This window comes from Mizuhopecten yessoensis, unplaced genomic scaffold (genome assembly GCF_002113885.1).
Source record: "Mizuhopecten yessoensis strain PY_sf001 unplaced genomic scaffold, ASM211388v2 scaffold4443, whole genome shotgun sequence".
NCBI classification, from domain to species: domain Eukaryota; kingdom Metazoa; phylum Mollusca; class Bivalvia; order Pectinida; family Pectinidae; genus Mizuhopecten; species Mizuhopecten yessoensis.
Genome location: NW_018405549.1, coordinates 112,989 through 185,077, shown reverse-complemented (window position 1 = coordinate 185,077; position 72,089 = coordinate 112,989). Strand labels below are relative to the sequence as shown.

General features: G+C 35.5%; 5 protein-coding genes and 1 long non-coding RNA gene across 7 annotated transcripts in view; 2 read left to right on the top strand and 4 right to left on the bottom strand.

Annotated features, from left to right (window-relative positions):
* LOC110449053 overlaps window positions 1-10,779 on the top strand; it is a 17,457-nt gene extending 6,678 nt beyond the window's left edge. The window contains exons 5-13 of the mRNA XM_021495627.1: window positions 556-675; window positions 1,108-1,164; window positions 1,533-1,700; window positions 3,087-3,366; window positions 4,183-6,310; window positions 6,623-6,829; window positions 7,751-8,399; window positions 9,275-9,430; window positions 9,787-10,779. Coding sequence (XP_021351302.1) covers window positions 556-675; window positions 1,108-1,164; window positions 1,533-1,700; window positions 3,087-3,366; window positions 4,183-6,310; window positions 6,623-6,829; window positions 7,751-8,399; window positions 9,275-9,430; window positions 9,787-9,960 — 3,939 coding nt within the window. The 3' untranslated portion in view covers window positions 9,961-10,779. The remainder of the gene's footprint in view (window positions 1-555; window positions 676-1,107; window positions 1,165-1,532; window positions 1,701-3,086; window positions 3,367-4,182; window positions 6,311-6,622; window positions 6,830-7,750; window positions 8,400-9,274; window positions 9,431-9,786) is intronic.
* A 10,087-nt stretch (window positions 10,780-20,866) lies between these two features.
* LOC110449052 lies at window positions 20,867-24,418 on the bottom strand. Its single transcript, XR_002462812.1, has 2 exons — window positions 21,225-24,418; window positions 20,867-21,104 (listed from the first exon to the last, which is right to left on the bottom strand). It is a non-coding gene; the product is annotated as an uncharacterized LOC110449052 (long non-coding RNA).
* A 3,559-nt stretch (window positions 24,419-27,977) lies between these two features.
* On the bottom strand, window positions 27,978-38,621 carry LOC110449051 (AMME syndrome candidate gene 1 protein-like). Its single transcript, XM_021495625.1, has 5 exons — window positions 38,348-38,621; window positions 34,162-34,272; window positions 31,005-31,119; window positions 30,335-30,425; window positions 27,978-28,447 (listed from the first exon to the last, which is right to left on the bottom strand). Exons 1-5 carry the CDS (start codon window positions 38,557-38,559, stop codon window positions 28,281-28,283), a joined length of 696 nt encoding a protein of 231 aa, XP_021351300.1. The 5' UTR covers window positions 38,560-38,621; the 3' UTR covers window positions 27,978-28,280.
* A 1,101-nt stretch (window positions 38,622-39,722) lies between these two features.
* On the top strand, window positions 39,723-44,384 carry LOC110449050 (WD repeat-containing protein 53-like). Its single transcript, XM_021495624.1, has 2 exons — window positions 39,723-40,116; window positions 41,688-44,384. Exon 2 carries the CDS (start codon window positions 41,689-41,691, stop codon window positions 42,730-42,732), a length of 1,044 nt encoding a protein of 347 aa, XP_021351299.1. The 5' UTR covers window positions 39,723-40,116; window position 41,688; the 3' UTR covers window positions 42,733-44,384.
* Window positions 44,385-48,142: 3,758 nt separating this feature from the next.
* LOC110449049 (uncharacterized protein C17orf105 homolog) lies at window positions 48,143-63,543 on the bottom strand. Its single transcript, XM_021495622.1, has 5 exons — window positions 63,361-63,543; window positions 61,272-61,352; window positions 54,095-54,213; window positions 53,568-53,757; window positions 48,143-52,176 (listed from the first exon to the last, which is right to left on the bottom strand). Exons 1-5 carry the CDS (start codon window positions 63,451-63,453, stop codon window positions 51,991-51,993), a joined length of 669 nt encoding a protein of 222 aa, XP_021351297.1. The 5' UTR covers window positions 63,454-63,543; the 3' UTR covers window positions 48,143-51,990.
* Window positions 63,544-67,876: 4,333 nt separating this feature from the next.
* LOC110449048 overlaps window positions 67,877-72,089 on the bottom strand; it is a 25,598-nt gene continuing 21,385 nt past the window's right edge. The window contains exons 2-5 of one of the 2 annotated variants that reach the window (XM_021495620.1): window positions 70,994-71,090; window positions 70,528-70,819; window positions 69,055-69,239; window positions 67,877-68,389 (exon numbers count right to left, since the gene is read on the bottom strand). In XM_021495620.1, the coding sequence (XP_021351295.1) occupies window positions 68,322-68,389; window positions 69,055-69,239; window positions 70,528-70,819; window positions 70,994-71,090 (642 nt within the window). In that variant the 3' untranslated portion in view covers window positions 67,877-68,321. The remainder of the gene's footprint in view (window positions 68,390-69,054; window positions 69,240-70,527; window positions 70,820-70,993; window positions 71,091-72,089) is intronic. The other variant, XM_021495621.1, reaches the window with a different exon arrangement.

The window sequence follows — 72,089 nt, the reverse complement described above, 5'->3', positions numbered from 1 at the left end:
TTTCAAAATGGTGGCCAGCCCAAACGCATTTTCATGGTTTCTGGGCTTATTCTGGTGATTGGAATGAGAGAAAAAATACTCTTTCATGCCCAGGGGTGTAGGATAGGGACATTCCACCCCTCGGATTTTCAAATTTGAGACAAAGCGTCGGGTTTTACCTAATTTGAAAACCCATCGGGTGGAATTTCCCTATCCTACACCCCTGGGCATGAAAGAGTCTTATAATATTTGGTACACCAACATTATAAAATAGAATCTTGCAGGGATTAATTTCATCACTGGCTATCTGGCCCAGGCCAGTGATTTTTTTCTTTCTGTGGACCAGTTTATTTTGCAAACCCTCTATACCAGTGAATTTTCTTCTTACGTGGACTTCCAAATTGTGATTTAACACATTATCCTGAATATTTATAACTTAATTAAAATTAAAAAAACAAGTAACTTTCGTCAATGTTAAAAAAAAGAATTGGTTGAGCGTTTTGGCAACAAACTCAACTGGCCCAGGTCATTCATATTGTAAGCAAACCTTGAATGAGAGTTTTCATTATTGTACAGGTCATAACAAGAGAAGAAATGCCAACAATGGATTCTTGGTTAAACTGTGATCAAAGGCTTTGTCCACTGCGGGTGTATGAGGACGGTGTTATAGAAGATGCAGGCTGTGAAGCAGTAGAGGTAATAACTTCCCATTACAGTGTATTACTCCCTCTCTGGATATTGACTTACCTGTAATCAATACAATAATCAGAGGTCAGCAGGTCATTGTTGTCTGGATACCAGGTATATCAATAGAAATGTAAAGATCTCTATGTGCTCCTTTTTTTTATGACTAGTCTTCAACTGAGTGTGTGCTAATTATGTGCTGTGTGATTTAATTTTACTTTTGATCCTTGAATTTTGTTAACTTTTTGCGTGAAGGGGGAAATTTATTGTTCAAAATCATATTTCTGTATTGATAAAGGGATTTTAACCATTTGGTCTAGAGCATCAATAAGCCAACTCATAGTTGTGTATTAAAATCAAGATTTTGGCCTCTTTCGAGGCAGAGGGAGGGGGCCCAATACTGAAATAACACCGTAAATAATGTTATGGTCTTGTTGTTTTTAGGTTGACTTTGCCAACAAATACATAGGAGGTGGTGTTTTAGGAAGGGGTCGTGTCCAGGTACGTAACAAATATATATTAATAGAATTTCAATCTACACAAGAGGTTGGGCAGGTGACACCTCCCTTTTTATGTCCAATTAGGGAATCAAACCCTGGCTGCCTTGATGAAAGGCCAGTGCATTATCCACTGCACTTCCCAACCATCCAGATTTGGGTGGTTGGATTAAATAGGTCTTCACTGTAAATCAAATATTAACTGATTTGTTTTCAGTTTTCAAGAAAACACGTACCTGCTAATATGCTCTGAATTTGAAGCCACAAGTTTTAACCCTGAAAAATGAACTGACTAAATTGTTACCATTGGGTACATGAAATGATGTTGGAGTGTTTGGCAAGATCAGAACAAGATTTTATGTGTTGTTTCAGGAGGAGATTCGGTTTACTGTGTGTCCTGAAATGATTGCATCCATGCTGTTCATGGAGTGTATGGAGGAGAATGAAGCCATTATCATCAAGGGGTACGAGCAGTTCTCTGCCACCCAGGGGTATGCTGGAAGTCTGCTGTATGTGGGGCCACACTCGGACCCTGTCAGGGTAAGTTAAGGGTCAGAGGAGGATTTGTACCCTTTCAGGTAATTTGGAATCAGTAAGGGATTAGACTTCATTAGGGTTAGTTTGAGGTCATTAAAGGGCCATACCTTGTCAGGGTAAGTTTGAGGTCATTAAGGGGCCAGACCTTGTCAGGGTACGTTTAAGGTCATTAAGGGGCCAGACCTTGTCAGGGTAAGTTTGAGGTAATTAAGGAGCCAGACCTTGTCAGGGTAAGTTTGAGGTAATTAAGGAGCCAGACCTTGTCAGAGTAAGTTTGAGGTCATCAAGTGGCTAGACCTTGTCTGGGTAAGTTTGAGGTCATTCAGGGGCCAGACCTCGTCAGGGTACATTTAAGGTCATTAAGGAGCCAGACCTTGTCAGGGTAAGNTGTTTAAGGTCATTAAGGACCCAGACCTTGTCAGGGTATGTTTAAGGTTATTAAGGGGCCAGACCTTGTCAGGGTAAGTTTGAGGTCATTAAGGAGCCAGACCTTGTCAGGGTAAGTTTGAGGTCATTAAGGGGCCAGACCTTGTCAGGGTACGTTTAAGGTCGTTAAGGGGCCAGACCTTGTCAGGGTAAGTTTGAGGTCAATAAGGGGCCAGACCTTGTCAGGGTACGTTTAATGTCATTAAGAGGCCAGACCTTGTCAGGGTAAGTTTGAGGTCATTAAGGAGCCAGACCTTGTCAGGGTATGTTTAAGGTAATTAAGGGGCCAGACCTTGTCAGGGTAAGTTTGAAGTCATCAAGTGCCCAGACATGAGACCTTGTCAGGGTATTTGGGGTCAAGTAGAAGTCAGACCTTGTGAGAGCAATTTGGGGGTTAGTCCTTGTCATGGTAAGGAGGGGTCAATAAGAGGTCAGACCTTTTGGGGTTAAGTTTGAAGTCAATAACAATTGACTCCATCACTGTAAGTTGGGGGTCAATAAGTAGGTCAACCTTGTCAGGGTTAGTTGAGGGTCAGTTAGGGTTTTATATCATGTCATGGTAAAATGGGGATCAAAAAGGGGTCAGACCTTTTTGGGGTAAGTTTTAAGTCATTAAGGGGTCAGACTTTATCAGGGTAATTCAGAGGTCAGTAAGCGGTAAGACCTTGTCAGGGTAACTTTGAGGTCAGTAAAGATACGGATCATGCCAGGGTAAAATGGGGGTCAAGAAGGGGTCAGTCAGACTCTGTCAGTGTTTCATGAAATAAATAAGGTGAAAGCAAGTACATTTCGTATCTCTGTAATGCTAAATAAAGAAGGGTAGTAGATCAGATATGAGACTGAAGATTCTGCAAATGTAATGTATGTGTACATGTAAAAGTATATTGCCCGTGCACATAGAGATAGTAATAGAAACCAGACACAGTGTGGGGAACTGATAGTCTAATATTTGTTTGTGTACAGAGAGACGAGAATGGAGATCTGATGAGTACCCTGTGTGCCATTGATGCTGTTTCCTACAGGAACAACCAGCGAGAACAGTACAGCGACTACATGTGTGTGAGGGATCTCAACAAGGCCTATGTGGGGTTCAGTGCCAGATGTCTAAGAGGCCTGACACCACCCCGGGAAACTGGTGGACAGGCTGAACTTGATTCACCCTCGGACGACAAAGCAAGCACCCCAACAGATGAGGAGTACCTCACAGCCACTGACGAGGAAGGGGAGGATCACGGCGACCCCTGTAAGTTTGAGAAGGGTTGATATAATGTAAACAATTATGTTTTTGGCTTGGACACTTTCCATCCTCTGGCCTATTAAAACAAATGTGGAATATAGCGACATATTATTGGTTGAACGTGGCAAAAGTTAAAACAGAGTGACAATTGCTTGTTTTACAGTACTGTTGCAAAGGAATTTTTCTGGCAGTTTAAAAAATTTCATGTTAAAATAAATCTACAAATTTGTAAAGATAGATAAAGTTTCTGGTCAGGGAATTCTACAATGCCAGCAATCTGGGAATTGATATATTTATCTCTGCGTAAAGGTATTTTTAGATTAACGGGGTTGAAGGGCCAGCTTAAAAGCTAATGTAGCGGAGCAATGCCAGTTGCCCATCTGCCAAGCATCAACTTTTTACTTCAAATAACAAAGAGGGGACTAAGCAGTGTTCCAGCTACTGACAAAATAGAAAAAATAATTGTTGGCATGTAATACCAGCTTTTTTAACCCTTTCACCACTGTAGACCATAATAGACTCATCCAGATCAATGTATGGCAGAGTCTACTAAAGTTACCTAGAGGTGAAAGGGTTCAGGGCATTTGTTGACCTTGATCACCTTGGAACATCACAGGTGTGAAAGCACTAATTAACAGTTGAGCCAAACAGGCCTAGTTTCTTGTTCAAGTAAGGTGAACAAATTTGTTAAATGATGTGATGCACAGACCAAGAAGAGGATTCGGGGTGGTATTACCAGTTAGGTCTAATATTGTTATTTCAGTTTTGATGTCATTGTTATATTTTAGCATAAAATGAATATACTTTTCATTTGTATTCTAGATTTGAATACAGTTTCCAAATTTGCCGAGGGTCTCCTAGTTGATATACTTTCCTCAGCATTACTTGAGGCTTCAAGTCATATGAAAGGTCAAGGTCATGAATATCATGAATGCCAAGGTCAAGATGCCCAGCAGACACAGCAAATTAGTAATGACTCTATTTCTGTCAAGTTTGAAGGAGCGTCCGTTAAGTCTGATGATGATGTTCCACAGGAAGGCAGGGAAAACTTAGATGTGGACCTCTCTGATTGGGTATCTAGATTTAGGAGGCGGAGCTCCAATTTGAGTGACATTGGCTCACGCAGGAGTAGTACCGCTAGTACAAGACACAGCTCAGAATTCAGTTCTGAATTTGAAGAATTTTATGAAAACTTTCAAAAACGTGAACAACCAGTCATCCATAAAACCATAAAAGAAGAAAACTTTATAGATATAAATGAATTTGCTGTCAATTTAGCTGCAAAACTTTTGCATGAGGGAACCTTTTTGGCAGCTCATATTAAAAAACCAGGCATTCAAAACTTCCATTCTGATGCTCCAGACAAATCAATGATGAAACCTAAAGCAAGAAAGAAATCGGAGGAGAATACAGACAGTGATAATAGTGGAGTGGACAGTGATGTCTGTGACTCACAACCAACTCAAACCAACCAACATTCCATTGAACAGCCTAGCAAGAGGCTTCAACCCTCAGAGACAAAATGTGATATTTCAGAAGCTGCTGCAAGAAGATTTGCAGACAGTTTTATCAGGACACTTTTTCCATTCCCAGAACAGATTACCAGAGATTCCGACAAGCCAAGCTGTGATGAGGAAGTGAATGTCGGGGCATCGGGTAGCACTGGAGATACTAGTCTAAATGTGACTGTGGCTGGTAGGCTAGAGTCCAGTGCTACATCAGAATTATATACTGTGTACACATCTGATCTCTTAAAACAAGACATTTTAACTGAACAAAACAAAAGAAAGAAAAATGTTAACCTTAAGTCAAAAGACTCTGCGAGATCCTCACGCGAAAGAACGAGAGAAATGAAGATGATGGCCACAGATTTTGTTCATGGGGTTGTGATTGGAGCACTTCAAAAGTACTCTGAAGAAATAGACAGTGATCTCAGTATTCAGGATATAGACCATGATACATTTGATGATAGCGATTTGGATGACAATGTGACAGGACAGGATGAAGAGAGTGTTTATGAGTGTGATAGTGAGGGTAATGCAGGTAAAATATCGTTGTTGGAGCATCCGTCTGTTGTTGAACATGTAGTTGATAGTTATGAAAAAGTTGTTGACAGTTCTAATAGTGTTTTCTCCCTTGGAGAGAGTGCTAGTGTCTTTGATGCACGGAATCAGGAACAAAGACTGTTAGATGGGCATGAACAGGTTGCTGAAACTTCCATTCACAGTTGTGATACACCAGCTACTGTGGCTGATATTGCCCTTGAGGTTGAGAACTCTGACGAAAGTTGTAGAATACCACAGGTCATGGTCACTGACGAAAGCAGACGTGAACAAATGACAGAAGAACTTTATTTAAATGTTGCGGAAAGGATTGTACAGGACCAAGTTGCAAATGCACTGTTAGGTATGGCCTCCCTTAGTCATGAAAGTCAGTCGAATGACAACGGTGTTAAACCAAAAACTGAAAGAGTTCCAAGGAAAGGAAAGTTAAAACCAAAAACCAAGTCATCTGACAATGAACTGGAGCCGCCCCGAAACAAATACTGTGGTCATAGCAGCAACAGTAGTGGGAGTTGTCTGTCCTTGTCTCGTGATAACCACCGTGAACCACATGGGGAGGAGAAAGAACCACGGAAGGTGACATTCTTTGCCTCCTCCCTTTCTAGGGATCTCCTAACTAATGCCTTCGTGGAAGTTCAGCGAAATATGAATGGTGGTAACATCTTTCGCCGGAGTAGTGAACCTTTAAAAATTTCCAATCATGCAGCGAAATGCCTGATCGAGAATTCCACCAATGGGACCAATGGTAGGGGAGAGAAACACATGAGCTTGACGGATGAAGATGTTGGCAGGTTTGCACAGGAACTCAATAGGTGGGGATCCCTTGAGGAGTTCAGAGCACAGCTTCGTCGGGGCTCCTGTGGGTTTAGGGACCCAACTCTTTCTCGGTAAGATTATATACAGGATTCATCTTTTATTGGTAAAGACAGTGCAACATTCAAATGAAGGATCCACTTAAATTAAATGGTGCTATTTTTTGTTTAGGTATATCCACTTTTCTCTGCAAGAATTTAAAGAATTTCCACATAAGAAAGTTACTATTTACAGGACTCGCTGCGCATCAAAAATGAGATTTTCTTATCAGCTAGTACTCTACAACACTTAACATTTCCATGCTCCATTCATCTCCCCCCCCAAGATTCCCCACTCCACAAATAAAGTTACACTGTGTATCGGGTTGTAATTCTGTTCTCTATTAGGTTTGCAGAGCAGCTGATGAAGAGCGACTGTAAAATTCCCGACTTCCATCTCCTTGAATCCAGCAACTGGAGCACGAGTGGTGATTCCTCGGTCTCCTTTGTCAGCAATGTAAGTGGCTTCAAAGATGCAGTCTTGGCTGGATTTGAGGAGGAATTACTCACTGCAACCTGTAGCAAAGCCACTGTCCGAAGTCCAAAGTACACAAGGTAGGTGCTTGTTTTAAGGAAATGCATGCTAGGTGGCGATAAAGGCTCTTAAGAAATGTTATTTTAATGGCTATGTACTCCAACTATTTCTCAATCTCTTTTGAAATTTGATTTTGTACAAAACTTCTTTCCATCTCGGATCATAAACATCTTATGAAACTATTGGGTTTCTTCTTTTGTAAGAAATTACTTTTGACCTAGCACAACAATTCATATTGAAAATTCAATTTCAACCCTTACTGTGTTATCCATGGTCCATCTGTTGTCTGTTTGTCATCAACTTCTGAAAAGGAAAAGAGAGAAAAAAAATCTTCAAAAACATTTTCATTCCATACCAATGGATGGATTTTAATTTCTTTTGTTCTAAAGCATCTTTGGGCAAAGGGGACATAGTTTTGTATAAACTGAGGGTGTGGCCTGTCTGGAGCCCAATAGGGAAATAGAAAATCATCATTCTTCTTCAGTACGAATAAAGGAATTCAGCATCATTAGGGAAAGAGGACTCATTTTTTAAAATTTAAACTAAGGTTGTATCCCCCTTTTAGGGCAGAAAGGAGCCCAATAGGGGAAATATAACTGTTTTAAAATATTTTGTTCTAAAGAATCAGGCAAAGACAACTTAATTTTGAATTGATACTATAAACAGACCCACCCATGGAGACTAAGTCAAGATCCCCACGTCATAACCATAAACACAATTGCTGGGCATGAAGAATACACCTGTGTTCTCTGTGTGTTACCCACCCAAACAGATTAAGTCCTTCTTGCAGCTTGTATTTCTTGTACTCCTAGGCTTTTAAATCCAGAAGTCCAAGCTCATCACGGTGTCAAAAACTTATTCTCAATTGTCTGATAAAAGCCATGTCTTCATATTATTCCCTTTTAAGTGATTTGCTTCAGAAAAATGTTTTCTTATTTCAGGTTTGTGTGCAACAAGATGATTCCAAAATTAGTTAGACAGAAAAGCCTTGTAAAGGAGAAAGATAACGGAATAGTAGATCAAGTGGACACAGCCTTTGCTTTGAACGGAACCAGAGGTAAATCTTTTGACAGTGAAATATCTGGTTTATCCTGGGAGTCATTTCAGTCTTCAGCAAGTTATAGTAGCGACGAGTTCTCAAATTTCGTCGATAGGTTAGCTGAAAGAATTGTGCAAGAATCTTTTGAGACTCTTTTCCACATACAACCGGAGCCAGAACTTTGTCAGTCTGATACAGAATCGGAAACTGACGATCCTTGTATTCACGACTTTGCCAACAATATGGCTAATGACATACTTTTACAGTCTCTTGTGAGCCTTACCAATAGCTATGCTACGTATAGGAAGGAAAAGAAACGACTTTCTGATGCCAACACGTCCACAAGCAGTGATTCTGTGTCAGAGGTGGAATCAAGGACTTCCACAGATGCCGTGAGTGTTTCGAGTGTTCAGCGAAGCGTGTCTGATGATTACACTGATGCACTGGACATACCATTCCGTCAACTTGAGAATTATGCAGAGGAACTGGCAGCAAGTGTACTTCAACATTCTGTCAATGTTTACCAACGAGAACTAGACAGTGAGAAGAAGGTGAGTGTTTATGGTGAAACCTCTGTAATACCATGCACAACATAGGATTCACATGATAGGATGAATTAGGCGAATTGATTTATGTTGTCATTATACAGTGGGTATTTAATTTCACTATGTCTGTGTCTACGTCTTAAGATCAATAACATGACAGATTTAGACAACATAATTAGTTTGCTACTGGATAGCCTTGTACTATATCTGTCAGTCAGTGCGTAACTTTGTTTGGAGTATATCTCATACACTCTGTTACTTACAATTGCCAACTTTTGTATGCAAGCACCTATGGAGATAATGTTGCATACTGAAATCTGATCTATTAACAGAGTTATTGTCCTTTGTTTACTGTTAGTCACGTTGTCTGGAGCCTATCTCATTTACTTTATAGAATGAGATGTTTGTGGGTATTTTCCTTCTTAGTTTGAAGCTATTTGGATCATTTCCTGGTACAATTTTTGGTGGGGTTACCCCATATAAACAAACAGATGTCAAGTATATAGATTCAATTCGTATTTAATTTCATTAATTCCATAGCAAACAAGAAAACTCCAAATGTTTATATACAATAACAATTGGCAAATTCTATACGTAGGTGACTGCCTCATGAGATAGCAGTGGTTTGTATACTAAAACACGGTTTGGCATAATTAAATACGGTCTTGTAGTCCGTCATTTGCAGAGTTATAGTCCTTTTTGAACCGTACATCGCTTTGTTTGGGACATATCTGATACAATTTGTTGCCTACAATTGGCAAATTTTGTATAATTTACCTGCGATTATCTTACAAAAAGCATTTGAGTGAAACACTGAACATCTGTCTGCTTTAGCTGAAATGAATTTCTCCATGTCATAAAAACTTGTTGCCATATTACAGAGGGTGTATGGCCGTCCACTATCCACTGGGAACTGGGGGTGTGGTGCATTCCGTGGTGATTGTCACCTAAAGTCCATGCTACAGTGGATGGCAGCCTCGTATGCAGGGGTACCCAACATATTCTACTACACCTTCCAGCACCCAGATCTTGATCAGGTAAAGGTTTATTGTGTGGATAAGAATCAGGCAAATGTTTGTATTGCATACCTTACATACTGTTTTTCAAATTGTTGATTCAAGATCAGGTAAATGTTTGTTGTGTGAATAGGAATCAGGCAAATGTTTGTAAATTTGCATACCTTACATACTGTTCGTCAATTCAAGTAACTGGATCCAGATCAGGTAAATGTTTGTAATATGATGTTTAATTTCTCCATCACGTAATCAATATCATCCAATCAGACAAGCTTCTCGGTAGATAAGATACAATGGTAAGTAATATTCCTAATTTGACCTTGAATAAATGACAGTATTATTATTTTTATGTTTGAATGATATATATTTCCTTGCAGTTACAAGATGTTATTGACTCGATCATAAAGCGTGGCTGGAAGGTGGGACAGTTGATGGAGGCCATACGCTGCTACTGTGTAACTCTCCGAGATATGAAGGAGTCAGATGTCGAAAGGCCACCAAATCTATTCCAGCTGCTTCTGTCAGATGATGCCTTCCTAGATATCAATTGATCATGAATACTCCATGAGGGACAATCCCATTGGCTGTGTATTGTTTCTGCCTGTAGCAACATTGCATTACCAAGTATGGTGTAGCTTGTCAAACTAGCAACTTTGTTATGTTTATGTCAGGACTGAATGAGGTCAAAGTTCAACAATAGTAAAATGTGAGATATTCAGCTGCAAATGCTTATTCAGGATTGTGAATGTTTGATATTTTTTCTAGCAAGTATAAATACGGGTCCTCTGAAACTGTTATGAAAAATAGCAAAAGGTCAATGTTCAACACATCTTTCTATAGTCAGTTACCTGTACAAATGTATCAGAAGTCAGTTTATATTTGATCCATAAACACGAAACTGAAAACCAACGTAATATTGACTGAAGAATTGAAGCAAAGAAATGAAAGTGCCAAACAAAAGCACAGAACAAATAGATGTTTCACTAAACATATGTTATTGAACACACATTCAGTTGCTAACCTAGATGGGTGATAGAACTTTCGCCTGGAAAGTTTTAAAAGAAAAGGAGAAGTTTAATAGTATTTTGTCAATATTTATAACCATTAAGTATAAGTGCCATTTATATTTGCTTACTGTACTGCAAAAAAGTTGTTTCCTCTGTATATTTTCGATAATTGAATCATTAACCTAATTAGGTATCCTATCATTCACACAATATCAACCATGTTGCACTGAAAAATTCAAAAACCTAGGCAAGACACAAATCTTTCAACTGGATTGGTGAAAAGAAAGATTTATCATTTATTAATATGACATAAAACTTGTGTACATGTTATCACAATCACCACAATTTTTTATTATTATATTTTCAATGTTGCAATGAATATTTGAAAAAATCAAAAACCTAAGCAGACCTTTCTAATCATGTGTAAATAGAGCGGTTGAAAAGAAAACCTCATGAACATATTGAAAAGGAATGAAAAGTACATATATTTAAAATATTGAAATAGTTGCAATGTATTGATTTAAACATATTTAATTGTCACTTATACAGCAATAGGGTTTACTATTTAGTACAATTTATAACAAGGTTTAAAAAATATGGATAACTTGTATGTGTAGTAAAATAAGAACAAGGGAGATAAATGTGTTTGACACTGGTTCCTTTTTGAAGACAAATATTTACACTGTATTTAGGCAGATCTTTGCTAACCAGTTTAATATACAATGTATTTCATTGCTATTATGTTCTTTGAGGATCAGGGCATATAACAAGAAGAAGAAAAATCCTCTCTCAGCTCAATCAAAGCACATCTTTGAAATCCAAGGGTTCTATTCTTGATATATATATTTTCCAAGTTCTCTTGCAATATGTCAAGGAATAAAACAAAAGTTTACAGGCCATTACAGATGGCTGAGATGACAAGTCAGGGAAAGATTATGGAGTCCTGCATACCTGTGATAACTTTGACACAGGAAAACATGTGACAGAATAACAGTAGAATTGACTCTATTGTCACATTTGGGTAGCGTGGGTGTAACAGCCCAAAGGTGGTGAAGAAATATTCCACGATAAACAAACGCACTTGGACCTAAATGCAGGCAGAGCTACATGTAAAAAAGGCAGTTTCCGAGAATAAAAAAATATTATCAAGAATTATATGTCCTTCTTTCGTGCGTTCACTAAATTTTGTAATTTATCTTAAATTCTGAAGAATGAAATAAGGCAAACTACCAAAAGTCATCCTTTTAGTTTCGGTCAGGCACGGCTTGACCCCTCAATCTTAACGTGCCGAATATTTCTGAGGTCAGCCTCAGTTCAGATATGCGCCTGTCATTTTATTTCAGGTTCAGTTGAAAAACAGCTCCTCTGTAATCTTCAGAAAAGGCGGGGTCAGGTTAGCAGTTAATTGTTTAAAGTTTCAACCAATCTAAGGGTGACCCCTGGATTTTGTCCTAATATGTTCTTATGGTGTGCAGAAGATATGTGTATCGATTGGAACCCTTGGGTATCAAAGATAACCGCAGTCAAAGGCTTTTATAGGTGATTCAAATGATAATGATGAAAGCTTGGTCCTGTTTTCATAAAAAAAACCTGTAGAATAGATATCTACTTATCATTATGAGTATGTAAACATATACATTGTGCATATTATTGGTGTGCAATAACATCACTTGAATGAGAATACATATATAATGTATCTATAATCATTTTTCAAGTATTGTAATCACTCTTCCAAACAAAGTTTATTCACCAGTATTTTTCCGTCTTTGCGTATTGCAGAGTTATCTTCTCTTGGGAGCAGGTATTGATTGTTACGTCACTTATTTGTGAGAGTAACGTCATCAATTTTTGAGAAAACGACGCAATTTTCTCACACAAACCAATGACGTAACAATCAATACCTGCTCCCAAGAGACGATAACTCTGCAATACGCAAAGACGGAATAGTCACCTATTTCAATAGTAAAACATTATAAAATATATTAATAATAATATTGAATATATAATCTGTTTTAAATTGAATATAAACATGTTATATTTGCGTGACTTAGGGATGGTGATTATGGCATCTTATTCAGTATTGTTTGGGCTATTGTCGATATGATGAAATATAAAATAACCATAATTAAGTGTTTTTATATAAGTTTTGCATGGCTGGACCTCAGTTCAACTTTGTAGATTTGGAAGAAAATCGTGTTATTGGTACAAATTCTACATCATATTAAGACAAATCCATGAACGATATAAGTAAAACTCATTATTATGTTCAACTCAAATGGTACTTTATTTACCTGTTATCATTTACTGTAAAAGTGGAAATTTCCACATCGTGCTGTGACTCTTTACTAACTTATTATGGTGTGGGTCGCATTGGCAATGGTTCAGAGATCTATATTTCCACATACCCATAATCTATAAATGAATAACTGCATTTGGATATTTCCATGCTTATTTACTCAATGTAAAATACACTAGCAGTTCCACACCATGAACATTTCCACTTTTACCGTTTATCTCAACCCTTTGGTTGAAGTTCTTAAGGGAGTCAAATATGTATCTAGTTTATTCCTGATGTAATTTAAACCATTAAAGTTAAATAGAATTTCAATCACCTCAATTTTGTTTTCACATACCAAATTAAAAAATGATGTATTCTTTGTAATTTTACCCCTTTAGATTTCAAACAACAACTTTCAATGAAAAATATATATGTTTTGAATTTTTTTATTGTTACAGTTTATAATTAATACATTGAAGAAAATGTGTTTTTAGATTAAATAAATGTTGTGATCAGTAAGGATATAAGTCAATACCACAGCCATAATGAAGAGGTGTATATTAGAATGGGAAATCAGATCTTGAATACATGTATTTGAAAAGTTTAGAGGTACACCAATAGATTCTAAATATTGGTTTAGCACCACGTGAAAATATTAATGATTTTGATTTGTTGAATACTCATTGAATTGGTAATTGATAACATCATGACAAAATGTTTAGAATTGTGATCAATTATGTTATATGGCAACTGTGATTTAAATAAATATATGTTTTGAGTCCATTTCAATCATAAGCATATTTATATTCCATATTAAGGTAACAAAACCATTAGCATTCAGTTGTATGTATGCTACCTTACATATTAAATATTTTCTCCCTTAAGGGTATATAATACCTTGCAAATTATATTATTTGTGTAAAAGTTAACTCCCTTAAGGCATATTATGCTACCTTGTGCATTATACCTGTAATTTGTGTTTGTGGTGTATCTCCTAAAACAAGAGTTCAATTTTTTTTAGCATTTGTCTAATTCGGCATTGCTTGCCTTTTCACTATAGTGAACAGCAATATACAAAAGAAATAATTTTATTTCAAATTTCTATTTCACAAAAACATATCTTCCTCTCAGATTTGATCTGCCGGCCTTTGATTATAAAACAAGGAGCCTAAAATTAATGGAAATTATTTCAATATGTCCAGTAATATAAAGGCCTACAGCCTATCATTACAGGGAAATAACTTTAGAACTATATATCACAAGAATGTGGTGGGACTCGGGTTGTCTATGATCTATTATCTTAAAATAACCTAAATGCATAATTGGTTACACTCTTATGTACCCTTTGAATGTTAAATTGAGTCAAGATTACCCTTCATAAAACTTATTTTACTGGCATTTTAGACACCACATACAAAACATGAATAGTCAATATGGTAAGGATATGTCTATCCTTCAGTAAGACATATACTGTTTTTATTTCACATCATAATTCTATTTAACATACCTGTGATATGTATTCTAGCTTCCAACAATGCCAGACCAAGACCTGTAACAAACTCCTAAATAATGTACTGCATGAACAACAGCCTATCATACCTTGTACAGGATCTGTGATGTAGTGACTCCATGTAAATGACACTGATGTTTGCTTCATTCAAAATCAACTTTAGTTTGATCTGTTTACAACAGATTGAGCGATTAGAAAAAAATCAGTACAAGTAGTATTTAGTGACACCTAAATTCTTTGTTACAAAAGTGTTTGTATTCATTGAAAAATTCCTATGAGACAAGATTTTGAAGACACTGATCAGCATTGCTTGTCACTTCATTTCATCATACTCTGGTCTGATGTTACTGTACCAACACATATTGATTTATACATTTTATCATAATGTGTATTTAGTGTATTACAATATATTCTCGTACAGATTTCAATACCAATACTCTCCATTACTGATCACAAACCGTAATGCCTAATGATGATGTCAATGCTGCTTTGTTTTGTATATGTAGTCTTTAGTAAAATTTCACAATAATTTGGACACTCAATTACCCAGCTGGGAACAAGTCTTAACTGATCTAGACAATTCAGGAATCTCAGAAGTAAGGCCAGACTAATTCAAACATGCACTTCATTTCCCAGAAAAGAAGTCCAAAACGATTTAAGAGATGGAAAATGAATAGGAAAATTTGCTATCTTGAAAATAAATACAAAAGATCTAGACACAACAGTACCTGAATATTTTGGGGACTCTAAAAATATACCCAGATTATTGTTTAATGTTTTGGATTATATCAAATTAACTCCATGCCTGAACACCTGTGTCCATAAAGTGAGTTTTCTGGAAATTTGGAGTCTGAATTACTGAGGTGCCGTTATATTTGAGTTGAATTTGTTTGATTATTGAATTTGCATTTGTAGTTTATCAGATTGTGTTAACTGCTTGTTGCTGTGTTTGTGTATACCAGTAATTTGGAGGCACGGTAGTCTAGTGGTAGGTCGCCAGGCTTGTGACCGAAGGGTTGCAGGTTCGAGCCACGGCACGGCACTGTTTTGTATCTTTGAGCAAGATACTTTACTCCACTTGTTCCAGTCTACTCAGCTGTAAATGAGAAGGTGGTTGGGCAGTGCTAGAATTGTTGTACGCTGTGAGCGTCGAAATGGAATTGAATCCATAATATTGAATCAGTGTTATGTCAAAACAGTGGCAGTAAAGAAATTTGCCTTTTTTTCTTAAAAACAAATGTTGAAAAAATATCAATATTGAGTAAAATTTCTGAACAAATTGTTTTAGTTACTTATTATAAATCAAAGTCAAAGTGCTATTTGTAGCTCCAGTTAAAAAATTATTTGATCAAAAATTATTTATTTATTTGAAAAATAATGAAAATACCTAGAAGTTGAAAGATCTTAAAAATGTGTTGCCTATCAATGTTTAATTAATCTTTAATTTGCATTAAATAATTTTTGTCATCAATCAAAAAATGGAAATGTCTAGTCTGTTTGTTTTGATGTGACAGGCATGTGTGCAGGGAAACTTGTTTTAATTTGTACATTCAAGCCCCTATGTTCTGTGGGACCATCAGGTTTAGATTGTGTATAGTTGAATGTATATTTTGTTTTGTGTGTTTTTTTGTGTTTTTTTATGCTATTTAATTGCATTGTATTGTCGAATGTGGTTTTCTGCCTTTATTTGGTAGAATGAAATTTTGGAAATTGGCAAATGATATACAAGGGGCATAATATCAAGGTTTTACTATACACCAATTATCTGGCATCAAATATATTTATTGACCGAGACCTATTAAGTGTAAAGCTATATCATTACATGCTGGGTATGTCCCATGTTTATGATTACTTGCCCACAAAGACAGGGGTTTGAGGCCTACACGGGCCAGTCACCAGGTACTGGCCGCAGGTCTGTGGTTTTTCAGGTACTCTTCACCAACAAAACATAGCATGTCCTCAAACGATCATATTAACAAGACGTAAAACTCGCACACATTAAAAAGCTGCGCATATGATTCACAAGTATGTTGTCCGTGTGTTGGTAAATACACCCTGTATCCATTAAATGAACTAACGCAACTAGCATAGCTTCTTAAACTCGGTGCAGATCTATGTAAACTCATTGCAGATGAAACATATTTTCAGAAATAACATTGATAAGTACTGGTATTGTAAATCTGTAGCTTTGATGGAAGACTTATTTTTGTGCTTAAACAGACTATACTCCTGCAAGGAACATACAGTAAAACCTTGTTATAATGCCATTACTTATCTAGTAGGCTGTAAGCAGTATACAGGGGTTTGGCATTATATCTAGGGAAGTGAACATGTCACGTGTAGAATTGAAGCAGGCGTAAAACAACTCAAACCAGATGTAAATAAATGTAGTTGGATCTTTCCAATTTTAAGATCATTTCTAAATTTTATGCCACTAGATATACTATTCTTGTGTAAATCTTTGGGGATTTAGTCCTTAGAAAGGGGAACAGGCCTGTAAGTCTTTGAGGGTTTATTCCTTAGAAAGGGGAACAGACATGTGAGTCTTTGAGGGTTTATCCCTTAGAAAGGGGAACAGGCCTGTAAGTCTTTGAGGGTTTATACCTTAGAAAAGGGGGACATACTGTAAATGTTTCAGAGTTTAGTCCTTAGAAAGGGGGTAAATGAGCACTGCATACCAGGTTATGGCTTGTTCCAAGATTTTTGTCAGTGTATGTTACAAGACACTACTAGTCACAAAGCATTTTTAGCTCACCGGGTCCAAAGGACCAAGGTGAGCTTATGCCTTACCGTGGCGTCTGTTGTCCGTCCATCTGTATGTTAACAATTTCTTCCAATGACTTCTTCTTCTTACCCACTGATTGGAAATTAACTGAATTTGACTGGAAGCATCCTTAAGTGGTGGGGATTCAAAATTGTACAAATGGTAAGACTGACCACCCAGGGGTTGGGTGTGTGTGTGTGTGTGTGTAAAACTATGCACTGGATATCAATCATTTGGTTGGAAGCATTCATGGGAGGCGGGGATTCAAAATTGTAAAAATGGAGGGGCTGAACTCCCGGTCTAAAAGGTGTGGCCAAAATCAGTTTATCTCTTTGAAATGGTTGAGATCCCCACCCTGTAACCATATAAACAATTGAAGAGTATAAAGAGAATTATGCACATATGATTCAAGGATGGCCCTGTTGTCTGACCCTACCCTTGGAGACATAGTCCCTGGGTCATAACTTTGAAATGGTTGGGATCCCCACCCCAAAACTTTATATACAAATGCTGGGCATATTAAGAGACAAATGCAGTCATGATATTAGAATAGATTCTGGCGTCTGGCCAAACCCCTAGGGACCTAGTTTCTGAGTCACAGCTTTGAAACCGTTCAGATCCCCACCCTATAACCATATATACAATTGCTGAGTATAAAGAGAGACAAATGCACATCTGCTTCCAGGATGGCTAAGGGGTCTGCCCCACTTTTGCAGACTTAACCCCTGGGTCGTAACTTTGAAACGGTTGAGATCCCCATATGCTGGGCATAAAGAAACCTATGCAGTCATGATATAATAATTGAATCTGGGGTCTGGCCACAACCTTACGGACCTAGTTTCTGAGTCACACCTCGGAAACAATTGAGATTCCCACCCCATAACCATACATATACTTGCTGGGCATAACAGATTTAATACAGATATGCTACACAGATTGGCCTTGGGGTCTGGCCACAACCCTAGGCTAGAGACCTAGTTTCTTAGTCACAGCTTGGAAACAGTCGAGATCCCCACCCCATAACCATACATATGCTTGCTGGGCATAACAAATTTAATACAGATATGCTACAAGGATTGGCCTTGGGGTCTGGCCACAACCCTAGGCTAGAGACCTAGTTTCTTAGTCGCAGCTTGGAAAAAGTCGAGATCCCCACCCCATAACCATACATACGCTTGCTGGGCATAACAAATCTAATACAGATATGCTACAAGGATTGGCCATGGGGTCTGGTTCATTCCCTTGGATCTTATTTGGAGATTGGTTTGCCATGATTGCTTAGATATTTAGGTGAGCGATACAGGCCATCTGGGCCTCTTATTATATAAGTAAAGTAACTTTCCAAACATTTTCTCTCACCATTCAATTAAGCTTAATTACTCCACATTAGTATAATTGTCTTCAGTAAAAAGTAATCATGGGTAATGTGTTGCTCCTGCAATTGTTTATAAAACCAAAATGTCCCGACAAATGAAACCCTATTCCATTATATTCTTGATTAATACTTTCACCACTGTAGACCATAATGGACTCAACCAGATCAATGCATGGTAGAGTCTACTAAAGTTACATACGGGTGAAAGGATTAATACGACGTTCACCTCAAATGTTTGTATAGTTGTTGTATAAAAATTGTTACGTCATATTGTTTTAAAAATGAAGTTGAACGATTTTTAGAGTACCAGTAAACTACAATTATTCTGTTTGATTTTAGGAACAGTAAGCTTATCAATGGTCTTACGGAGCATTGGTACATTTTGTTTTAGGGTTACTGTATACTCTCACCAAGGACACTTCTGCTTTCCGACAAATGTGCTTTGCTAGAACAGCTATACAGTCATGATCACTATGCTAGTTGCAGAGTACAGGATTTAGTTAATAGTGAATGTCACTCTAATAGCTTACCGATATATTCATGTAAAATAATGTTTTAAATGACTAAACGTGAAAACAAAATTGACACTATAGATTGAGTCCAGATTGATCGATACAAGACAGGAAGTAGACATATTTGAAGTCAAAACATTTCTTCTTGATATTTTTTTGTTAATTTAAAAAAAAAGAAAATGAAAGAGTCGAAGTGAAAAATTTGATATTACCATAGGGTGTCGTCAAATTCCATGGAATGATACTCTACAGAAAAAAATCCCTTCTCCAGTATTGCTAAGCGAAAAGTAATCAGATCTATGTCGCATCCTTTTTGAAATACATAGTTTTAGATATTGTTCCCTCTTGACAGAGAGGCGTTAGGACTGCAATTCCTAAATTTCTTTTGTTAAGAGTTTGATTGTATAGAATTTAAAATGAAACTTTTTCCAAAGTGTTTCCTTTTGCAAGATTTTGAATCTTAAGATTTGAAGGTCAAATTATAGATTTAAAAATTTAGCATATAAGCTAATGATAAGGTCAACAATAGCATCCCAAGAGTGGTTGTGAGAACTGTGCAGATATTTAATGCTATTTATCAAAATGACTGGTGTATAATTTGACCCATTTTAGCCTACAGTAAGTATTTGAAATCAAAATTATTGTCTTAAAGTTGGTAAAAAAATCTAATATTACCTTAGAACTTTTGGGCTAATATTTTAGGTTTATTTTATTCGTCAAGACTTAAAAACAATCAATTTCATACATACTGTTGTATAGAATTAACAGATGGAAGCTATATTCCAATACCAAGAGAATAGTCGATTTAAATTAAAAACATGTTGAGTAGAGATAATTGCTTAGATTATTTCTTGTAATTTTTGTAAGATGGATGAGATGTGGATTTGCTATTACTTTTATTAAAACTACGATGTTTATTGATATTTTTGTGATGCATAAAATATTCAAATAAAGGAATAAAAACATGTTCTTGTTTTATTGTGTATCAACTGGACCATTACTTATTCTGTGTTTCTTACATGATACAGGTAGTGACCTTCGTTTTAGGTAATCAATGAAATGCTCGTTTCACTGGAAAACTCGAGACAAGGGGCACAGAGGGCCTGTAAAGCTCACCGAGATATGTCAAGATGTATTGTGAATTCCTCATTTGGGATCAGCGTTCAGAAGGACAACACTACNTAACTGGACCATTACTTATTCTATGTTCTTATACGATACAGGTAGTGACCTTCGTTTTATTGTGTATCAACTGGACCATTACTTATTCTATGTTCTTAGACGATACAGGTAGTGACCTTCGTTTTAGGAAATCAATGGAATGCTCATTTCACTGGAAAACTCGAGACAAGGGGCACAGAGGGCCTGTAAAGCTCACAGAGATATGTCAAGATGTTCTTATTAACAGAAATATTGTGATTCCACATTTGTGATCAGCATTCAGAAGGACAACACTACTGTTGTGTTGAATTACATTTGATTCCAAGGTCCACTGACTTGCTTTGGGTAAATATTGCCATCTGTGGATATACTTTATACATGTACTAAATTTGGTTATTCCAGGAGAATATAGGAGATGGGGGAGGGGCTATAGGTTTAACAGTGGACGAGTCGTTAACCTTGATACCAAGTTAATAGTTACTGTGATTTTTTTGCTCGAGATTCGAGTGGATACAGTGAGAAGTGATATATCCCATCTTAATTATGCTCCATGAACCATTATTTGTGTAAGGTCAAACAGAGGGCAGTTGACAGACAAACAAAGTGAATACTATATATCACAGGCTAATTGGAAGAGGGGTATAACAAATTCTTATCTATTGATCATTTCACTTACATGATTAAAAGTAGATAAATCACATTTCATCAGTCAAGGGATCATATTTGTCAAGGTATGAGTAACCATAAGTAGGGAAGAATCAATCGACAACTGTTTTCATATCACCCTAGCTGTTGCAAATGACGTTTAACCAAAACAGAAAAAAACAGAAAAAGAAAAACACATCAAAAATAAGTTGACATTCTCTTTATTGCCTCTACTTTTGATTATAACAGTGATATAACATACTAAATACATACATACACACAGGATAAGGCATGTGGTGGTGATGACAATTCTACACCCAACACTGGGCACTTCACAGCGATTGGTCAGTCTATCAAATCTGAATGGTGGTGATTGGTCAGAGCCTTCCAACCCATCCTTGACACTGCACAATGATTGGTCAGAACCTAGCAACTCTTGTTACCTCATAATGATTGGTCAGAACCTAGCAACCCTGGGTACCTCACAACGATGGATCAGAGCCTAGCAACCTGGGGTACCTCACATTGATCATGATTGGTCAGAACCTAGCAACTCTTGGTACCTCATAATGATTGGTCAGAACCTAGCAACCCTGGGTACCTCACAACGATGGATCAGAGCCTAGCAACCTGGGGTACCTCACATTGATCATGATTGGTCAGAACCTAGCAACTCTTGGTACCTCATAATGATTGGTCAGAACCTAGCAACCCTGGGTACCTCACAACGATGGATCAGAGCCTAGCAACCTGGGGTACCTCACATTGATCATGATTGGTCAGAACCTAGAAACCCTGGGTACCTCACCATTCTAAGCGACCCAGGTCACTTTATTTAATTGGTAACAGCCTTGCAACCCTCGACATTTCAGTGATTGGTCAGTGTCTAATAAATATGGACACATCACAATGATTGATCAGACCTTAGCAAATCTGGACACTTCACAAAAATTGGTCAGTGTGTAAAAACCCTGGTCACATGAGTGGTATGTGATGCCTTGCAACCAAATTCTCGAACACCAGCAGTGATTGGTCAATTTCTTTAAAAGAAAAAAAAAAGGAAAAGAAAAGAACCCACAATATTTCAACATCGAATGTCTGTACCTATTCAAATATCAGCATAGGATTGGATATGACTGAAATAATCCTGGTGTGCTAAAATGATCACATTAAGTTCTAGGTCAAATGGTTTTCAACAGCGCTAGCCTGCAACAGGTTTTTAAACACCCTTACAGTTTGAATTTCAGATTAAAGAAAACATGACTGAACACGTTTTCAAATCTTTGAATTGTTAATCGGGTAGAAGACTGCCAGACAAACCTCTGTGAGAAGACGTCGGTTAAATGCATCCCCTGACAACACACAGTGTCTACATACCTCTATTAACACAAGCGTATACATACTTCTAGTTTACATATTCCAATATAAGACACGGATGACAACACGACTAGGTACGACTTAAGGAGAGAAGGGAACACAGTTCTATTTCATTCAACAATCAATGTTAGGGCTCTGCTCGATTTGTTGTGTGCTAGTCTAATTTGGAATGTGTCGGTCTTATTGATTTCGCACGTACCACTGATTTTTCTTTGTAAATGAGTGATTGCCCGGTCAAGCAAGATGTGTTTCCAGTCTACAAATCGAGCAGAGCCTTTTCAGGAAATGGTCGACACAAGATACCATCATTATGATAGACTGACAATGGCTTTGATCATAGTCTTATATTGTTTGTTTTCATTTGATGGAATGTTATTAAAACAATGTATGTACTAAAATGGAAATCAATTTAAAATGTGTTCATCAGTTCATTTTTTTAACCTTAAATGAAATGCATACACATTTTTTTTCTTCATTTTTTAAAACATTTACATTTTGAACTGGTTGCCAATCACTTTTTGTTCAAAACAATTTTTCTTTAAACAGAAACAGTGTACTCGGAATTTTCAATTATAATCTTAAAACCTTTGATGCTAAAAATATTTAATCAAAGAATTGTCCATGCATGCTTTCGTACACCTCTACACCAGTATACATGTACAGTATGCATGGTAAAAGGTGAAGAGATGCAAGTTTATAGAAAAGCCAGTTCATGAAAAAGGCTATGTTATACCCAAGTATCCTATTAAAAGTCAATGAAATTTCAAATGATGAGAGGTTCAAAAAGATGTTAAAATCTATAAATTCAAATTTAATGACTAAGATATCACCATATATATAAAGTACCAGTAATCAATGTATCTTACGTATTCATACACACAAAATATCATCAATACCCTTTTGTCATACAATTGTACATATACACTCGTGAAATATACGGGTCATAAGAAATGATATTTACAAGGTCTTTTCAAATTAGTCAATGTTTCGGATTTTTTTTTTCAAAATTATATATTCACCATTTAAAAAAAGTAGCCATTATATTTGTATCTTACATATGGAATAGAACTTATATTTGGCAATACATTTTGAAATTTCATCACATTATGACGAACAAGAACATCCTTGCCGTGTAATATATTCACTTTCACCAATAAAGTCCAAATTTAAATCTTCACTGATATACAGTAATCCATATTCTCCCTGTTTTTTACCCTTTACAGTGCAAATACTGGGTAGGAAGTGTGTTCTTATACGTAATGATAAACTCAACCTCGTCATACAGAGGAGGTCGAGAACAAAACTTCAAAACATTATTGGTGAATAGTTCCGTTCACTAACATTTAAAATGTTGTTTTCCCCTCTCTACTTTCAAACTATACATATTGTTTTTTAATTGTAGGTATTAAGTATCTGAAAAAAATAATTTTTTGATATCCTCCATTATAGCTGACAGGTACTGTACATACCAGTGTCAATTTTGTATGTGTGTATATGTAATGAATATCACATATCTATTAAATAGCTTAAATTTGGTCTATGTTAGGAATGTTCTTAAATCTGTCTTGATGAATACTGATTTTCCTTACTCCCAGATGAAATGCTGCATTTTTACGACGTTTTTTATGAACTCACAGGTCTGAGAAAAGAATATAACTGTAAGTATATTATAACAAACAATATTTACTTAAAGCAAATTCTAAGAAAGCAGCTAGTTTGTCTTTTGAAAATTAAAACGAAAATAATAAATAATGAAATATTTTGTAAAACCTCAAATACACTGAAAACACGCTAACTTTATTTCAAGAGGGTGTTTGTATCATATATGCATATTACATACACAATTTACAGGACAGGTTTATGTAGAAGTTTAGTAACCTAATCTTTAATGCACATATATTCTGTTTGGTGAAAAGATCCCCCTCATTGCATCAGCAGTTACCAAAGTGTACTGATTTTAATATCTTACTGTTATATATACATTGTATTAAGAAAAAACCCGCTAGATAGTTCTGAAGAAAGCTGAAATATGGTATAAAATTCTGTAATAGTTTTTTCCATATTTTAAATTTGTCTGGTAAGAAATGTTAATAGAAATACAGATTATCTAGAAATATAACTTTCCAGACACAATTATCCCAAACTAAACCACTTTTTCATGAAAATTTGCATAAATAGTCCTATGTACTTGAAACATGTACATATACATTGATGAGCATAACAGCTGATCAAGTGAAATACAAATTATATGTTATCTTTAAAATGTATTTTTTTCTTCCTGCCCATACAAGAGGCAGTTCAGGTGAGACAATGGTGCATTCAAGATGGTAAATTGTAGGATAAGTCCACCTGGTTTGTACTTTTATCTTTTTTATCTTCTTGATTTTTTGTTTGTTTAACCCTTTCACAACTATAAACCATAATGGACTCATCCAGATCAATGCATGGAAGAGTTTACTAAAGTTAATAAGGGGTGAAAGGGTTAAAGTGACAAAGCCTTTACCGAAACATATTAAGATGATATAATATGTCCATTGCAGTATTGCAGTATATATAGCATCATGTTACCAACAGTTTTACATGTCATGTTAAAATCTCGACGTATCATATCTGAAGTTTTAGTTACAGTTCTTCACACAATGTGCGGTAATTTAGATTTGTCTGGAAAACTTTTGAAGCTAGACAGCCATGCAAAACGATCAACTCCTTCCTACATAGACAGTCACCAGATAATATACCTTTGAACACAAACCCATAAACTGCACTTGAATTTTAGACAGATACAATAAAACCTCAGTATAACGTCAATTGTTTCATTTGCCACCTCTTTTACGATCACTATTTCAATGTCCCTTTTTAATTTAAAACATTTGGTACGCCTCTTTCAACATACTGCCAAACTCCTTATAATGCCCATATTTTGTTTTTTTCCTGACAACTTTTCTTTAAATTTCCTGAAACATCAGCAACCCTCTTTATTATTCCAAAAACGGTGGCAGTATAACAAGGTTTTATTGTACACAAACGTAAAATCTGCTTTAATATTTGTAATGAATGGTTAAGATTTAAATACATGTTATGGATATCGGAAAAATGCAATAATGACAATGTTATTTTCTCTAAGCAAACACATATATGTTACAAATGTATCAGATTTAAAACACAGTACCTCCCTCTATTTAAACTCCATGCTAAATACATGTTACAAAACAAATAAAACTCACTTTTCATTAAAATTGACAATCACTATAATTATCATAGTGTAGAATTGAAAACTGATGTTCCTAACTTTGCATGTACAGCAAATATTCTGGCAGCAATGCAAAATGATGACTTCTACTATACAAACCACGCACCACAGACATTTACATAATACAAGTGTCTTCCAAACATGACTTGTGGGCGGAACATGTATAGGGTGTATGTGTGTATACAAATATGTGTCAATCGTGTTTATGGGCGATATTTTGCACATGTTAACTCATTCACCCCTGAAATTTCATAATGAAATATTCCAGCCATTGAATTGGAGGAGTTCATTCGTGTCTTCAGGGGTGAATGAGTTAATAAATGTTAATCAACGTTCTGGCAAATACTTAGTACGGGGCAACATTTATACCGCTAATAACTTCTCATATTGATTATCAACTGCACACAAAATACGTCGGGCAAAGATGGGATGGAGTGTAACTCGCATAAAACCATGCATATATTTCATAATTCAAAATTGTATCATTTAAAACAACAACAACAGCAACAACAGACTGACACACAATGTACTAATAACAAGCCAAAGTTATGTGTAGTGATAGATATAAACAGTTGTCAGTGATAAGCTTAAAAAACACCACAGGTCAATAAAACGACAAATCACGTGTAATAAACCAGAAACATAAAAATGGTTGAGTAACAGTGTTCAGAATTATTACAGTCCATCTGCCGAGAGGACCACTGAACAAATAAAACTTCTTGACCAATGGTCAGTACCTAAAGAATATTTTTAAAAACCTCTATATAACTGGACAAATTTGAATGCATGACCAATGACATTACAGTATTTGAAACATTCCATATGAATGGTAGAGCCAAATGTCCAATATCAATAACATCCTAGACCATCGGTAGACCCAAAGGACCAATAGCAAGCTCTATAACATCCAAAATCATTTGTAAAACCAAATAACCAAAGTGAGAAGATTCATAAAACTCTATATCATAACGAATGCAGGTCATCCAAAGATCCAGGACATTCTTTTTAACACTGTGATCTTTAATCCAGTTAAACCAAATTTTGGCTCGACTCCATGGCTTGCAGAAATCGAATTTTTAAGAGGGAAAAAGCCGGGAGTGGACATATATATATTATCTCTTATAAATGATCTAATGTGCAAGGATTAGTACCCTTTACATGTATCTGTTGTGCTGACAATTCGAGAAATGTGCATAATGATTTCAAGAAAAAAGTTTACTTCATGATGACAATTGTCAAAGATTGACGACACAAAACTAGTCTAGACTGATTGATTCTATACCCTAGAATATTGATATTTTATGTAGATTATCAGAAAACAATTTTTTGTACAATTTTGTCAGAAATTATACACACAAAAAGGTATGAAAGTGTAAGCTACATAAAACCTATATATATTCTATAGTATTTCTAATTTTAAATGCCACAAAGATACTTTATAACTTACACACATACACAAAAGCCGGTTCTACCTCTACCTAGAACAGCCAGATAACATTGATGTTTCCCTGAGACCGTCTCCGATGTTTTATCAAATAGCAAAAAGGCTGCAAATGGCTTGAACGGGGGATGGATGAGACTAATTTGGAGTAGGATCCTCAAGTGTTATTTAAGCTTAACCCTTTCACCAATGTAGACCATAATGGACTCGTCAAGATCAAAGCATGGTTTACTTAAGTTACATCGGGGTGAAAGGGTTAGTTTCTCAATATTGGTCAGCCTCTACAACCATTCTTCTAGTGCGTGTTATACAAATAGGTACAAAATTGAGCGTAAAATCCTCCAAATGATGGTATGCATATATGTTTTTTTCTGACATTGGTAGGCCTACTGAATGTCTTTCCATATCCTGATTTCAAATAACAGTAATTAAAAAATATTGATACTTGTTAGCATAGGAAGAGGCCAGTAAGTTATAACAGTGGAATACTTCTAAACATAGCTAAATGGTTAAACAGTCTATTTACTAATATCATATGCTAGACTATAATAACATTTGCATGGTAAAAAATGGTCCAATGTGAGTTTGTGAATTAAGACCTTCAATTTCATTCACTTTTTTAATTTCAAACAATTTTATTCATTTTTTTTTATTTTGATATGTTGCGGTACGAAAAGAACAAAGAGTAATGTCCCTTTAATTGTCAAACGAACAGATGACTGTCCCTTACTTTCCAGGAAAATGTATTTACATATATCAGTGACTGTTCAGAAATACTACGTCGGAAGACGTTGATGATAGGAGATGTGAATGTTTACAGATCATAGTTCTTCCAATGATTTTGTAATAGTTATCATTATTAACTATTAAACATCTTACATAAATTCACAAAAATCATGGATATCGCACCCAAACACACGCATTGCTACATGTACATGCAACTTACATATATATGCATGCATACGCAATTGTCTTAATGTTATTGACAATGAACAAATCAAAATACAGACTTCAATTCGATTTTGTTTGTGGGAGCCAACTGGCCTCAAAGTGAAACTTTTCACAGACAAATAAATGATTGTTTCAGTACTAAAGAGGAACTAAATTAGGGAATTTTCCAGAAGCTATCTGACCCCTAACTTCTATGCACATGGATCTGTAGAAAACTTTTGGGGCAACGGCTACTAAAACAAAGCCAAAATGAGGCCATTTCCAGCAGCCATCGGACATCTTATTCATTTTTTTTAATTTTTTTTTTACATCACATGACTAATTTCTTAAAAACAAATGCATTTTATTGGGGCTATTAGTATCTCTGATGGCTCCTTTATAATCTAAACTCATAATATCAAGGGACCCTGGCTCTGGAAACATGTCATATATTGAAGCCTGTAATACAACATGTACATATTCGGCACAAGTCGCATGATTACATTTGTACGAGATTTTACAGATATTCAACATATATTCCATGGTGAATGAGTAGTTGTCCGCCTATGTTGTTGGTAGTCCTCTACTGCTGCCAGGAGACATTGCTGTACATTGCTATCATCATGCATGGCCGTTTTGTTTGGAGCCCACATAGTCCCCATAGGCTACCATTATTTTTTCACTCCTATATCGAGTCAATCGTAAATTCCTACGAACTTCGTTTGTTATAGTTCCGCGAAAGCCACCTTTGCGGAGTAGAGAGTCTATTGTTTGTTCTATGTTCCATCCTGTAAAATATAAATAACTCATTTGTTAATATCAGAGGATTTATATCTAGTTCCTGTTACATAAATTATAATCATTTCTAAGAAATGAGCTGAACAGCAAGTTTCAGAAATATTTTAATGAAATCGAGAAGAGTTAAATGAAATTTATTTATTCATAAACTCGAAACAAGCAAATCTGCACTTTGTGAAAAATCAATGGAAACAGCTTCTTTTGTCTTTGCTGTGAATTTCTGACAGTCATAATGATTCTTGTGTGGCATCAAAATAGATGACAACACTGTATCATGTCAAAATTTACTCTTTACTGTTATGACTATATGTGAAGCAGCTTAAGTATATATGCTTTACAAGCAATAACACTCAAGATATAATAGAAATGAATGAAAACAGCCCTCAGGCAGTGCACAAAGCGCTCCAGTTGATGTGTTCAAGTCCATGCACTAAATGAGTGATATCTGCAACGTCAGATAAACCTGTGTGTGGTGTCTGGCATTAGAAGCCTATCTACATGTGTTGTGTATATGTTGTGTATATGTATATACTAAACAGTGTTCATGTTTATCAATTACAACACATTAATATATTTAAGTTGCTTCTCAAAAAACGTGTACCCAACAAAAAGTAGACAAAAGAACGTCCAAGAAATCTGGTTACCATAGCATCAAATGATGATATTCTAAATATATTCTTGATTCGATTCGTCCACTAGAAAAATGTATAAACCAATAAGCTTCAACCAAAAAGGATTTGTGGCTATTAGGGTGATACATTATAATTGTTTCACAGCGTGTAATAATGAATTTTGTGCTGCACGATCTGAAATATATTAAGTCTGACAACTGGCTGTATCACTATATAGTAAGTCTGACAACTGGCTGTATCACTATATTATATTTCACCAGGATTGTAACAAATATGTACTTTTCATTTAAAGTATAGACTTAATTCAAACTCATTTGATGTAAATGATGTCTAGGAATTACAAGAATTCCATAGGAGAGGCAACTCTAATGAGAACTGAACTTATCACAAGAAAACAGTTTTTCTATTTATAGTAACGGCAACATTAACCTTTGAACTTCATACCTGAAAAAGCAATCCCAAGCAAGCACGTCTAGTAAGGAAGCACTGTATGAAGATTGAGTTCAATCAACCCTAAGGAACTCAAGTTATGGAACAGAAACAGATTTTCTATTTGTAGTAAAAGTAACCTTGACCTTCGGACCTTAAAAGCAATCTCAAGCAAGCACTATTGGTAAGAAGACACTGTATGGAGTTTGAGTTCAATCAACCCAAGGGAACTCAAGTTATCGTGCGGAAACCTGGTTAAATGACGCAACCAAAGACGATAACAAAGAAATACCTATATGTCGCCTCACGTTAACGTTGAAGGCAACACAATAAATGAGAAGTGCCTTGGGCGGTGAACAAAGGGCTATAACTCTGTATATAGCAGGGCACAAGACCAATTTCAGAAAGGGAGGCTCTGCCATTTTAGGTGGAATTTGATCGCATCTAAAATTTGGCAACTGTAGGTTACAGAGTTTATCAGCTATGTCATAGAAAATGTGAAGCACTGACTGACGGACAGAGTGCAAACCTCAAGTCTTCTGGTAGTAGTTTGAGTAACAAATCAGCACATTTTATTCAAATTTTACTTGTCCATTTAAAATCACATTTCCAACAATTTATTTACTCCATATGATTAGTTAAATAAATACAACTTCCATTGCAGGTTAATCATTTGTGAAAATTAATTAATGTTATTTAAAGTAAACAAACTAATTTGAATTAAATTCTTCACTTTGTTCCTTTAATAAAAAAAATATGATGCACTACAGCATAAGATCTGAAAACACTATATCAGGGATATCATAAGCATTTTACCTTGCTCAATAGCAACCTCTGGTAAATAGGTGGCTGTTTTTTTGTGGCCTTTCTCATTTAAAAACTCAATCCTAATGCCATGGGTCCCCACCTACAAACAAAACATGTCAAAGTTTGCATAAAAGGTAACATGTGGTCTAATTAAATTAGAAGACAAATAAGAATAAGATGTCACAGTTAATGCAATAGCAGGGTAATTCGCAGGTGACCAAGCTGGCAGTACACACAAAACTGACAAGTAATTTCTCTAAATTATTACTTAGCAGTGTAAAAAATGAGAAATTCCAAGTTGTCTATCCTGCCCAGTGATAAACAGATACTCAATGCGTACAACCAAGTCAATCATATACTTTTCTATTTTCCACAACACTTGTTGTTGGTTCTACAAGTGATTTTTAACCTTTCAGCCTGGCTCGGAAAAATAACTTTAACCAATTAATATTACACCAGTGTGCTTATTTATCATGATGAAATAGATGTACTTATCATAACACTGTTTTGTTTAAGATAAGGAAAAAGGGTTGTCATCTTGGGGAAACACAGCTAAAATTTCCAGAGGATAAAACTGAAATTTGGCCCTAATTTTACAAACAAAATCAAGGTCTTTATTTATACAAAGAAGATACCCGATGCATGGTGACTTAAATCCATTCCTTCATATGTAACTGACCTCCCAATCTTCGAAGTCTTTGGCATCCTCGAAATTGGTGAGTATGGACACAGATACATACAGTTTGCTAAACTCGTCCTTGGTTATCGGACTAAAACGGCTGTCTTTCATAGCACTGCAATACAAAGAAGAATAAAAAATCATAATATATAATAATAATCGTATATATAATTGCAGTTTATTCTCTGAAAGCAGTGTACAATACTTGCTGGTAATCCAAGTATTCCCCCAGACCATCATTGCGGCATACCCACAGCTGACTCACTCATCTAGATCTGGTGAAGAGTGAATACCGAAGCGAAATCATTCATAGCTAGGTATCCGATGATGTTGGGCAATCAATTAACTTTCAAAATTCAAGGATTATGCTTTTTGATAATATTATTATAACGTTAAATAGTATACATGTACATGATCCCTTAAGTTTGGAATACATCACCGTGAAGAATTTATGAGTTATCGGGGCTGTCAAAATAAATATAAAAACACTCAACCTGTATATTGCAATACACAAGCATATTGCATTCATGATTGTATTGGAATACAGAAATGAAATGTTACTGTATCACAATAATTTTCAAAGGCATATTTTTATGTATCCACTAGGTGTATTAATTTTGCAAATTACTTGCACATAGATAAGCCAATAACCATGCATAATCAGCCTTTCATTAGAGGTGGTAGTCAGTTGTAATTTCATAATCAATGGTTGGTTTAAAAACAATTCACAAAGGCCCATGGGCCTTAACGGTCACCTGAGTTATGTAAAAACAGATGTTACCGATGTTGCCAAATGAAAAAGAAATCATTTTAATGATTTTGTAACAAAGGTAAGTTCTTGCATTGAGCTACATGTAATGAAAAAGTAGTGTGAAAGATCTGCCAGACTGGGTAGTATATATATATATATGTACTATGTACAAATAGTGGTTCTGTCAGCCCAAACTATCATAGTATCAAACTGTCATTTCAAAGTTATAATGTCTATAAGTTTCAATGATTTCCAATTGGAAATGAACCAAATATATCCAAAAGTATCATTTTCCTATATTTCCTATAGTAAACTTGACCCCATCCCGAGAGGATAAAGTGCTTTAAGACCATTCCATCTATGTAGATTATTTGCTTCCAGCATATCTTGGTCTGGATAATTTAAGCCAATTTGACCCCTTTTAACCCGACCCCTCAGCCCTTGGGGCAGGCCCTGGCCCAAACTGTCAAACCGTTGTTTCATTGTTATAATGTCTGTCAAGTTTGAATAATTTCCAATTGAAAATGAACCAAACATACCCAGAAGTATCATTTTTCTCTATTTCCTGGGGGTCATGAAATTCACAATTTTGATAAAGCACCTCAATCAAGACCCTTCCATCTATGACGAGTATTAGTTTCCAGCCTATCTAAGTCTGGAGAAAATGACTGTTGAAATTTCTGGCTATATGACCCCATTTGGGCTCCGCCCCTCAGCCCCTGGGGATGAGATAGGGTTAACAAGAGGCCCAATGGGCCTGCATCGCTCACCTGGTATACATCTCACACTTGTAACCTTAACAGTGATTTGAAATTAAGCTACAGGCACAATATAAGTATTTATGATTAAAAGTCATTCAAAAGAACCTGTTAAAAGGTTTAAAAACATTTCACCCCTGTGAACTTGAAAGTTGAACAAGGTTATTATGTTGAACAAATTGTATAGCCCTTCATCTCAGGATGCAACTGTAAAAATATCCCACCCCTATCCTTTTTTTTATTGAAACTAGGTCATTTAAATGTTTATACATATTTTTACTAAATGTAACCTCAAGAAGTGGGTCAAGGTCATCCAATTAAAAAATCTTGATAGCCCTTCATCGAAGCATGCTACTGGCTAAATATCAACATTCTGGGTCTCATGGTTATTCAGAAGCAGTTGTTTAAAGATTTTAAACAAATTTTACCCCTGTAACCTTGAGGTCATTCACTTTAACAAATGTGGTAGCCCTTAATCCCAGCACGCTACTGACCAACTATCAACAACTGGGCCTTTTGGTTATTATGAAGAAGTTGTTATGAGCGTATTTGATCCCTGTGACCTTGAATAAATGACAAGGTCATTCATTTGAACAAACTTGGTAGCCCTTCACCACAGCATGCTTCTGGCCAAATATCATCAACCTGTGCCTTCTGGTTATTCAGAAGATGTTGTTGAAAAGATTTTAACATATTTGACCCCTGTGACCTTGAATCTGGGCAAAGGTCATTCATTTGAACAAACTTCATAGCCCTTCATCCCAGCATGCTACTAGCCAAATATCATCACCCAGCTTGGCCTCTTGGTTATTCAGAAGAAGTAAAAAAGTTGGACAGATGCCGGACGGACGACAGACGGACGGACGCCACATGCCGCACCATGACATAAGCTCACTTGGCCCTTCAGGCCAGGTGAGCTAAAAATGTTGAACTATCAAACTGTCATCTCATGGTTATAATGTAAATCAAGATTGAATGATTTCCAGTAGAAAATGAACAAAATATACCCAAAAAATTCATTTTCCTTGAGGGTCATGAAATTCACAATTTTGATAAAGTACCTCAAGACCCTTCCACCTTTGAAGAGCATTGGTTTCCAGCATATCTGGGTCAGGAGATGAAGATTTTAAAAATTTAAGCCAATTTAGCCACTTTTAGCCCTGCCCCTCATAGCCCCTTGGGGTGGGAACCATATAATTCACGATTTTGGTGCATATTTGACCAAGGAAGGTTCCTGCAAAGTTTTATTGAAATCGGATCAGCGGTTTCTGAGAAGAAGTCGAAAATGTAAATTGTTTACAGATGCACGACAGACAAAAGGCGATTAGAATAGGTCACATGAGACTTTGTCTCAGATGACCTAACAATTTTAAATCTGTATGATGCATATGATATATGATTCAGTTTATAATTCTGACAACAAAATAATTACTGTTTAAATTAAGCATCTTTTCCCTGACAATATATTGGGATATGTATTGCACTATATTGTGATACACTTATTCAGGCATATTGCGATCATGACGCTCTACCAGGACAAAATACTTCATTTCCCAAGACAAAACTGCGTACATCTTTATTCTTCCTACTTGTTTTATGATGGAGTAGTCCCAGAAACTACTGTACATAACATAACGATAATACTCACCTAGTGACAGCATATTCCCTGAGGCCACTATGAAGGTTGGTGGCAGAGAATGTCCCTATACATCCTCGCAGGCGGCGGTTACTACCTATTTTCCATGTGACAAACAATGGACTGAAAAATAATGCACAAATGTTTAACTTTTATGTAGTAGCATTCTATATCTATGACATAGTATCAATTTATTAAATCATTTTGACTTTGTTTCCACTTTAAATTTAAATACACAGTGTACCCCAGTCCAAAGTTTTACATTTATAGTATATTGTTTCCGTGCCCCTAATTTCATTTACCCCATATTTTAAGGTACACTTTCTTTCTTAATCAATCTCCGGGATCCTGGGTCAGATGGTTTTACAGCTGAATTTTTAAAATGTTTCTGGGTGAAATTAAATCCTTTTATAATAAGGTCTATCAATGCAATTACGGATTAATGAATGGAAAATTAACTATAACTCAAAGACAGGGTATAATTACATATGTCTACCCAAGGGAGACAAACCAAGGCAGTTTTTAAAGAATTGGAGGCCAAATTCATTACTAAATATAATATATAAAATAGCATCTGGTTCAATAGCAGGTAGACTATAAAAAAAAGTTTTATATAAATGAACAAGAGGCCCACAGGGCCTGTATCGCTCATTTGAATATTTAAGCAGTCATAGCAAAATATTCTAATTAAATATTATCCTGTACTACAAATATTTCACTCGCAAACTTTGCTGGCTCAATCTGTTGAAACGTCAACTACCACCCAAATATTATTATATGATTCTTTGCTTTTTGGTTCTTCTTAAAAAGATGTCTGACATATTTGACCCCTGTGACCTTATAAGGAGATCTAGGTTACACGTGTACATTATATATTCATTTTCAAACTTTGTCAGGCGCAATCCCAGGAAGCTACCAGCTAAATATTATAAAACTTTGCTCTAAGATTATTCAGAAGAAGTCGTTTAATTGTTTGATATGTTTGACCCCTATGACCTTGTAAGTAGGCCAAGGTCATTTTCTTTTTTACACTTTGTCGGGCTGGCTCTATCCCAGGAAACCACCAGCCAACTATGAAGATTCTATACATTTTAGCTCTTCAAAAGAAGTCAGTTGAAGTGTTTGACCCCTGGGACCTTGAAAGTAGGTCAAGGTCATTTTCATTCTCAAACTTTTTCTTGCTCTATCCGCAGAAGCCACCAGCCAAAAATGAAGATTATATACCTCTCAGTTCTTTAGAAGAAGTTGTTTGAAGCGCTTCACATATTTGACCGCTGTGACCTTGAAAGTCAAGATCATTTTTTTACTCTCAAACTTTGTCAGGCTCTATCCCAGGAAGCTACCAGCCAAATATGAAGATTATATACCTTTCAGTTCTTCTTCAGAAGTTGTTTGAAGTGTTTAACATATTTGACCCCTGTGACCTTGAAAGTAGGTCAAGGTAATTTTAATTCTCAAACTTTGTCAGGCTCCTACCAACAAAGATTTCAGCCAAATATCATGACTCTAGGCCTGTTCGTTTTTCAAAAGTTGATTAAAGGAAAAGTTGATGGACGACACCGGATGACGGACGCCGCACCATGACATAACATGACATAAGCTCACTTTCCCTTAGGGCAGGCGAGCTAAAAACACAAAACTATATGGCTTCAATTTAGAATCAATCAACAAATTTCAACTACTAATTCATATCTTTATAAAATAGGTCTTGTTAATAGTCCATATTGTTTTCATTGTAAAACTGACACAGAAACTATTGTCCATGCATTATGGAAATGTAAAGAAGTATAAGTGTTTTTAACAAATTTTGAATCATTGCTAGATGTGTTATTAATTCAGTTTGCTTTTAATAAAGAATCTTTTATCTTTGATTTCTATGATAGAAAAAAACAATGTTGATAATTTAGAACTTCTTATCATTAACCATATATTTATAAGGCTAGATGTCTGCAAACTGATCTATCAGTTTTAGCTTTAAAAAAACCTAATGAAAGACATTTACAATACTCATAAATTAATTGCTGTATACGTAGGTAATGGTGAAAATTATCTCGCTAATTTTAAAAGGGAATGGAAAAATGGGAAAGATTACTGCAGGCCATATAACTGAAATGTAAATTAATTATAATAATATAGTACCAATGTAATTCCTGTTAAAAGTCTATACATGTACAAAAATTGACGCAAAATTGAACAAGTCACAATAAGCCCTTGTCAAATCCTTCGACACCTCTCCAACCTTCCTTTTCTTTCTTGTCCCTCCCTCTCTTTATTACTCTTTTCTTTCCTATCTTCTTCTAAAACAGTACAATGATACATAATTAACACTTAACATCCTAGTTTCAGCATGTAAAAATAGTCAAACTTTTATTTTTTATTTTCATTTTTTTATTTTTTGTTTCTCAACTACAATATAATGCATATAATATTATATTGTTCTATGTATCCTCTTTCAAACTTATACAGAAATTAATTGTTTTTCTGAATGTATGTGAGACTGAAATATAATGTGCTATGTTTAATGTACTGTTGAAAAACTTCAAAAAATAAAAAATAAACCATAAAATCAAACCAATTCATGAAAATTTACATTTAAGAGATGACTCCCTGCTTTTCTAGTTTGAAAAGAAACCAGTATAAAAATGTAAAGTTGAAATATAAACAAATTAAATCTCCAGTACTGTGATATTGTATATTTGAAAGTATATAAACCTTATATAAATATAAATATTGGTATGAAATATTGTCTTTCTATATCATCTTATTTAGATATTAATTAATCTTAATGAAAAATAATTAGTGAGAAACTCTAGATATATCATATGTATTTGTTTATAAAGAAGAGTTTGAATTCAAATTCTTTTTATGTGCTAACAGACCTAAGGAGGCAGTACCCAAATCGGATCAGTACCCAAATCGGAAGTATTTTTGCAAAAATACTTATAAATCAATAAATGTGTCAGCAAATCAGTTGTAACAATGATGTAATCTTAGAATAGATATAGGTAGCCATGCACCATTTTTTGTGTACAGATGATTTAGTTTTTAAGTTCAAATAGCACAAGAAAACGTAATTCAAACTCAAATGTCAGTGTTTTGATTACGTTTTAAAAAATGGCATGTGCGACGACTAAGTTATGTATTCAGTTTTGGACTATAGGAATAAATGCACACTATAGAAATACTTTTTGTCGTATAAATTCTAAATGTCATCATAAAATGTTAATATGCCGGACAAAAAATATTCATCTGAAGCGTAAGATACTGCAAAATTCAAGCCTTGATCTGATTTGGGTTCTGACATTCGCAAATCGGAGACGCTGATTTGTGACTTCAGAGCGTTCTATAAATATCTCAAGTGAGTCCCGGGTGCTAATTTCGTTTGTAAGAACACCCATCAATATTTTTCCTTTGATACCACCAAATATGGAGATAATTCCTCCTCAGATTTTTCAATGATTTAATAAAATGATGGTTTGGTGATCCGATTTGGGTACTGTCACCTAAATTTACATACATTATCATAAGCATATGACTCATATAACAAAACAAAAACAACCCTATTAAAATTTATGTAAACATTCAGGATTCTCATTGAAATTAAATTAATGAAAATATTTCAATTCATTGAATTTACATACTTTAAAATTCTAACAAAGGAATCCCATAATCAACTCAATTCAGAATTTATCATTTTCTTATAAACAATATGCCATGGGAATCTGTTTCTTAAGTCTTGAATCAGCTGATATAACCAGCTGTCAGTGTCACTGCCTTCAAATCACCAATATAATCAGGAGTTTGGTTAAGTAATGTCATTTAGACAATGGGCTTTGCTTGTTATACGAATATAGACCATCTAAATAAGGTAAGAAAGAAGGGTGATCCGGACGACTGATTTAAATACCCAAAGGTTACTTCGTGGAGCAGAAGGTTTGTTTGTATACACACTGACAACTGCTCCTCCCCGCAACGCGAATGGAATCACCCAAATAATAAATATAAATTCCTTTGTTGTTCGTTAACTTTTTCAATTCATGACTGAAATATCTCACATGGCTACATTATTTTGAGTTATATCGATACATACAACTCTTTTCTACAAGAGCCAGGTACAACACGGATAAAATCCACACGGAAATATTCGTAATTAGACGGTTTTTGGATGAACCCTGTGGCTTGTTTTGGTACAACTTACTATGCATCGTTGGTGAAAGCTGGGTTTCTGGGCGGATCATAATTATGCAAATAACTGTGCAAAACGTCAAAACAGAAGTAACACATGTCGCGACAGGCTACACTGTAACCATTTTTGAAGGTATTCGGATGAACTGCGGAGCCATTACAACAAATCGATGGCATCGAATTGTTGAGCTTTTGTTTCTTCACCCCACAACAGCTAGCCGCCATGATAAATCCCTCGGCTCACAGAAATATCGCGAGATCTCAATAACTTGTTCGGGTGCTCTTGTGCCGCGGCTTTACGTTACAATGATTATGTCCGTTACTATAAAGTTCCGAACAACAACTAGCAGTAAAGGGACGAAAAGTGTGCTATCCAGGTAAAGTTTCAAGCACTAACGCCTAGTATACTGTACTTAATTGGTTTCTTCTTTATTGTCAAGATCCCCTTAGCTGATTATAACTGATAGCCATGTTGAGTATGGCAAGTGAGAAATCGTTCAAATGTCTGCCGATCTTTTAGCACGACAAAACAAACTGACAAGGACAAGACAAGATGATTGACTTGTCTTTTTGTGGTACAATGGTGAATGGCCTGTTAAATATTTTCCATACCATCCTACTGACTCGTGATACGATTGCTCAGTCATTGGGCCGGACAAAACCGGATAGCTAACTGTCCTATCACCGTTACAGTTACATATGGTAGATGTGACCCCATTTATGATACACCCTCAATAAAGAGTATCCAGTAAAAAAGGAAAAAATCATCATACCACAGGAGTCTGATGTTTAATCAAGATAAGTATAACAGTCTGTATATTTGGTTGGTTGGTTGATAGTTTATTGTCTACACTTCATTGACAAAGTTGGTAGTCCACTGTTTGGTCGATGTGAGGCTCAATGTGGTAGAGCATCCGTCTAGCTAGACTCACTGTTCAGAGGGTCCCGGGTTTGGCCGATCATTTTTCCACTCCTGTTAGAGTGTAACCTTAGCTGTGACCAACCCTTGTTTCAAGCATTTGGTGTATGCTTGGCGAGGGGATGTAATCTGAACCTGGGTTATAGTTGTGTTTTCATGGGCGAAGATTTAGAAAAAGGAGGGATGAATGTAGCACAACTCAACAGGATCGATCATCCGTGACCAGGAAGCCCAATTGGTTGAGCGTCCGTCTGGAGTTCGGAATCCCGGTTTCGAATCCCGATCTGGCTGTGCATTTTTCAGCTCCTGTTACACTTAAATTGATTAAAAGTCAGACTCCTGTGATCATACCTGTTAAATGGACAGGTGTTTACTACCTAAGTGTTTTGTCACCTATATTATATTAGATATTTCTAATGCTTTCAAAATCTGTGGTTTTGTTTTTAAATAACTGATATTTATTGAGGGGTTTAAACCAAATTTTAAACTTGCATATGTATAAGATTACAAAATAGAAGAAATGCAATCAATGAGTAAAAAATCATCAAAAAACTTCAAACAGCCGGTACATTTACCTATAGACAAAAACATTATACAGGCCTCAAGCTGCACAGTGACTGTTTTATACATATATGCCTGTATCTGTATTCACAGTGCACTTTGACTCACCTGGATGACCTTTACTCAAAAGTGAAACCAGTTCAGTACATTTATCATACAGAAACAGAAACAAAAAATAAACCTTACCTTACTGCTGATAAGCTCAGCCTCTCTTTCATAATTCCAGTAAATTTCTACCTGGTGTATAAGCTCACACCCCTTTTCAACATCGGATTATTCATTATCATCATTTAACTCAAGAGGTAAGATATTGTTAATTTTAACAGGAGATGCATTATGTTAGAGTCACAAGTTATTTAATGTTAAAAAGTATCTTATATATAATTATGGGTAGATTCAGAACTTAATCATCCTTACCTTAGTTATAAATGATATAGTCAAATTTTAGACGTGTAAAGTAAGGGGTACTGTACATGTTCAGTCCAGAAATTCTGGGATAGAGGATTTGTTACAATTTATATGAGTGTTCCTGCCCCTCTAACGACCAACTTCCTAGATCCTCTTTGTTGTTTTGTTTGTTTACCAATGTATACAAGTAAGATGCATTCATTTGACAGATCTTCCATTTTTAGCTCGCCTATTCGAAGAATAGGGGTCTAATGTTCTCACTCCGGCGTTAGCGTCGGGGAACCTTCAGAGGTTAAAGTTTTAGTGCAAGTTTTTTTCAAACAGTGTTGGATCATCACACTCAATGCACAGTTGTCTATTATGAGTTTAAGTCATTTATATCGAGTGTAAGCAATGTGCTGGACCATATTTTTTATATTTTATGGCCCAAAAACAGCTTAATTCTGTGTGCTGTGTACTAAAGGGGAATAATGTTAATATAACAGAACCTGAGTAGTTAATTGTAATATCCTCTTCCGATCTGGTGTTAAAAAACCAGGATCATCATTACTGTAAATATATTGGACTTCGGTGTCATTGCTCCACAGAATACATGTTTTGATTTGATCTGTCTTAATTAAAAAAAATCACACACATATTAACAAACATTCACTCCCGAGTTTATGTTTCGTCCTCCTAGAGTCAAAACCAGGATCAATGTACTGTACTACTTTTGGTGTCATTTTCCATTTCTTGTGCAATTGTCATGAAACGTCACATTTGTACTGTTTACGTTTTGAATTTTTGGGGTCAAAAACAAGGTCACCATGACTAAAGTTAAAACATTTCTGTTTTCACTTATGAGCTAATAGATTTCTTTTACACGTATGTATTAAATCCAACTGTTATGAAACTTATGAAGTTTAATTTTGCCACCACAGCGAGCAATATTGTAGTGTCACTTGATCAAGGTCAATGGTGAACATCACAAAGGTCAAATTCATATTATATGGTTTTTGATCAAAATTGTAAACAGCGCATAATATCATTTACAAAGTAATATTCTTAGGATTGATGCTGATCATGAGTGGTCTGTTAGTGTTGGTATGGTCAAGTGTCATCAGATCAAAGGTGAAGGTCATGTTATATCTTTCATAAGTTTTATCCAATATGTGTTCATAATCCTTAATGGCTATAACTGGTGTAACCTCATTAGGAAGCAATATAGTAGGGATTGAATCAAAGTGATCATTGATTCATGTAAAAGGTCAAAATTCTTGCAGGTCAGATTCTAAGTTTCCTTCTGGTAAAACTTAGGATTATATATAACAGGTAGGTAAATGACCAATATTTTATGGTTTATTCATGTGATCTCTGATGGGTGGCACCAAGATCCTTTAAAAGTTTTTGTGTTTTTAAAATCAAAGTTGAATATTGTAATAATTTTCTGGAAATTTAAGAACTTTTTCCTGTTCCCTATTTTTAGAATGAATGAGGTGTTGTCCGGAGGTCACACAAGCACTGTGCTGTGTGTGGATGTCAAAAAGGACGGCAGCAACATCGCTTCAGGAGGTGAGGGAGGACAAATTTGTCTCTGGTCCACAAGTGGAACTCTGATCCACAAGTATGTCAACCTAAACACCGACTGTGGATCCATCTGTTTCTCAAAGGAAAAAGAAAATATGCTATACTCATCATTTGATGACAAGATTTGTGTTTTTGATCTAAAGAACTTTTCAGAGCCTGTGGAAACATTCAATGTGAACCAGGATGAAGTTAACCAAATAGTATTGGACGAAAAAGAGAAGTTTCTTGCGGCTTGTGATGATTCAGGTGAAATAAAAATTCTTGATATTCAGGAAAAGAGACTTTATAAAACTCTCAGACATAAACACACCAATATATGTTCGTCTGTGTGTTTTCGACCGAGAAAACCATGGGAGATCATAACTGGGGGTCTAGACTCAAAGCTTATACACTGGGACTTCTCCCGGCCAAAGTGTTTGAATCAGTTCAATATGCAAGAAATGCAGAACGGAAACTCAGACGCAGAAGCTTACATGGTGAATCCCCCTTTCATCCATAATTTGGCCTCTTCAAGTGATGGACACTACCTCGCATGTGCACTAGAAAATGGACTGGTCTCTCTCTTTGATACGAGTAGGAAAAACATACGAGAGCTTTTCAGTCTACATGCTCATTCTCAAGGTACCTCTCAAGTTCATTTCGTCTCTGACTCGTGTCTGGTATCCGGGGGCAACGACTGCTGTGTTGTACTTTGGGACCTTGAGAAATCAAATGACGAGGAAGCAGCTTTAAACGTCAATGACAGCAATGGTGCCGGCCCTTTGACCAATGGTCACACCCATCCTCAGGAACAGAGGAATGAAAACGTGTCCAGTGCTTGTAAAGTTCTGGAGATTCAACATTCCAGTAAAGTTAACTGGATGAAACCTTTTGAGAAGAATGGTGTGAGAAAACTTGCTGTGGCTGATCAGACCTCAAATATCACTATTCTCTCACTGCAGTAAACAGTAGTATTATATTATGATTCATTCGCTAAAGTGAATAACAACATTTTATAGCGACTCCTACTGCAGTGAACATAAGATTTTATTGTGAATATACTCCTATAGATAGTGAAGTCAACGGTAACATTTTATAGTGAATATTTTCTTATTGCTATGAACAGTACAGGTAATATTTTATCATTATTTCCTTAAACTGTGTGAAAAAAATATTTTATTTTATTTCTCTTAATCAGTTAATGCAGTGAACAGAAATATTTTGTCATGGTATTACTGCAGCGGACAGGGACATTTTATCATGATTCTGTCACTACAGTGAACAATAAGATTTTATGGTAATTCCTTCACTGGAGTAAATAGGAATCTTGACCTAGTGCCTTTATGTGTGCTTGCAAGTTAGACTGTAACATTGATGGCACTGGCAGTGATTTGGGAAGGTTGGAATTATGGACCATCTTAGTTTAGTAACATTTTAAAAGTCATGGTAAATGACAATTGAGGTTGTTGATAAAGACAAATGATAATTAAGGTCCCTTGATATTGTACAGTGTACTTTTTTAGGAAAAGATATTGGGAAAAAGTCTTTTGTGTGACCAATGAAGTCTTTCTAATCACTGGCAGTAATATAAAAGCCTGATGTTTATGTAAGTTTAATGTATGCGGGTATATAGACATTAAAACAATATAAACGTTTTCATTTACTTTGATCGTAAAACTATTGAAAATTGCAGTTGGCTTTTGTTGTGGTGTAGTGCCTGTCATCTGTCTATTGTCAACTTCATATTTAAGGATCCCTGTACCACTGCTAAAAAGATAACCATGCATTCAAAATATACTTTTTGGCATGACTATGGTTTCGATAGATCACCTTTGAAAAGAAAAATATGCTTTGCTTTTTGAAAACATATATAAATTAACGGAGATGATGTAAACAAAATATAATCTACAAACAGGTTCAAAGTGTAAAACTTTCTGTGAAGTGAGACCTGTATTAGTACCCTGGACTTCAGATTGTTATACCATCAATCACTGAAACGGATTGAACTACCTGGTCAAAGTGAAGGGGAGGTTACTGTATATAGGAAAAATGACGGTGCAGTGGAACAAGGAATCCTTAAAACATATACTACACCAGAATGGCTGAAAAGATTTTATCGTAATTAGGTCTAGAGCTATTTTGGCAATATATTGTTATATAAATGGATGGTGACCCTGTGCTACTATCCCTATGGGCTGTGCCCAGTGTGGGAAACACTAAAGATACATGTATGTCGATAAGTCTACTTTGTCTGGGAGCAGCCTTAAACCAAGAGGACTCAAAATTGTATACTAGTCAAGAGTTGCCTCCTTTTAAGACAAAGGGGCAGGCCCAATAGGGGAAATTTAGGTAATTCTTTACAGTTATACTCCTTCATTTATTGTAAAGGGATTGTAGGCTAGCATAGAGAAAGTTTCTCTGAAGTATGCCACTCTTTTTGTCAAGGGAACTCATGTTGTACATTTTATGGAGGCACAGTAGTCTAGTGGTAGGACGCCGGGCTCGTGCCTGAAGGGTTGCATGTTCGAGTCATGGCACGCAACTGTGTTGTATCTTTGAGCAAGATACTTCACTCGTTTGTTCCAGTCTACTCAGCTGTAAATGAGTATGTGGTTGGGCAGCGCTAGAATTGTTGAATGCTAGCTGTTAGCGCTGAAATGGCAGCTCCGGCTGTATGCTCCCCAGGGAGTTGAGAAAGATAATGGCTGGTTGCAAAGGCCCTATAACCACGGATAATTTGTGAACCACTTTGAGACGACCTACGAACTGGGTTGTGATAAAGCGGTATATAAGAACCTCAAATTATTATTATTATTATTTTTATTATGTATAAGCAAAGGATGTGGCCTCAATAGGGGAAATTACTGGCAGGATGACTGTTTTATTTTCCTATACTTCTCCTTCGGTATAATATGGGTAAAGTGATTTGAGTCATATTTGTATAAATTGTTACTGGCAAATATTGTTAAGATGAAACGTGTTTATCTAAGATAGGTTTTGAACCTTACCTCGCAAATATCAAATTTTGGAATAAACTCAGGGCACTTATTCATGAAACTGTTTTTATGCTCAAGCAGAGAATATTTACTCAAACCAACTATCTTTTTACTCACTTAAATCATGCTGTAACACAGTCAGAAAATTAAGTGTTAACATGGAAAACAGTGGTCGGCTTTAAGTCTCTACAGAATTCTTTCATAATATATATATGGGGCAAAGAAGTAATTCCAACAGTGTGACTCGTATATATACATATATATATGTACGAAAATTGATTTTTAATACCTTATCACCAGAACAAGAAATTGGGCTTGAACACAGAATCTTAGTTTGAGCATGCATGTGAATGGTTTGATGAATATGGCCCAAGCACTCATATTTACCACCTAGACTCTGTAACACCTCGGCTGTGACAATGTCCCCATCCCAAATGACACAGAAAACATGATCTCCAGAAGTCAGCAGTTTTATCAATACAGTACCTGAAAGTCTAAAAACAAAAACCTTTTAAATGACTGCAAAAGTTCACCTGGCCCATTCTATAGCATGATACCTGTGTACCTGATATACTGTGATAGTTGTAATTTGTACAACTGTTAGATCTAATTAAGGATACAGGGGACAGTCTCACAGAAAGGTGGCTGTTAGCTATATAGGCTTGCTATTTGTAATTTCCATGCCTTGGCATGAGAGCTGAACTTTTGTTCAATTTTTTTTCTATTTGTTAAAATTTTACATATTTTATGTACTGATTCATGTGAGTGATAAAACAAAGAAATAAAATTTGAAAAACATATTATTTTTCTTGATCAATGTTTTACCTAGTTATGTCGGGTGCAACACCAAGGCGGTCCTGTTCAGTTCCCTGATCGGATGTGAAAGGTATGGGGGTCACCTGCCCAACCACATTGCCACATACAACTTCAATTCAATTCATTTATTAACTTTCGGCCTTATGGCCCATCAGTACAAACATATCAATACAATGCATAATATACACAATAATGTATGGTATCTGGTAGGTAGGAGGAGTTTCTGAGACAAAGAATTTGCAAGATTGAGGTCACAGTGCAGGACCCATCCAGAGGACAAAAGACCTGCAATGGATCACGTCTGATCCCATTTATCATATTAACTCTTTCACCCCTATGTAACTTTAGTTGACTCTACCATGCATTGATCTGGAGGAGTCCATTATGGTCTACAGTGGTGAAAGGGTTAAGTGTGCAGAATGTTTGGCATCCTTTATGGGGGGAAGACTACTTCGGAAACACGACATCCCCATTAAGGCTCTTAGTGGGATCTCCCCCACAAATTTGGTAAGGTAACTATCATGGTTTTGGAACAGGACCAGCAGACCTACACTTATTCCAATGAGATCTACCCTGCATGTGTATCCCTGTTGAGTGTAAGGTAAAACGTTTTAAAGCTAACCTGGCCCGAGGTGAAGGGTCAAGTGAGCTATTGCAACTGATTTCATCACCAGTTATCTGTTGTCCATAATTTTTTTTCTTTAAAATGCTTCTTCTCAATAACAACTTGACTGATTTCACCAAATCTGATACGTTAGTACAAAGAATTCTAGGTGATGGGAAATCAAATTTGCCGAGAATAAAGAGCTGCCCTTCTTTAGGGGTCAAAATGGGAGTTTATTTTTGGGCATGTATAAAACTCTTCTTCCAACAAAGCGTTAGTGGGATTTTTTTATGATATTCGCCATCTAGCATCCTCTGTTTATGTTTTACTAAGTTTACGAAGGAAACAAAATGAACATGTATTGTATGCAAGCTTCAAAGGGTCATATTTGTTACAACTTTTACTGAAGAATGAAAAGAACTTGAAGCCATGAATGATATTTGGCTAGTAACTAAGATTTGCATGGAGAAATGACATTGACCTACATTCAAGGTCATAGAGGTCTAATATGTAACAATTTCTTCTGAAGAATGAAAAACGTTAAGACAGTAATCATATTATTTTGCCAGTAACTTGCGGGTACAGATTGCTACAAACTTTGCAAAAAGAAATGACCTTGAACTATATTCAAGGTCACAGGGGTCACATTTGATCAAATAATTAAACAAATCCTTCTGAAGAATACAAACTCAAAAGACCTACAACCATGATATTTGATCAGTGGCTTGCTTGTATGGAATGCTACAAAGTTTGAATAAAGAAATGACCTTGACTTATATTTAAGGGCATAATGGTCTGATTTGTCAAAATACTCAGACTTCTGAAAAACCAAAAGGCTTAGGATAATGATAGTTTGCTTGAACCTTCTTTGCAAGGAGTGTTATAAAGTTTGAAAACAAAAGTCACATTGTTTAGGTGAGCATTGTCAGGCCCAATGGGACTCTTATTCAATGTTTTCATATGTTAATGTTTATGTCATTATAAAAGGTAAAAAATATCAACATTTTTTCTCAGTCAACTGTACTACATAAAAACCACAGTTAAAGTAAAAACACAGTTGTATCACTATATATACAAGACAATGTGTTGCATACGATTCATCTTCCCTCCACTCGTTACCAAGGTCACTAAAAGGTCAAAAGTTCAATTATCTGCTTTTCCATGTCCCAGCACTATCTATTTCAGTACATGTACTACAAAATCCTTGATGCAAGTTGTTTATATACTTGTGTATTTACCTCTAAGACTGTGTTATTTTCAGAAGCTTTATACAAGGAGGGGGCCATAGTTGACAAGTAGTTATGCATCTAACATTCTATTACCACTAGCCCTCCACCACTGGGTTGCGGGTTTGAGATCTATGTGGGGCAGTCGCCAAGTGTCAACTGGTCGTAGGTCGGTGGTTTTTCTTCCTCCACCACCAAAACCTGGGTCGTCCTTAAGCGACCATAGTTAATAGGACGTAAAACACAAACTATATACAAGGTAAGTTAAAGTCCAAGGGTCCTGTCCAATATAACATTAACATACTTCACAGGATTTGTACAGAAATTTTGCACAAATGTTCAAGCACTTTAGGAGGTAACAGGTACAAATTATGTATGAGTGGTGTCCCTTGAAATATTGTTCATTTTTTTTAACATAATTTATTGTTTTCATAAATTGCTTGTTTTTCCTATGCTAAATGCTTTTAGTGTAGGCCAGAATAAAATTTAAATTTCCCCTTCAAGTCTTCCATGAAACCATCTCATTTGATTAAAGTCCAGTATTTTCAAGTGAAGCAAAATTTGTTTAAATAAGTTCTGAAATATATTTATAAATTCAGAACTTTTCAATTTAAGCTGCCTCAAACATTCACAAACTTTTTTCGAGGTCTCAGTATCTGTACAAACGCCGTTTAGGCACACATGAACAGATGTCTATCACAACACCCAATCAAAAACAAGATTTAACAAATCATAATTTTTGTATTTTGGAATTTTATTGCTTTAAAAGTTTTACACTAAGTAAATGGGAGGCATATATAAATACTATATATGCTCAATAATACCATACAACAAACATGTTTTTGTATCAGTTCATTTCTTTTCAGATACACAGCTCTAAATGTCATTGATATATATATAAACAAAAGCACAGATTACATACTGTAGGGACTTCAGGAAGTTTGTACATATAATGTTGAGGAAAGACAATTTTTTATATCACAGAACTTATACACGGAGATTTAATACTACTGGTATAGTTAACACACAGAATACTGAAAAGTGCTTGAGCATATTATATTGATATTGTGAATACAAAATTACAAGTATATATAGTTATTCTTTCTGGAAACTTGTAGGCTCCTAGTCCAGATCGATGAAATAATGAAAATCTATTTTTTTAATTTTGTATTTTATATAAAAACCGTTGAATTGGGCCTTGGTTACTCTTAATACTAAATACATTAGTTACTGAAAGTATGATGTAAAAAATAAATTTTCAGTACTTATGAACTAGAATTGTCACTAATTTGAATTGTGAAAATTCCTTTTATACATATTTCATTAAAAACCTGGTTAAGCAAGTACATGTAATTACTGAAAAGGAGTACTGTACTTTTAATATGTGCCCCATCCTTTTAAGCACCCTATCTTTGGTCTGAATGTCCCATCTTTTCACCATAATTTACGGACTTACTTGAACTAAGTGTTCATTACGGCTATTTTATAAGAATTGCGGGAGGATCTGCAATCCTGTTAATTTCTTAATTGCCAAGAGCCTAGGGCGCTTATCAGGGCAATTACTATATTTATTATTAGCATACATTATCGGATGATTATTTATTTAACTACAGTGTCACAGGGTATATAATATAATATATACATTGTATATATATCATAACTGCTAATGTATATTTCATCAATTTATGTTTGAAGCAGATGAAAAATTGCTTCTTCACAAATTAGAAGTCTTTTTTATATAAAATACAAACAAATAACACACATCTAGCTTATACACTAAATTAGTTTTAAGTATGTTATGAAAGAAATGAGAAAGAAAATGAATGGATTTAATAATCAAGATATTGGGAAATTCTGTGACACTTAATGATATTTTGTCATGATTTCGTAATAATACTTCCAGTAAAACAGGTTTATTATGACTTACGAACAAGCTTAATATAAAATCAGGCTGTAACGAAGTCATAATTGTATCAACTGACATGGACTTATCTTGTGAGCATTAAACATAACAACTTTTGCCTACAATGAATAATTTCAAAGGCCTCTTGTATTTGTTTCTCTATAAACCTGTTTTTTTCTTAACATACCGATTGTCTGCTGGATAACCAGATAATCTGTAGTGAAGTGGCCTTAAAACCTATCAATCAATCAATCAATTAACATACCAAAGTGAACTGAATCATATATTTCTCCTGGATTTTTTTCTAATCATCACAAACGAAATCAATGTTAAGTAAAAGTGTAATAAAAAAAGAAGTAAAAACAATATATAAAAACTAGAAACCAACTACTTCACCCTCAGCGTGTAGTAACTCTGATTCTGTATTCTATAATGTCCATCATGTATTACTGACTGTAATTAATGAGTCATTAATTAAAGATAAAATCATATACAAACTGAACATCTTTTCCATATAGAAATGAAATTTGGTTGAACACAAAACCAAAGTCATTACAAACTGCTTACCGAAGTAGCACAAGACTTCTACAGAATATCACAGTGTTTAACATGTAAGTTATCTCCCTTCGATTAGTTACCTGCAGTACTAAATAATTATGCAAAGCGATACCCTTTTCCTGTGAGCAATTATATGTGTATATAGATATGAAAGAAAAAAATATTAAAGACGTAATTCAGCTTCCTTTCCAAGACTATGCAAATCATAATTCATTAGCTTTAATCTTTTCATTTTGATTTTTTTTTCCTCTGAATTCTGAACAGGATCCTTAGAAATCATCATTTGGTAAACTTGGTAGCATTATGGGATGGTATCTTCCAAAATGTTAATACAAAACAGTATTTATCATTTCATATTTAGCTGAGAAAAAACATGTATATACAAGAACATCACATTGTCTGGTAATTCACTAGAATTTGAATTTCTGACCATAGTTGTGAGGTCTAACACCAAAACGATTCACTTAGTTTCACTTGGACTTCATTTTGGAAGTTTAATTTCGGAATTATCATATACACATTCCTGTGGTCAGTCTCATGTTCATGACACTAACTCAACATTATGACACTAAATGACCAGAAACAAATCATTATTGCTTGACAAAAATTTGACCAAATCTGTAAGAGTGTACTTAAAAAATATCCTGGCACTAATAATCCAAATTGTCCATAATGTACCTGGTATGTTAAAAAAATACTCGCAACGCTGAAAGTTCATCTTAAAATTCACAATAAAAAATTAATACTTATGAAATACAATCAAACAAAAAACAAACGTCTAATTTTCTAACAATATAACAATCAAATAATTAAAAAAAAAATGACTTACTGACTTACTTGTAAAACCATCTCATTTTAATTCTGTTGCCATTCATCCTTATTCAGATATATTAAATACAGGTACCAGAAATATTTAGGCCTTATTTGAATTAATATATTGTTAAGGACCCCAATGTATCCATTTTCATCAACTTAACGACACTCCACGGTAATACTTAAATCAGTGATGTTTTCATATTTAATAATACTGAAAATCAAATATACATATAGGATTAAAATTTACTTGATTCGTTAGGTATGCACAAAAATACTGATATTTCTGGAGGTATTTTCAAAACTTGGTAGTTGAAATTTCACTGTTATCTGACCCTAACCCTAAGCTTCAGTAAAACAAGCTTTTGTTTTGTAATGAAATATAATTGTTGCTCTGTAAATATTTGTGAGATATTTTAATTTGTGATTGGCCTTTTTCATAGACGAAAGCGAAAATAAATCTCTCAAAAATTTATTGATTTACAGTAATTAAACCAGATGAACCTCGATTTAGATCTACAAATACCTTCATGTCCATGTTAGAATATCTGTGAAAATAAATGTCACAGTTTTAAGTATAGAAATTATACAATATCCATGTACAGTACATGATTATCTACCTGTACATCAAAGGAGCAAAGGTTTCTGAAAAATAGGAAGAGAAATTCACAGTAATTACTTAGACCAGGTATTAAAAATATTAAAGAAGATTAAAAGGTGTAAAAATGGTGATATGACACTAGTTATTAGGCGAGTGAAAACAAATATCAGAACATTCAAACTTTCCTATATTTGGTTCCAATATTCTCTTGACATCAGTGATAGTTTAAAACAGCAAACTCAATGTGCTTAAGTTAACGAGCATTCTGCATACATTAGCATGTATGGCCGCAAACATTCCGAACAAATCTCGCACACACATGGGAAAGTCGCTGTACCTAACACAGCTGTCCTGACCATGTCGCTTCATCGAGAGTTGATGAAGATCAGGAATACCACTGTTGTATCATTGAGGACTACAAGTGTAATTGGTGGCAGTTAAATGGATTGACAACTGCAAAACAGGGCATGTCTGTCCTATAAATATCCAGATATGTGTTTTCTGGATAACCTTTCTTTCAATCTACATAGACCCATCAGTTAAGCCAATCAAAGAGTCTGTTTAACTGATAAATAATGCTTTTCTACTGAGTACGCATATATTTTGCTTTGTAAGTATGTTCTTGGTCCGTTATCAGAGTCTTAATTCGTCCCTGCTGGGTCCGAAAGTAAAATGATAATCAGGATTATGGAGTGATTTGATTGGTCTATTCTTCCTCCTGCTCCACCTCTTTCTTTGTTTCTTGTTGCTCTTCCTTAACTTCCTCCTTCTTTTGAACTTTGGGTTCCGGAGACTTTGTCTTCCCCTCCTCCGACTTGGATTGTGATTGAGATGAGGCTGCCCTCTTTGATACCGTTGATTTTTCACGTGATTTTCCTGTTTCTGCTCTGTCCTACAAGTAAAAAGGCAACAACATATCAAATCTGCATGTAAAATTTTGTAAAGGTAAAATTGTATGCAAATCTTTATTATTTCTAAGAGGGTTCATGCTGCCTTATAAAAAAACTAGAAAATGTCTATAAGACATGAATGCCCCCGTCCCACTTTGATCACGGGATGAGATGGGACGGGGCGGTATGGGACGGGGTCGGGACAGGATGGGACAGACATTGGCAACAATATATATGCCCCCATTTTATGGGGGGGGGCTTCATAAAAACAAATATATATATAAACTGATAAGCAGAGAAGTATTAGCAATGGGCAAACAACATGTGGCAAGTTTGACTGAAAAAGAAGGACCACAGAAAGACAGGCAGGTACGTATGCTGGAGGCAGGTTATGTTGGTGTTTTTGCCTTCTTGTGANAACTGATAAGCAGAGAAGTATTAGCAATGGGGCAAACAACATGTGGCAAGTTTGACTGAAAAAGAAGGGCCACAGAAAGACAGGTTGGGGGGGGGGGACGTATGCTGGAGGCAGGTTATGTTGGTGTTTTTGCCTTCTTGTGAAAGCCCAGATCTGATGCTGACTTTAGAGTGCTACCTTACTGAAATACTATGTAGAAGGCACCAAGCACAATGTATCACCTGGAGTGGTACAAATTAACATATGTGTGCCAAGAATAAAGATCAATTAACTTCTTTCCTGAAAAACTGTCACTGCCTGGTCAACCCAAAGACTGAACCATCTTGAAAGTTTTTGCAAGAAAGATGCATAAACATGTTCAAAATTCAAATCCAAAGATGTCGCTACTTTGATCGTGTCGGCTGATAATCACCACCTTAATTTGTAACCTTTGTTATGAATTCATGCAGCTGATTCAAATGCCCCTAAACTTCTTGTTTATATGATACTCTCACTTGGATAAGTATTAAATGGAAATTTATCATATTACCATGATCAATTTATAAAGTGCCCTGGGGACTTAATATAGATAAATTGTGCAATAGTCTCAAATATGTATATCACCCTGTCTGAATTGCTTTTTAATGGAAACTTAAGCTAGGGTCCTAGTACCATGATGCCAATAGCAGATACCAGAAACTGTTGTCAAAATACAATTGCTTTGTTTTAATGGTTTCCCTTGAGGGAAATTTTAGAATCAGAACTTTCCAAATTTCTAAAACAAATAATAAACTAAGGGAAATTACAAATTATGGTTCAGTTATGTAACAATCAGATCAGCAACATTATCAGGGGTGCTTATACAGGATGGGGAACTTACAAGGCCAAAATCTGGTGAAACAAATTTAGGGAGTTATTAACAACCTGACTCAGTTACCCATGTTATGTGACATGACAGATAACAAACAACATTTTCAGGGATGACAGTGTACGTACATTTCGCTGTGTCACCCACCAGTCCTTGGGGAAGTGAGCGATGTTGTCCATGAACTTCTGGTTATCATCCCATTGTGTGTTCCAGCGCTGCACACTGTATTCTGGCTCCCGACTTGTGATTCGGGTGAGGATGCTCTGATTCTCTTTCGTTACACGCAACAACTCTCGCTGGCGCTTCTCACGATTTAAACTGAAAAACATTAAGTCGCAAAATCATTGTTTTTAATTCTACCACATCAGCAATGTTCCAATGTTTTTCATAAATTTACAACCATACATTATTTGACAACAGAAAATGCATTTGTCAAAATATCATTATTAAATATAATTTAATCTTACACATTATAACTACAATTTTTGTTTTAGAGTTATCTACCTTGTTTCTTTTAACATGGATTCAAAGTGATGGGCTCTTTTGGAAAGGAAATGCATAAATGAAATCAAATTCAAGGTGACATATAGCCTTAACCACATTTAGATCACATTTAGCATTAACAACATCAGTTGAATAGTTGAAAATTACTCACCTTTTATATTCATAATTATTCCTATTGTCTACCCGTCCTCGAGTCCTCATTACATACGACATCTTTTCTAATAGGATCCTGTTGTCTCTTTCAATTGTGGCCAGTCTCTCCTCCTCTAGCTGTAAAGAGACAATAAGATCTGTCAAATTTCTTTTTTATAATCACTGACCAACACAAAAATATTCATAAGATGAGGTTTTAATGTTGGTTTGTTCTGTTTTTGTTTTATGTCCTATTAACAGCTATGGTCATTTTAACGAGGTACCAGGTTAACGGAGAAAAACAACCGACCTGCGACCAGTATCCGGCGACTGCCCCATGTAGGTCTCGAACCCACGACCCAGTGTTGGAGTGCTAGTGGTAGAAGAATGTCAGACACCTTATAACCACTTGGCCACCACGTCCCCTTGTAATGTTGAACTCATTATTTTAAGGTCAGTTAACCCCATATGTTACATATCCATTTAACAGCTCAGTAACACTAGCCAATTACATACCTCTGATGTGTTTAGAACCCTTAAATTAAAATTGAGATGGACAAAAGTTCATTAGAAGAACATACTGCATCATCAGACATTGGCCATCAACTTTTGTCACCTTGGTCAAGTTTTGTGCTCAGGTCAGTTATGCACTAAGCTGGGGCCATGCAATTTCATCAGCTTATGTACTTTTGTCAACCTTGACCTCTGTGACCTTGCTTCAGTAGGATAAGGTTTCTGTCATGTCTTACAGACAGTTTGTAGTTTACTATCCAAGTTTTCATGATCACATCTTACATGGTTTAGATCACACAGCTTAAATGGGTGTATACTTTGGAAACAGACTATCAACACTCTTACCAATGGTTGACCTGAAATATACAGTACTTAATACAATCAATGAAGACCCTATTTAGAAGTTTGATTCAAGTAATCGCTGATGCTGGGAGTGTAACCACATAACAGTTAAAATACAGTGAAACTTGCATTTTCTATGTGACAAAATCTCTTGCAAATAACTACTTTCGCTGTTAATATATTACTCTGATTGGGAGTGTCAATACAAACAAGGTTAAATGTTCCAAAATACAAATAATGTTACTGTATTTGAATTTAAAATACAAAATGTTGCATAGATTAAGATAAGGAACTTTTGATGTTGTCAGTATTTTGGGGGTGTACAATTATCAGTAGTGATGAACACAATCGTATCTGGCTACAGCTATATTGATTATATGGCTACGACAGCTATAACTGTTACTAGTAAACTGTTTAAATGTTTAATAAGTACCAGACAAAACCTGTATCCATGAAGGCCTGTATAGATCAATGTGCTTCTGTACAGACAGATGAGCTATACCAATGAAATTTCTTATGTCTGAAACATATATACGGCAAGTAAAATAATTGTCCGCATCACGATGACTTTAACTTAATTACCTTTAACTTGTGTTTGACGAAATAAGGCCCTATATGTCATGTGTAGTACCCTGGTACTATACATCGCTTCACCAACCCCAATGGGTGTGGCACAGATCCCTACCCCTGGGCTTGTGTATATGTATTATCCAGATCCCTACCCCTGGGCTTGTGTATATGTATTATCCAGATCCCTACCCCTGGGCTTGTGTATATGTATTATCCAGATCCATACCGCTGGGCTTGTGTATATGTATTATCCAGACTGTTTGTTGAGAACCTAAGTCCTGACCCTGTGGCCATCCCATGATTAAAAATATCTTGGAGTTTTTTCCACATTTTATTTACTTACTTGAAAAACTTTTAATATCTTGTTCTGCCCTTAAGCCATTGCAAATCAATTAAAAGTAAAAAAAGATACAAAAATTATACAAGAAAATATTTATTGAATATCAATAGAAAACCTTTTAGTTATCAGTTCTATCAGCATAATCAGCAAGAAATTATCTCTCAACATGACAAACTTATTTACAGGGATATTCTCCTCTATCTCTAAATAAAGTCCCAATTTTAGAAGAAGAAAAAAGAAGCTTTTTCTTGAACTTTAATCACCAGTTATCCATGAAAGCACTCCAAGTAGACAGGCAAATTTAAGGATTTGGCCAATTTAAAACCCTCAAGAATCCATTAGAACAGAGAGTATACTGATATTGGCATACTTGTACTTGTACTTAGTTTCCATTAAAAAGCAGGTTAGACTGGGTAAATCAATATTTGAAACTACATGTACATATATTGCATAATCAGTCTAGATTGCTTTATGAAATTGTCTGTATTTTTATGAAGTCTTTATATACAGTATTGGCAATCTGTAGAAGTAGGATTAAATTTGTCTAGACTTAGTATAGCAGTAATTTGAAAACAAGTCTTTGATTGATCGAAGAAATTAAATTAAATTCTAAAGTTTAAATCTGTTAAATTCAATATAATTTTCATGTTTTTATCCTATCTCTATTTAAATTGCAATTTTCTTTCACAATATATCTCTGTGTATCCTTTAATAAATATTTAATTAATTTTAGATCTCAGAGGATTGAAGACTTCGAACTATCCTGTTTCCTGCTTAGAATCCCACCCCAGTATACCAGTTAATGAATAGCAGGGACCTTGCAGATAAGGTCTTCAAATTTAGGCCTCAAAATAGATATACTGTGTTCCACATCTAATATCTTAAAATTGAAGGGTTGGTAGATGGAAGAAAAGTATTATTTTATATACCAATATGTGCAACTTTTGTGTCCTTATAAATCTTGATTTAATGCTCCTGTTTGATTTATTTGCTAATCTGATTGACTGCCAACATGACATATCTATCCTCTGTTAAGCCCATGCCTGGTAATAAGCCCACTGTAAATCTATTGCAGTTTAGTTCATGTGCCTCCCTGTGTTTTGTGTACGCATGCATGCGTGTATGAGTGCTGGAGACAGTGTATGTTGGTGTATTTGCCTCCTTGTGATAGCACGGATCTGATGTCAACTTTAAAATGCAATCTCATGAAATGCCATGCTGAAGGTATCCAGCACAGCATTCCGCTCGTTCACATTATACTGACAATGGGTAAGCCAGTTGTTGCCATTACCCTAAACGCTGAACGGAAAAGCAGGGATTCAAAACTATCATTTTCGTGGACTTTGGTATGTTCCGGCCTGGGAACAGAACCCATTGCCAGTTCCTCACCTGGATGTATGTTCAACATTAACGCCAAAAGTGAGGTGTTGCCAAGCAAGGCGCTAGGAAATAGAAGGTAGTTAGAAGTAGGAAGAAAGATAAAGATCCCAAATATTGCAATGGGTGTAGCAGATTGTTTAGGTCACTTTTGTGTCCCCAAATAGAGGACACCAAAGCAAATCCCCAATTTTGCAGGGGTTCCCGCATTAGTCACCTCTTACAATACATGCAGTGGGTAACAGCAGGTGTTTTCTTTTGTCGATCCCCGACCTGCAGTGGTGTGCAGTTGAGTAGGAAATAAAAATGTACACAAATGCTATTTCATTGTCCTGTTACATGCCCATCCCCCTAATTTGAGTCAGAGACTATAAATATGTTGGCCCCTTGGGTTTATTGCAGATTATAAACATTTATCAACCTCCTTTTTTTCCGTCTATAATTCTCCCTCATTATATTGCCAATCCCTTTTGTACAATCCCAACATCGGATTCTGTTCTGAATTTCCTATAATAATTATTCAAGGTTCTTATATACCGCTTTATCACAACCTAGTTCGTAGGTCGTTTCAAAGCGGTTCACAAATTATTATCCGTGGTTATAGGGCCTTTGCAACCAGCCAATATCTTTCTCAACTCCCTGGGAAGCATACAGCCGGTGCTGCCATTTCGGCACTCACAGCTAGCATTCTACAATTCTAGCACTTCCCAACCACATACTCATTTACAGCTGAGTAGACTGGAACAAGCGGAGTAGAGTATCTTGCTCAAAGATACAACACAGTGCCGTCTGTGACGTGAGTCGAACTCGCATCCCTTCGGTCGAGAGTCTGGTGTCCTACCACTAGACTACCATGCCTCCTAGGGGGTCGGGGTATTGAATTTGGAAAATATAATGTTTTTAAAGCAAATTCACAGGTTGAGGGGGTGTTAAATTCCTGAAGCAATTGTGACCTTCAGGTAGACATAGACATATATAAAGGATACACATGTCACCTGTAACTGCCAAGTAAATATATGGGGGGATCGAGTGAAAAGCAAACAAATGTGTATTTTCTACACAGGGATTTAAATTCAATATCAGCTGGCTTAAAGTAAATGTTAACTGCGACATGAATATTGCGATCTATGTACCTGTTATATACTATAAGTGAGTTGTGTAAATGGCACTTATAGACCCTTTGTGGGGGATCGGGTATTTAAACCCACAGGAACGCCTGGAAAAGTCTAGTTAGCTTTACAACCAAAATCAACACTTTAACTTTTCAATAATCTTAGTATACTTTTGTACTGTGTTGATTTGAAATGTCATCAGTTGAACATTTCTCCAAACTGAAATAGATTGGTCAGTCTGACCTTAACATCAACTACAATGTTTTCTTATAAATTCTCAAAATCCTGATAAGTCTTGATAGTTTTAATTTGATCCTGAAGCAAATTTTACCGTGTTCCATTCTATGATCAAGATACAAAATTGAAATGTATCAAGAGTTATGCCAATTTGTGAGGAAAAAAGATTGTACCTGGTATTAACAAAAAATCCTGGATTTGCAAGCCAAGAACTATCAATTAGAAATGAATTAATGAAGAAAGATTTTTTTGTGCATTGAAGTTGACTAGGCTTTTAAGATGTGGAAACAAACCTGTCCATACTGCACTATTACTGAGTGAAAGGCATTTTGTCCCCCTTGCGTTAATGAAAGGTAGATTTGTGATAGGGTTCCGTGTTGAGAAATAGACATACAATTGGTCTTTTGACTAAGGTATACCCTGAATGAGTTCAAAGTTTTGCGGGCTATAAGCAGGTTATAATGACCTTCTTTGTATTTTCTTTCGTGTTAAAACAAAATATATGTATGTTTTGGTCGTTAAACTATAACCCTGCCTAACAACACTGTTTTGGTGTGACAAATAACATCATGTTGTCCGAGTCAGGTTTAAAACATAAGACATTCAGTTTGGTCTGAAATTCAGACATAGCATCAAGATTCATTACATTTTCAGTCAGAAGATGGATTTTATAACAAAGTTCAAATATAAAATAAGAAAAAATATATATATTTTAATGATCGATAATAAGGTAGTGATGAAAAAATATCCTACATTTTTCTTTCATGTTTATTAATTAGTCGATTTTTTCATGCTTTGACTAACTTGTTTTGATAACAAATATTGCTGTTGTGTTGTCATGCCTTATTCCATGGAGACTGGAGAAAAAACATGCAAATCCCACTAATGATAATCAATATCGTTCATAAAGCTAAAACCCTGGGTGATATACCAAGTTTGTATAAGACTAGATTAGATTAGTTTTTCCTAATCAATAACCAATAAATTATGAACACCCACTACACGTTTGTCGTAAAAATAGCTCCACAGAGCTAATGTTCAATGTTATACCATATACGACACTAAATTAAGCTTCTTGTACACTTATTGATCATTACTGGTTAACCATTTACTCTTTCATTTATATCTACCTGAAGTCTGCATATTTAATGAGCTTTTTGTTCACAGGTAGATCTGCAATCTGTATAAGCTGTTATATGCCTTAAACTATTGATATACTGTAGCATGTATATATGTATAAGACCAAAAAAAATATATGTGTGTTTCATGTTTCGACACCAAAACATAAGAAAGATTAGTACGGAAAAGAAACCCAGAAATATTTAGTCTTAAAAATTGTAAAAAGATGTCTACTTTTTTGAGCGAACATAGTGTTTCAGGGTTGGAGGTAAAAGAAATACCCTAGCTCTAGGTCGGTTAGGAAATGGGAAAACTTAATTAATACATGCAACTAGTTAAGTACTTTATTTTTATCTCCCTCAAAATAAATATGAATTTAAAAACTTAAAATAATTTTGAGTAAGTATATGTTCTTTTTAAAAAATATTTTTTAGGTACAAATACAACATAAAATGTTTCAGAAATAGTTTTGAATAACCAAAGTTCCTTTAAACTTTGTGTGTACAAAGAAACACTATATAATGATCTAGATATTTTTTATCAATCCTATAGCTATACCCACTAAATACATTTTCTATTGAAAAACAATTGGCATGCATTAAAAATGACTGTAACAAGAGTACTGCGGGGTGGAACAATATACGCCTGTCGAATGCCATATAGTGTTATATACTTTCTTACATTGAAATAAGATCTGCATTATTCTAAGAGTGGTTAGCTGACATGCTATAAAAAATGTAGGGGAAAACCCCAGACAAAAAATCAAATACTGAAATGACTTTTGCAAAAATTGTTGAATCAAAATTCTTTTAAGGGAGACGCAGCTTCATATCATGATTATATAATGTATACCAAGTTTCAAAGAGATCGGGAAAGAAAATGTAGGAGGAGATTGCCGGACAAATGAAAGTACCATAATACTTCCGTCAAATTTGAAGGGTATATACAAATAGAAGTAGCTATATTTAATCTGTGTTTTTGATACTGTTAAACATGTTGTTAAAGGCTGCCTTTTTGGGACTTATCGATGTACCAGTTACTAAGGCCAAATAAGATAAGTGTGTTTCAAGTAGCCTAACCTACCCTAGATTTTCTTGTTAACCCTTAAATATTTTATCACCTGCTTGTATCCAAGATTAACTTATTATCCAATCAAATCTCATAGTCACTCATTTAAATGTACTTTCTTCCCGTTCTGGAAGCCTGACCCCATTCTTTACAGCTAAATAGCAACTGTAATGTGTGGAAATGTATTGTGAAATTGAACATACAGCATAATCCATGAAAACAAAACAAAACTAATAAATGTTTTGCCTTTCTGCATGTTACCTGAAACACATATAATTTTTGTTTTGACCTTGTGTAATGTGAGCTGGCATATGAATGTGAGGTGCTTGATGTGTGTGTTTTTCGCACTTTCCTTTTGAGATTCAATACAATACAATTAAGCATTTTATTTTGTCATCTGTCACCAATATTTCACAGATCATGTACAGGTTTTCCACAGATTTAGAGAACTCTGCTGGATTGAGGGAAAATGTACAGAAATGACAGTAGATGACATGATCATTAAAAACAAACATTACCTGTAACTTCTTCAATTTCAAATGAAGATGCATGTATGTGGGTGGGGCCTTTGTGTCAACCATTGAATGTGCTGTTCTGACCTGAAAATGGAAAATAAAAAGTTGAAAAACTACATAGTTCAGTAGAATGTGCTATTTTGGTAGATCAATTGATTGACTGAAGTAAAAAAAATAATAATTTAGTGGAAGAATACTTAAAACATCTTGAAAAAAACCACCAAACAGCCATAACAGTATTTATTTATATTGCCTTATGTTAGTGTACCATGACCAATATTTCTCTCCCTAAAACAGGATTTTCAAATGAGACAGAACAGATCCAATTCACCAGGTAATGGCACCATCAAGCATGCTTAGCTGGTTCATATACACTGTAAGACCCTGTGACATGTCTGGTATGTACAGGTTCTGGATTATACAGGTTTACATGGACATTTACATACTAGGATCCATCTTGTATACACAGGGTCCTTGATTTTACAGGTTTACAACATTTATACAGTTGGACCTTCTATTTATGTATAAAATTAACAGGTTTCAGACTATACAGGTTTACATGGATATTTACATGGTGGGCTCTAGTGGAATATCTGGTTTATACAGGGTTTGTATTACACAGGTATACATAGACATTTACACAGTGAAACATATTAATTGGCACATCTGATGTTCACTGCTTTCAGATTATACAGGTTTATGACATTTACAAATTCTGCAATTCTGTCAGTTAGCATCAAAATAATGCACTAATACCTCTGTTCTTTAATCAGATTTGGAAGTAGGTAGATACAGTACTTGTATAAAGAGAGACGCTTTGGGAATATCAATCTTGTCGTTCAATTAGAATTATAAGTCTCTTATGACATGGAAGTAAACCATACCAGGGAATTTATGAAACCATGAATCACACTATTTGCATGAATTTAATATACACACCTGATGCACCCAGACACTATAGAGATATGTTAGCCTAAAGAATAATATATTTGTATGAATATTACACTTATAAATGTAATCCCATGTAATCTTATTCATGGTCCAGTGAGGCTTTACGATTATTTATTTTATTTCCATTTCAAACGCTTGATTAATATATAATATGTGTACAGTATATGTTGTACATATCATGTAAACTGTATTTCAGTTTATGAAAGCATGCAGTATTGATAAGGTAAACTAGTGCAACATTTAGAAAACTAATGAGGTTTGTTATCTTTCATCACCTGCTCATAAAATACACTGCTGAACAGGATGAAAGTAGCGTTGCCATGGAGAGATACTCTCTGTACTATGGTGTAATAAATAATTCAGTTAGACCGGTTGAGTACACCTATACCACAATTTACGTTAGCATTGAATTTTTAACATATCAATTTGTTGTGTGCAATTGAAATGATACCAAGTAATAAAAAAAAAAAAATCACAACAAAGTTGTAATCTACATTTGAGATAAGCTTTTCTGAACCGACATTATATTTGTGCTAAAATGTATAAAGTAATATACATGACACCTTCCCCATTGGAATACTAATTCAATAATGTTCAACTTAAAAGGCCCTTGCACGCCTTGTACCCATTCGTTATTTGCAGTTCCTGTGCTGACCCAAAATAAAATTCAGTTTAAATGATATATTTCATGAACTATTTTTTTTTTATCAAGTAAACTTATCAAAACATAAATTTGTGCTGGTAAATTAAAATTATATTGGTAAGATTTAATGTAGAAATTTAACATTCAGATAGTTTAGGTACTGTTGTAACAACAGTACTGTAAACATTCAACATAACCCGAACCCTCAAAACTTAATTCTCTGTTTACATGCCAATTATACACTTTGTCCTGGATTGTAGACAATATTAAAATAATTCTTCTTTACAAGATGTCTGTTTTCTAAATAAAAATGAAAATTATGAGGTAAATGTGGATATATGAATAATCCACTCTCTACGTAAATCAGTTTATACGGTAGTTAGATATCGATCACTTAAAGATTAGCCCTACAGATTAAATCTACACCGAAGTGGAACTCTCACTGGACTAACCGTTATCCCTGCCGAGGGACTACTAAAAACGGTTCATAAAACTCACCTTTCTTCGATGTTCATTGTAGTATGTATCGTCCCACTTCTTTTGAAGAAGTTTATTGTGGGTAGGAAGGATGGATTGATAACTTCTATGCATCCTGATGGTCTATAATGTCCATAAACTACAAGCACTACAATAGCGGTAGTTTATCAATAGAGTCTCGGTGTTGCCGGTCACGTGATGAAGCCGTATCTCCATAACAACAAAAGGAAATCAGTAAACTCGACCGAATGAACTTATGAATGGCACGTTAAAAAATAACACACCGCAATAAGGGACATTATCATGTTTATTTGATAAGAAAATAGCGTCATAAGAAAATAATAAACGTAATCTTGACAATATTACATCAATAATTAATTTGACAGGTGCGCGTCTAAGTCATGTAAACGCTTAAATGTACGGGGAGTAACTCGTCCTCGGACCAAATAGACATTACGCCATACCAGGGACGTATACCATAATTGTGACAGACTTCCAGGGATATCATTTACATAATCAATGTGTTACGATTTAATTCGTCTCGATGTGTACTCATATATATGTTTCGTATAAAGAACAAAAGACATACATCATAAACATCATTTTTTTTTTCAAAATCACTGACAAATTTAAAATTTCTTTTAATTTTATTTTTTTGTGTGTTATTTTTTCTAGTAATGACATGTTAAAAGGTGTTAAGATGAAAAAGAAAATTGATACCTTGATCGTACCTGTGACAACAAAAACAAATAAAAATTTGGAAAAAGGAATTAAAACGATTTTTTTATTCTGAATTAATTGAAAGAAATATTCTTTAAAAACATGCAAAGCATGAAAACTGAAAATATCAATATAAAGTTTTTAAGATTTCCGATTTAATTTTTATAAAACTGAAAATATAAGCTGTGGTTTTGTTTTTTTTCTCTTTCTGAACACGTTAGCTGTCAAGCCTCCCTCATTAGAAGGAAGACTCCCTAGCTCTTTTTGACCAATATTTACCAATCTCTCTCGAAACTCCCTCATCGCAGTTCAAAGTCACACTAACTCAAAATCTACATCCTGTGGTCATATGACCTCATAGTTACAGCAGGGTGTGGGTAAGGTCATAACAGGTGTGTCTGAATGAAATGAATGTTTTTGATGCATAAAAAGGGAAGACAAATTGAGCAAAACAGTTTCATTTGCGTTTAACACTTTCTCCTTCATTTGAAATGTGGAATGAGGTAGATCTCCCCCTATTTGAGGTTTCAGAGGTCGACGCCTATGGAACAAATTTGTTTAGGTTTCCAGTATAAAATGTCGATTTCCGAAATAATTGTTTGCCTGTATCTTAAATGTTGTATTTGGACATGGTGTCTTGTTTAAATTTAAATTAGGGGTCGATGTGGTATGCACGATTTTTTATGACAAATCCGGAGAAAAATACCTACGCAAATACTTCATTATCCAAAGAGAAACAAAGACATTGTTTTCTGTGTTTGTCGAGTGAGTGCAGCAAAAACCTCACAAAGACACATTTACATTTTAGCAAAATCAATTATTGCGTATCCCTACCCCACGCTCCAAAAATCGTACAAATGCCGGGGGAAAGTTCTGAAGTCCGTTTTGACACCAGACATTAATCTGTCAAATGTCTTCAGTCTGGTGTCAGGGCCAGAGGAAACTCGTGCAAGTCGGAAGGTCTCGAGGAGGCGGGAATCGTGAGTCAAGACGGCGCGGGATACGGGAGTCTGACTAAAAAACAAATACACGAAGAACTGTTGACCAGATCGTACCGGATTATAACTATTGGCTAGCCAAGATGATCAAGAATCGGCGTAGAACATCAAATAGAAAAAAAATCACCAATTTACACAGGGATGGAATTCTAATTCGAAGTAGAAAACAAGAAGACAACAAGTAAGTAATTAACTGAAGGGATCATAAGAAATCCCTCACGGAAAGGAAGGCTCATAAAGGGTATAGCGCTTCCTGCACAACACATAGAGCTTTTATGATAGCTTCCGTCAAATACAGGAAAATCACTAATGATCCTATCAACACTAGTGAGCATATGTCTTAAATAAGTGACGATAGGCGATGAAATGTCAGGAGTGAAAACCAGATCATGACGACGAACGTGATTGTAAGTCAACATAGATACTCTTGTAATTACATACAAATGTATTTTGTTTATTACGTCCTCACGATGATCACGAAATCTCTGGAGCGAGACATAGATTCCTCGAAGAAAAAAAATTCCAATCCTGGTTTAAGATCAGTAAAAGACAGGTAAATGTTGACCCACTCCAAATATCCTGGATTCTAGTCTACTCTCTCAATGGGATAACTAGGACTACACAATAGTTATAAATATCAGTTGAAAATGGTTAGTTTTGAGTTATAAGTCTTGATGATATTCAAATAAATAATCAGACATCTACCGAAAAAGAAAGCAAGTTATCTCCCTTTACAAAGTGAAATTCTCATAGCTATTTTCAGAAAAGACCCAAATAAGGTATGCATCATAAAATATTTCACGAATATTCAATAAAAAGGGGATTGTCTGCGTTTTACTTGTATCTAATCCTATCCAATCTTGTTGCGGTATACTTCCTCGTGGACAAAGCATTAATTAAGTACCTAACACAGAGATGCTGTCTTTCCTGCCCTGCTTTTTTTCAGGTTCAAATTGGATTTTATTTCCTCAGCATCTTTTGGAAGGTGTACCAGGGTTGGGGTGCCCCGCCCTTCCTACCATATTCACAATGCTCAGAAAACGCAGGATACGCTGGCTAAGTCGGCTAAACCATGTCCGTCGGATGCAGGATGGACGCATACTAAAAGACATCGTCTAAAGTGCTCTCCCCCTCCGGAAAAATGACGATTGTCCAACATAAGATCCTCTATATCAATGCCTGCATGAACACCATAAAAGTGCTGGACAATTCTTGAAATTCCAGGAGTTACGCTCACTTACATTCTCGATTTACACGGATATCATAGAAAAAGTAAAAGGAGAATAAGACCAAGTGTTTCGGAAGGATCAGCGTTTCCTGATTCATTCGACGACAACAGCGGTGTAAATCTAGGTCAAATTTAAGTCAAGTTTTGACAGTAAGAACCGGGGTATTTGCAACGAAACAACAAGGTAGATTAATGAGCATTATCAAAAATATTAATCGTCATATTGTAAAAGGAAATAGAAAATATTCCAAAGAAAGCCACGATGGCGACCAGAAAACGTCCCCAGATATTTCATAAATTTCAATATCTTGAAACCTTGGGTTGTAAGTTTGTCCGTTAACTGCAGTTTAAATCTATAACAGAAATCGTGATTCTTAGAGCAATCCGTTGATTACCTTAACTGCAATATGTAAACACCGTAGGTTGTTGAAACAGGGATGTTGCTATCAAGAAAGAGAAAATGCTCCGTCGCTGAATGGAAACTTTTGCGCTTATCGGACAGTTTAGTAGTGAACCCGTCCCTGTTGTATGTAATGATCGTTATAAGCGGCTCATGTAGAAAAGTCTGCAATATCCTTGAATTCAAGTTTATGGGGATATATACGATCTACGTGGTCAACAAATGTCTAGTTATCTAAACAAACAAAAATCGTTTATATATCTGACAGTGAAAAATTACTTTGTAATGTTTTTGTTATTGTTCCGGATAGTCTCACTAATAAATTCAGCCTCCTACAAAAAAAGTGTCGATCAGGAGAGGGGCACAAGTTGTCCCGATGTAAACACCAACAGTTTACTGGAATATCAAGGTACCATCAAACTGGACAAAGATGTTGTTAATCAGGAACTCAATCATTCTCACGAGATCATTCGTAGTATATCTCCTCTTAGTCTTTTTCGTGTTCTTCACAAAACGTTTTTCAAAAACGTTCACAGCCATATATTTGTATCACTGATCGCCTTTCTTTGGAATGGAAGCGCCCATACAAAGAGAACACAGGCTTACCTTCGTTTCGCTTGCTGAAGTAACACAGATGATGCAGATAATGTCAAGTTTAGTAGTCGAAACCTATTTGAAAGTCTGATGAACTAGTTTTCTATTTAGTCACACTTGAGCTACTGAGTTTGCACATTTCGTTATATATTTAAGCATTAATAGTTTAATTCAAATTTCTGAAAAGAATGTAAAAGGTTTTCAGAAATAATTGAAGCATATTTTTCCTTTTGGTACCTTTACCACATGCGCCACCCGTTATGATATCTTCTACATGTTCGTCCAATAAGTATTGCTTATTAAACATGATCGGTTGAAGACAAAATGAAAACGTTATCTATACACAGGGGAGACTTTTTTTCTCTAGTTTTCACTCCCCTACCCCCGACAAAATACCAAACCAAACCCCGGCGTGGTTTCCAGTACCATATACACATAACTTTGGAGACATGATGTTGGTAATACAATATTTTATTTTCTTCATGACATGAAATTATCATTTTATTCACTAATTTTATTATTTTTACTTAAATTTGTGTATCGCGACGCTTCAAAACAACAACATGCCATTTTAAACATTGATTCAACTAAACATTGTAAAACAATATTGATTAAACAAAAACCGGATAACCAGAAAAAAAATAAAAACTTAACAAATATCAGACATATCAATAAAAACTCATAAACATGCTTTCGACAGGTCAATGGCTTATAAGTCATGTTAGATATTAACACAACATGATGTCATTTTCGATGATGTAAATAGAGAAGATCAATTATTTGAAATAATTTCAAATAAGATACAATTGGATTTGGTTTGTTTGTGTTTTACTACCTACTAATAGCTATGGTCATTAAAGGACGTGTCAGGTTTTGGTGGTGAAGGAAAGCCGGAATTCCCGGAGGAAAACCACCGATCTACGGCCAGTACCTGGCGACTGCCCTGCGACCCAGTGGTGGAGGGATAGTGGTAGCAGAATGTCAGACGCCTTAACCACTTGGCCACCGCGGCCCCTCAAAAAAGTGTATACAGATCTCATAACTATGTACTTAAAAGGACCGCCAGTAGCACGCCTCCGATATGCGTCACCGTTCCAGCTGAGTTATGCTCTGTGGAATAGAAGATAATTTATGTTAATCAGAGATAAGTAAAAAGTGGACATTGATATATTTTGGCGGTAAGCGAGGTGGCAATACGACGAGGATCATTATATCGAAGTTTTACTATAAAAGAAGTTGATCTTCGCCTTAAACAATTCATATGAAATTCACATGACGATGGAAAAGGGTATATTAAAGTTATTTTATTGTAATAAGGGACGGATTTAATGAAGCCCTTGAACGACTTCTTCTAAAGAACTAAGAGGCTTAGGGTCATTACATGTATATTTGGCATGTGGAATGCTGGGATCGAGGACTATACAAAAACGGCCATGGCTCACTTATTAGATCGCATGCGAAATATAAGTCAAAATATTCCAACAAAACCAAAACTTTGAAAAAATAGACTACAGTAGAACTACTGCTTGAAACGGTTTTCAATTAACATGCAAAACTGCAGGTGCCATCTCTGAAATTTGGTACAGTCTTTGGTCCCTGCTATTATCTTTAGTTTCAACGACATTACCTATGGGTCAGTTCATTAAATATTTACCATAAAATGTTGAATGAATGTTCATTTGTTATTATTCCATAGCTTTTCTAAAAGTTATTATTATTCCCTACCAAATGTACCAACTAGATCTCAGGTTTAAGATGGGCGACAGATATATTACCTGCTATTTGTTGGTGACCTTGTGTCATGTGGGCGTTAGCACACACACTGCCTTGAATATCAGGACGCGTATCCCCTGTGCCCTCGTAATTGTATTCTGTCACAACGACACATTTGAACCTCCGGCCATAGTCCTCCTCACTAACAGATGTAACCTCCAGCACCGCCTCTAGCACGTGACCTGCTCTGTAAGAACACCAATCCATATTATTATATCTCATCTATATAGCATCGTCTCTGATTGGATTACATTGATGGGGATATTACATTTTTACCTCACACCTCTCGAGTTTTCAATGTGTTATATTCCTTATTGGGAGCTTCTCAAGAAAATCAGCAGCTTGTAACACATCGGAATGCCGAATGCCCGAAGCAGACGAAACCAATGTCGTGGCCATCTCTTCTTTTGTAATGTACAACATGCTAAGGTACAGCAAAACCTTGTTATATTGCCACCATTTGTTTAAAGAAATGTTGGCATCATAATGTTGTCCATCTATGGTCGTGTGAGTGAAAGTGTGTGTTCACTTCAATACCAAAACTTGAAGCACTGATCACTGATTTTAAATCTAATGTGTTAAACATCAAATGTAATATGTTTCAATTTCAATTTTCACCACCTGTAAATATGTTATAAGTTAAACTTTATCTTATTCAAATTAGTATTGTAGTTAAGGTGTCCAATCCCTGTGTAATTATATGTATGTAATTAACATATTTGAATATTGAATAAATGCTGTTTAAACTAAAGGAGTTTGGCAATATATTGAGAAAACGTATAAAGGAATTCTTTAGAAAAACCTAAGTATGGGACCTTGAAATATGTTGGCGGTAAGCGATATATCAGATAAAATGACTGGCATTATATTGAGGTTTTATTGTACATGTGTTTCTATTGATATTTGTTATCTTACACCATATTTCGCCAATAGGCGAGCTATGCTGTTCTCCAACAGCTTTTGTTCATGAATACGGTTACCTCGCCGTAACTCGCTTCGGATATAACTGTGGGAAAATTACCATTTCTCTTGTCAAGTTGATTAGAACGACATTATACTGATCGACTGATAGAAGGTCCAGTGCTCGCTTAATTACTTGTTTCGGTTAAAAATTAAATAAAAAATCTATTATTTAAATAATATAGAAAAAACTGAAGAGCCATAAAGCCGAATGCTGTTTTCAATGTTTACATTCGACTTTTTTAATTGTTTACATGATTTAAGTGAGTAACAAGAAAGCTGGTTTGAACACAGAATACGGGCCCTGGACTAGACTCATCGCTTTTTCGCTCTCAGAACCGATGGTATATTGGGTTTTCTTTCATCTTTGTTATTTTTTTCATAAAATTTCCGGAATGTATGGATTTATTTATTTCAGAAATGACTTTTTAGTCATGCTTCCAGTGCACTGTTACTGTTTTTGTGGTTCAGGGAAACCAATTGTAACATAAGACAACACTGTATAGGTAACTTACCCTGCTAGCTTGTGTGTCTTTGAGCTGTATCTTTGTTCTGTCTCCAAAGAATACCATTGGTAATGACTTGCTGTTGTTGTAGAGCCCGTCTCAGTTTCTATCCTGGCGTCCGTACGGTAATTGTTCTTAGGAGCAAAATAGCCTGCCCATATTAGGCCTACTATGAGGTGTTCAGCACAATGAAAGTCTACACGGCAGGAAAGTGTAGCGACGGTACCATTATTCGAACACGTGATCAATGGCTCATCTGATTGGTCCAACGTCAGAACGGTCGGTTGCTGTGGCCGACATTCTGTAAAAGAAATCACGTTAAGTCGAATTGTTATGAGAATGTTATTCATAAAGTACTTGATCGGTATTATTTTATTTGTACATCTTATTTATCAATGTACGTTATATAAAAACAAAATTGTATTTACAAGTAATTCAAATATAATTCCGAAACGCGCATACGTTGACAGTGTACCTTGTCTGATGACTTCTAAACCACTTGACTCCCAGAATGTCAGCGCGCACCAAACGGCCATAAGGGAAGTGGTAAAACGAACCATATCTTGCACGTACTGAAACAGGAGGACATTGACAAACGTTGAAAGTATCTTCTGACTAAAACTTGCATTCATTTGTATTCAAGTCAAAATATAATATAAATAATTGGAAACAAATATATTTACGAAAAATAACCGACTGTCAAAAAAACTCCCTCGGATTCGAAGTAGATGGACAAGGAGAAAATAAGGTGATATTTACTTGGTCATTCTTGAAAAAGTAAAAGAAGACTGAGATCAGGGGTTCCGAAAGTGTCAACGTTTTCGACATGCACCATGTAATTCATTGACCATGTCGCTAAAGAAATATAGTATTTCTAATAGAAATCATAATGGAGACCATATCAACCTGAATCTCTCAAAACACTGTGTTGACAGTTCATCTGTCACCATTACACATCTATCACAGAAAGTATGATACTCAGCAGGCCGACACAACTGTGACATGCAAATACTGTAGGTCGGGAAGGTAGAGATGTTATTACCAAGAAAAGGAAAGTTCACGATAGGAAAATCGTAATCATCCGCTTATTGTACATATTAGCAGTAAGCCGTCACCGTTGGTCATATGTAGCAAGTAAAGATCAAGGTAAGCAGCGGATGTAGAAAAGTCTGTAGTGTGCTTCACTTCAATGTCTAGGATAAATATTTGAAAGTGAAATAAAGGTTTGTTTCAAGTCTTGATACGCTTTTTGATAAAGTTACCTTCAAACGAAAACAAAATTATTCAGTTATTTTTTATATAATGGTCCTGATAGATTTAATTCACCGAAAAAAATCAAATACATCATGCTCTCGTTTTGCCCATTGTCTGACGCAATCTTTTAAAGAATCCACCTGTATCTTGAAATTCACATTTCAGTAGTTTATATAGCTAAGAGAAATATCGATACTTCGGACATTTCATGAAAACTCTCGTAGATGTACATAAACGATAAGGCTTAGATCGCCAGTTACTTTGTGTCCATATCTGTATAGAGAGTTAAAAGAGAAGAACTTGCTGAAGGATTACTC

Bases quoted from the DNA above. Each gene is read 5' to 3' on its own strand.
- LOC110449051 (XM_021495625.1), bottom strand. From the start codon at position 38,559: ATGGCGGCTAGCTGTTGTGGGGTGAAGAAACAAAAGCTCAACAATTCG. The intron at 31,120-34,161 runs GTGAGTATTATC...TTTGTATTGCAG, and splicing joins AGGGAATATGCTGTCACTAG to TGCTATGAAAGACAGCCGTT. The intron at 28,448-30,334 runs GTAAAATGCTTA...TATATTTTACAG, and splicing joins AGAGGTTGCTATTGAGCAAG to GATGGAACATAGAACAAACA.
- LOC110449050 (XM_021495624.1), top strand. From the start codon at position 41,689: ATGAATGAGGTGTTGTCCGGAGGTCACACAAGCACTGTGCTGTGTGTG.
- LOC110449049 (XM_021495622.1), bottom strand. From the start codon at position 63,453: ATGCATAGAAGTTATCAATCCATCCTTCCTACCCACAATAAACTTCTT. The intron at 61,353-63,360 runs GTGAGTTTTATG...TTCCATTTTCAG, and splicing joins ACAATGAACATCGAAGAAAG to GTCAGAACAGCACATTCAAT. The intron at 52,177-53,567 runs GTACGTACACTG...TTTTACTTGTAG, and splicing joins GGTGGGTGACACAGCGAAAT to GACAGAGCAGAAACAGGAAA.